This window comes from Lathyrus oleraceus, chromosome 6 (genome assembly GCF_024323335.1).
Source record: "Lathyrus oleraceus cultivar Zhongwan6 chromosome 6, CAAS_Psat_ZW6_1.0, whole genome shotgun sequence".
Classification (NCBI taxonomy): domain Eukaryota; kingdom Viridiplantae; phylum Streptophyta; class Magnoliopsida; order Fabales; family Fabaceae; genus Lathyrus; species Lathyrus oleraceus.
This window is the reverse complement of record NC_066584.1, coordinates 507,998,329-508,070,417: the sequence shown is the minus strand read 5'-3', so window position 1 is coordinate 508,070,417 and position 72,089 is coordinate 507,998,329. Positions and strand designations below refer to the sequence as shown.

At 38.7% G+C, this 72,089-nt stretch overlaps 2 protein-coding genes across 4 annotated transcripts in view; one reads left to right on the top strand and one right to left on the bottom strand.

Moving 5' to 3' along the window:
• Positions 1-397, bottom strand: part of LOC127091370 (F-box/kelch-repeat protein At3g23880-like) — a 1,145-nt gene extending 748 nt beyond the window's left edge. Inside the window, exon 1 of the mRNA XM_051029995.1 lies at positions 1-397. This exon is cut by the window's left edge and continues 748 nt beyond it. Coding sequence (XP_050885952.1) covers positions 1-390 — 390 coding nt within the window. The 5' untranslated portion in view covers positions 391-397.
• Positions 398-31,407: 31,010 nt separating this feature from the next.
• On the top strand, positions 31,408-71,744 carry LOC127091369 (GEM-like protein 4). 3 transcript variants are annotated; one of them, XM_051029993.1, is made up of 3 exons: positions 31,408-31,742; positions 31,826-32,109; positions 32,214-32,524. In XM_051029993.1, the coding sequence occupies exons 1-3, from the start codon at positions 31,607-31,609 to the stop codon at positions 32,400-32,402; spliced, it is 609 nt and encodes a 202-aa protein (XP_050885950.1). In that variant the 5' UTR covers positions 31,408-31,606; the 3' UTR covers positions 32,403-32,524. The 3 variants fall into 3 exon arrangements, with proteins under 3 accessions (XP_050885950.1, XP_050885951.1, XP_050885949.1); XM_051029994.1 differs by lacking the exons at positions 31,826-32,109; positions 32,214-32,524 and adding exons at positions 70,843-71,126; positions 71,241-71,744 and having other exon boundaries at positions 31,410-31,742; XM_051029992.1 differs by lacking the exons at positions 31,408-31,742; positions 31,826-32,109; positions 32,214-32,524 and adding exons at positions 70,089-70,759; positions 70,843-71,126; positions 71,241-71,744.
• The last annotated feature ends 345 nt before the right edge of the window (positions 71,745-72,089 follow it).

Genomic DNA, 72,089 nt, shown 5'->3' with positions numbered 1-72,089 from the left:
TTCATTTATCCTAAAACATAGGATGCCATCACAAGTGGAAGCTCCATCTTTGATAAGAATATCTCCTAGAGAGTAGCTGAACAGTTCGACACAAGTAGTTGATGCGGAGCTGAAGATAGAGGAGATTGGAGAATGACATAGAACAAACTCCTTTGTGGACTTAGGGATTCCGATGAGGTGGTGGCGTTCATGGTTATAGGTTGACAAGCGAAGGTGCTTCTTGGCGAAGTTGGAATCTGTGGAGATAAGAGAATTCCATGACTTGCATACACAAGAGAGTTGAATGAGATGTTTAACGCGAAGTCTAGAGAGTATTTCTACGACCAGATCGAACGGAAGATGCATTGTTGTTAGGATTGGTTGAGATTGTTTCGTTCTTTTGGCCGTCATCTTTGCTATCAGGAGAAGACTAGGGAACTGAGTTTCAGAGTAACGCTTTATAAATATATACCATCTACGATTCCTTATCGATCAAGTAACCTAAGTAAACTAAATGTATCATATTTGATACATTTAATTTATATAAATTGTATTTCAATAAATTTAATTATGTTTTTTAAAAGTTACTGATATAGTTATTGCACCGCCCATTAATCAATTTGTTTTTTTAATCGAATCATAAATATTTCAACAGATTATGCATATCTATTTTGGTTTTGTCTATCAATTTCTTTTTCTTATTTTTTAATTTTATTTTGATGTAATTTTTGTTTATCTTTTTATCGATCATAAATATTTCAACAAATTATGCATATCTATTTTGCTTTTATCCATTAAATGTTTACTTCTTATTTTTAAATTTTATTTTGATATAATTTGTTTGTTACAAAAAATTTAAGTGAATTGAGTTTTGAAGACTTTAGTTTGTTGTTTGGGACACATGACAAAATAAATGCACTATACTAGTATGATAAAAACTCTGTGAATGAGAAACAATTTTGCTAGTATATGCGCTAGGCTACGTGGATGACATTATAATGACGGGGAGATGATTGGAATGAGCTATAAGTCTTGAGTCATTGTTTAATTAAGGTGGCACATTCTTGAAAAGATATTTTTATATCTCAAAAAAATATATTATTTGTTAGAAAAATTAGTTTGACGTCTTTTTTATTGTATTTGATACTATATATAATAGTGTCAGTAGTTACAAGTAATTACAATTCATAATGACTAGTTTTCTATTCTATGAAAGTAAATTATTCACAATAAATGCAAAGATTATTTCCTAAATAACATTCCCCCTCAAATTGATGCGGCTGGTCAAGGAGCATCAATTTGCTAACAAGAAATTGATGTCTTGGGCGTGGAACAGTCTTGGTAAGAATATTTGCAACCTGCAACTGAGTACTGACGTGAGGAAGTGATATCACTCGATCATCATAGGCGTCACGTATTGAATGACAATCAACTTCTATATGTTTGGTGCGCTCATGAAAAACAGGATTTGCAACAATTTGAATGGCACTTTGTCATACCCCAAAATTTGCCCGTTGATATTACCAAGCATTTTTCAAGACCCTCCGACTTATTCTGCAAAGCACTGATCTTAAAGGAATAAAAGCCCAGCTCACAACAGACCCAATCCATGAGAGGCCCAAACTAGCTTGCTCGCTAGGCGAGCAACTCCTTCGCCTAGCGAAGCTTGCGATTACCAGAATGGTTGGGCTTCATTCTGAGCCCATTAGGTCATAAACTGCATGCTCGCTAGGCGAGAAAATCCTTCGCTTAGCGAACCTTCGCTACAGACTCGCCTAGCGAAGCTTGCGAATATTATAATTTTCGGGCTTCAGTCTGAGCCCATTAGGTCACCACTACCACTATAAATACCAGCTCTTCAGCCACGAAAATGGACAGAGACAAACGGAGAGACCAAGACGGACAGAGAAGGACGGAAACCCTGGCGCAGAAACCCTGCTAACCCAGAGAATTCAGAGTAAGGAAACCCTAAAGGCAGCTCATCCGCACCGAAGCTACCGCCGCCCAACTCAATCCGGCATCCAGAGTGATCAGTCCCTTTCAACATCGCAATCCAACATCGCAATTGCACACAGGTTTGCGTATCACCACTGTTTTACGTTTCCAATCGATATTCTTTACATACATGATGCATTACGATTAAAGTTTTGATATGTAAGTTGATTTCATATGTGAATCTAAGTATGTCTGAACATCCTGAATGTTTGTCCATGCTATTCATGCAACTGTATGCCATAAAGTTCAAAGTTCCGGAGATAGTGCCATTGCCAAATTCAAAACCCGTAGATGTTCGCTAGCACATCGCTAAGCGAGCCCGTAGCGAGTCCTCGCTAAGCCTTCGCTAGGCGAGGCCGGGGCGAACGTACCAGTAGCTGTTTTTGTGTTTGTCTTATGTTTGTCTTGTTATAATCATGCATTACTTGGCTTTATGACTGCTGTGTCCATTTTGTAGTGCAATTTTCTATTGCACTTTATCTTGGTATTCTCACCCGTGTGTTTGAATTGTGCAAAGCTCGCATACTTCCGAAGAAACGGCCGGCTAGGTATTCCACTTTATTTGTGGGATACCCTCATGGAGACGTATTCCTAATTGACTAATTAATTTTAATGTGGATAGTCATTCCTAATTGATTAATTAATTTTAATGTGGATAGTCATCCTTATTGCCTTATTAATTTTAATGTGGATGTTCATCCTAATGGATTATAATATGGAAATTCATCTTAATTACCTAACTAATTAAAACATTACCTTCGAACATGTGATCTTGGACCTCTCTTTGTTGCCTTACGGTATTACGGTAATACAGTCACGTCCCGCGAATATGGGGATACCCTTAGCAAAGACCCTTCGGTTAAATCATCATAAAATAAATCATGGTCCCTCGGATGTTGCCTTCGAAAATACGATTTTGTCCCTCGATGACCCTTCGGTGTAGCCTACGGTTAAATGATGATAGTCCCTTCGAATGCTAAGGTATCCTCACAACTGTTGCCTTCGATGACCAATCAATGACCCTTCGATGACCCTTATACATCCAAAGGATGAAACTACTTACTCCCCAATAGTAAGGACAGTTTTACCCTCATAAGGATGGGAAATACCCGGAAAGACCTCGGACAGGTATACCCTTAATTGCTCATTCATAACCCAAAATACTTTCCACACCTTACACATTTCAAAACATCTTTTTTTAGAAAATCACCACTTGGCATACATTCACACTAGAATCATTGCCGAGTTATATTTTTCTAACAACTTAAAAAAAAAAACTAAATGAGATAACCACTTTGTACACATTCATTCAAGAATCATTACAAAGTTAAATTCTCATTTTCAAAACATTTTTCACACATTTCTCAAACACTTTTTCAACCAAAGAAAACATAAATGATTGAGCAATTAAGAGCCCATGGATAACCATGGATACAAAGGGTGCTAACACCTTCTCTTTGTATAATGTACCTCCCGAACCTAAGAATCTAAATTAAGGTCTTTCCTGTTCTTTTCCACCTTTCCTTATGGGATAAAAGAAAAGTCGGTGGCGACTCTTGCTAACCGCGACATTACGATTAAAAATCCATTAAAGTCAGTTCACCGTATGACAGAACTGGCGACTCTGCTGGGGACTACAGAGAGGTCCACCTTAAAAAAGTCATTTATGTTTTCCTAATTATTCCTTCTTTTAAGGGTATTGTTGAGTGAAAGATCCTACACCCGGATCTAGTGTGTAACACCCCAATTAAAATAAGCTAATTATTTAATTTAAATTAATATTTTATTTATTAATTTAATTGAATAATTAGAAGTTTGGATTAATAATATTATTATTTTGGAATAATAATTATTGGGATTATTATTATTGGATTATTATTTTTATTATTGGAATAAAGTGGAAATCAGTAAAAAGGTCCCATTTAGTAAAAAGGTTATTGTTTTCACGTGAAAAGGAAAAAGAGACAGAACGTGGAAAAGGGCAAAAAGAGAACCAGAGAACAAGGGATTGAAGGGAGGAAAAGCTTGAAGCTGCAGAATTTGCCGGATTAACTCAGGTAAGGGGGGTTTATCGTTGATTGACGGGTATTATATGATAATATGTCATGGGTAGTGATAGACCTTTAATTTACCTTTGAATTGGATGATTATGATGAATTTGTGGAAATAATTGATGAACGAAATTGGGTGATAATCGAAAGAAATTCGTAGGAAATTGCATGTGATAATGTTAGGAGTTGTGAAATCGAATAGGGAATGATTCGGGTTAGATGATATGAGTGATTTCTGTGTAAATTTGGACTGTGGAAGGTGAGATCGAATAGAACTCGTAGCAGAAAAGCCATTGCAGATCTGAGAATGCTGGTTTCTGGTCATACGCGTATGGCACTAGGCAATACGCGTATGGGATGGCTGGTACGCGTATGGCGCTAGGCAATACGCGTATGGATGAGGAAGATGAAATTTTGAACGTAAAATGGTCTCTGGTGGTACGCGTATGGGGAAGTGATACGCGTAGCATACGCGTATGGAAGTGGGAAATACGCGTATGGCTTGGTCAGGATTTAGGCAATACGCGTATGAGCATAGGCAATACGCGTATGGGCAGGATTGTGATTTCCTGTGCTGTTGTCGTGCAGTTTTTGACTGTTTAGGCTGAGTAGTGAGACTTAGCTGAGGTATGATGTAATAGGGATCAATTCCCGTTGTTTTGAGCAGTATAGTTATTAGTAGAGTGTGCTAATACTGTATTTGATTTGTAGCATGTTGTGATATGCTTATGTGATAAATGTATTGACAATGTGTGTTGGTTGGTATGCATTATACTGTAAATGTATCAGTTATGTATGCATCTGTGAACAGACTGTCATATGTCTATTCTTGAGTTGTTGTTGTTGTTGCATTGCTAGGTGATTAGCATGCATAGTCTAGCCTTTGGGGCTGTAGCTAATTCCCATTGTGAGGAATTAATGAGTTGTGGATTGTTGTTGATGCTGGCATACTAAATGAGTAGCGTGCATAGTCTAGCCTTTGGGGCTGTAGCTAATTCCCATGGTGAGGAATTAGTGAGTGAGTCATTAGATCTCAATGAGTGGGACTAGTGAGCTCAGTAGCCGCATCCAGAGGGATCGGTGAGCTTGGACTATATGTTCAAGAAGAGTCGGTACCGCATGTGTAGAGTCTCATTGCATAATGAATGCATGGCATAGCCTGTGGGGCTGTAGCTAATTCCCATTGTGAGGAATTAGTGAGTAAATCGTTGTGTTGTGTTGTTGGTGTTGAGCATGTTTTGATATATACATATGCTATTTGTTATAGTTGAGTATGAGGTTGCGTTGATACTGCCGTTATGGAGTGGGTAGTCTGGTTAGGGTGATTTGAGGCGTTATTTACTTAACATTACATGTTGTTGTATAATGCTTGTTATATTGATTGAGAAACTCACCCTTACAACTATTTTTCAGGTAACGAGCAGTGAGTTGAGTAGAAGATAATGTTGGAGTCTAGTGTAGTCTCCTAGTGAGTCATGCTCTGGTAGATGTAACATCGGGGTGGGATGTTTGAATATTTTATTGATTGGTTGTGAATCATTTTGCATGTAATATGTTACATGTTTGGAATAATTGAATTGATTCTATCCGCTGCGTATTATGCAGATACTTTATATTTTGAATTGGATAAATGAGCATGACAGGACACTTTGATGATTAGTGTGTGATGTTTGTGTGACACCCTTCGGGGCATAATTACTCTGATTAATGTGTTATTATTTTTAACTAAATATTTTGGGGTATTTAGAAGGGTGTTACATTAGTGGTATCAGAGCATAGTCGGTCGTGTCGAGTCGTAGTTATTCTGTTTCCCCTGTACGGGATAGGTGTTGTGTAACCCTATCAGTACTTACTATTTTAGCTTGTTGGGTTTTCAGAATAGAGATGGCTGGAAGAGGTAGAGATGATGCTGCGATTGCTGAGGCTCTGGGTATGCTAGCTGGAGTACTTGGAGGAAATCCGAATGTGGTGGGAATGGGAGCTGCTCGTCAGTTGAGTGAGTTCCAAAAGAACAATCCTCCAATGTTCAAGGGAGCATACGATCCAGATGGTGCTCAGAAGTGGTTGAAGGAGATTGAGAGAATCTTCAGAGTAACTGAGTGTGCTGATAATCAGAAGGTCAGGTTCGGTACGCATATGCTGTCAGAAGAAGCTGACGATTGGTGGGTTGCTACCCGCACTGAGTTGGAAACTGCTGGAGATGCTGAGATTTCTTGGGCTGTGTTCAGAGAGAGATTTCTGAGGAAGTACTTTCCCGAGGATGTCAGAGGAAAGAAAGAAATTGAGTTCTTGGAATTGAAGCAGGGTAACAGGTCCGTTACGGAGTATGCTGCCAAGTTCACAGAGCTGTCGAAGTATTACACTCCCTATGCTGAGGCTGCTGGGGAATTTTCCAAGTGTGTGAAGTTTGAGAACGGGTTGCGTCCCGAGATCAAGCAAGCGATTGGATATCAGAGGATTAGAGTGTTTTCTGATCTGGTTGACTGTTGCAGGATTTTTGAACAGGATTCCAAGGCCAGAGCTGAGAGCTATCAGCAGAGGGTTGATAGGAAAGGCAAGAATCAGATTGATCGTGGAAAACCGTATACAGCTGGCAAAGGTTTTCAGAGGCAGAGTGGGATGAAGAGGCATAGTGGGGGAGATTCTAGTGCTCCTGTTAAGTGTTACAGATGTGGTCGGGCTGGACATCGTGTTCATGAGTGTACCAGTGCTGAGATGAGATGTTTCAAGTGTGGAAAAGGTGGTCATTTGGCTGCAGAATGCCGGTTGAAGACTGTGACTTGTTTCAACTGTGGAGAGTTGGGTCATATCAGTCCACAGTGTCCTAAGCCGAAGAAAGAGAATCAGTCAGGGGGCAAGGTTTTTGCTTTGTCAGGTTCTGAGACCTCTGCAGATGATCGTTTGATCCGAGGTACGTGTTATATTAATGGCTTTCCTCTTGTAGCTATTATTGACACAGGTGCGACTCATTCTTTTATATCCTTGGATTGTGCTGTGAAACTTAAGTTAGAGATATCTGAGATGTTGGGTAGTATGGTGATTGATACTCCTGCGAAGGGTTCAGTGACTACTACTTCTGTTTGTTTGAATTGTCCTTTGAGTATTTTTGGTAGAGCCTTTGGGATAGATCTTGTGTGTCTTCCATTAGTGCAGATTGACGTCATTCTGGGTATGAACTGGTTGGTGTTTAACCGAGTTTCTATCAACTGTTTTGACAAGACAGTGATATTTCCTGAGATTGAAGAAGGAAAGAGTTTGTTTCTATCAGCCAGGCAGGTGAATGAGGAAGTGGCAGATGGGGCAGAGTTGTTTATGCTGTTAGCGACTTTGGAAGCTAAAGATAAACTGGTGATTGGCGATCTAGCTGTAGTGTGTGATTTTCCTGATGTGTTTCCGGAAGAAGTGAATGAATTGCCGCCAGAACGTGAAGTTGAGTTCTCGATTGATTTGGTACCTGGTACTAGACCAATATCGATGGCTCCGTACCGTATGTCTGCTGTTGAGTTAGCTGAATTGAAGAGTCAATTGGAAGATCTGTTGGATAAGAAATTTATTCGTCCGAGTGTGTCACCGTGGGGTGCACCAGTGTTGTTGGTTAAGAAGAAAGAAGGTACTATGAGGTTGTGTGTGGACTACAGGCAATTGAATAAAGTGACGATCAAGAATCGGTATCCTTTACCGAGGATTGATGATTTGATGGATCAATTGGTTGGTGCTAGTGTGTTCAGCAAGATAGACTTGAGATCTGGGTATCATCAGATACGTGTGAAAACTGAAGATATTCAGAAGACTGCTTTCAGGACGAGGTATGGACATTATGAGTATTCTGTAATGCCTTTTGGTGTGACTAATGCGCCTGGAGTATTCATGGAATATATGAATAGGATTTTTCATCCGTACCTAGATCAGTTTGTTGTAGTATTTATCGATGACATTTTGGTGTATTCGAAATCTGAAGAAGAGCATGCTGAACATTTGAGAGTGGTGTTGGAAGTTCTACGAGAAAAGAAGTTATTTGCTAAACTGTCTAAGTGTGAATTTTGGTTAGAAGAGGTTAGTTTCCTTGGTCATGTGATTTCAAGAGATGGTGTTGCTGTTGATTCTTCTAAGATAGAAGCGGTATCTAAGTGGGAAGCTCCGAAGTCAGTTTCTGAGATAAGGAGTTTTCTTGGACTTGCAGGTTATTATAGGAAGTTTATTGAGGGATTCTCTAAGTTGGCATTACCGTTGACAATGTTGACCAGAAAGGGGCAAGCGTTTGTTTGGGACTCAAAATGTGAAGAAGGTTTCCAAGAGTTAAAGAGAAGGTTAACTACTGCTCCTATTCTGATATTACCGAGTTCGTCGGAATTATTTGAGGTTTACTGTGATGCTTCATTGTTGGGTTTAGGTGGTGTGTTGATGCAGAATAAGCAGGTTATAGCTTATGCTTCGAGACAACTAAGGGTTCATGAGAGGAACTATCCGACACATGATTTAGAGTTGGCAGCTGTGGTATTTGTTCTGAAGTTGTGGAGGCATTATTTGTATGGGTCAAGATTTGAAGTTTTCAGTGACCATAAGAGTTTGAAGTATTTGTTTGATCAGAAAGAGCTGAATATGAGACAGAGGAGATGGTTAGAATTTTTGAAGGATTATGATTTTGGTTTGAATTACCATCCGGGTAAAGCAAATGTGGTGGCTGATGCATTGAGTCGAAAATCATTGCATATGTCTATGTTGATGGTTAAGGAATTGGATTTAATTGAACAGTTTAGAGACTTGAGTTTGGTGTGTGAGAGTACTCACAATAGTGTTAAACTGGGAATGTTGAGATTAACAAGTGGTATTCTGGATGAGATCAGAGAGGGTCAGAAATCCGATATGCTTTTGGTGGATAAGATGACTGTAGTGAATCAAGGTCAAGGTGGTGAATTCAGAGTTGTTGAGAATGGTGTTTTGAGATTTGGTGATCGGGTGTGTATTCCGGATGTTACTGAGCTTAAGAAGAGTATTCTTGAAGAAGGACATCGTAGTGGTTTGAGTATTCATCCTGGAGCTACGAAGATGTACCATGATTTGAAAAGATTATTTTGGTGGCCGGGGATGAAAAGAGAAATTGCGAGTTTTGTGTATTCCTGTTTGACTTGTCAGAAGTCGAAGATTGAGCATCAGAAGCCGTCTGGGCTAATGCAACCGTTGGCTATTCCTGAGTGGAAGTGGGACAGTATCAGTATGGATTTTGTTTCTGGTTTGCCGAGGACAAGTAAGAATTTTGAGGCTATTTGGGTGATTGTTGATAGATTGACGAAGTCGGCTCATTTCATTCCGATCAGAATGGATTATCCGTTGGAGAAACTAGCTGAGTTGTATATTGAGAAGATTGTGAGTTTGCATGGTATTCCGTCTAGTATTGTTTCGGACAGAGATCCTAGATTTACATCGAAGTTTTGGGAAGGTTTGCAGAGGGCTTTGGGAACTAAGCTGAGATTGAGTTCTGCATATCATCCGCAGACTGATGGTCAGACTGAGAGGACGATTCAGTCGTTAGAGGATCTTTTGAGAGCCTGTGTTTTGGAAAAAGGAGGTGCTTGGGATTGTTATTTGCCGTTGATTGAGTTTACCTACAACAATAGTTTTCATTCAAGTATTGGTATGGCACCGTTTGAAGCTTTATACGGTAGGAGATGTCGGACGCCTTTATGTTGGTATGAGTCCGGTGAGAGTGTTGTGGTTGGACCGGAGATTGTTCAGCAAACTACAGAAAAGATTAAGATGATTCAGGATAAGATGAGAATTGCTCAAAGTCGTCAGAAGAGTTATCATGATAGGAGGAGGAAGTCACTTGAATTCCAAGAGGGAGATCACGTGTTTCTTCGTGTTACTCCGATAACTGGTGTTGGTCGAGCTTTGAAGTCGAAGAAGTTGACACCTCGATTTATTGGTCCTTATCAGATTTTGGAGAGGATAGGAGAGGTAGCCTATCGTATCGCCTTACCACCGTCGCTTGCGAATTTGCATGATGTTTTTCATGTGTCTCAGTTGAGGAGATACATTCATGATCCGTCGCATGTAGTCCAAATAGATGATGTACAGGTGAGAGATAACCTGACTGTTGAAACATCACCTATGAGGATCGAGGATCGAGAGTTGAAGCAGTTGCGGGGTAAAGAGATTGCCTTGGTGAAGGTAGCTTGGGGAGGACCAGCAGGTGGCAATGTGACTTGGGAACTTGAGAGTCAGATGAAGGAGTCTTATCCGGAGTTGTTCGCTTGAGGTATGTTTTCGAGGACGAAAACTCTTTTAGTGGGGGAGAGTTGTAACACCCCAATTAAAATAAGCTAATTATTTAATTTAAATTAATATTTTATTTATTAATTTAATTGAATAATTAGAAGTTTGGATTAATAATATTATTATTTTGGAATAATAATTATTGGGATTATTATTATTGGATTATTATTTTTATTATTGGAATAAAGTGGAAATCAGTAAAAAGGTCCCATTTAGTAAAAAGGTTATTGTTTTCACGTGAAAAGGAAAAAGAGACAGAACGTGGAAAAGGGCAAAAAGAGAACCAGAGAACAAGGGATTGAAGGGAGGAAAAGCTTGAAGCTGCAGAATTTGCCGGATTAACTCAGGTAAGGGGGGTTTATCGTTGATTGACGGGTATTATATGATAATATGTCATGGGTAGTGATAGACCTTTAATTTACCTTTGAATTGGATGATTATGATGAATTTGTGGAAATAATTGATGAACGAAATTGGGTGATAATCGAAAGAAATTCGTAGGAAATTGCATGTGATAATGTTAGGAGTTGTGAAATTGAATAGGGAATGATTCGGGTTAGATGATATGAGTGATTTCTGTGTAAATTTGGACTGTGGAAGGTGAGATCGAATAGAACTCGTAGCAGAAAAGCCATTGCAGATCTGAGAATGCTGGTTTCTGGTCATACGCGTATGGCACTAGGCAATACGCGTGTGGGATGGCTGGTACGCGTATGGCGCTAGGCAATACGCGTATGGATGAGGAAGATGAAATTTTGAACGTAAAATGGTCTCTGGTGGTACGCGTATGGGGAAGTGATACGCGTAGCATACGCGTATGGAAGTGGGAAATACGCGTATGGCTTGGTCAGGATTTAGGCAATACGCGTATGAGCATAGGCAATACGCGTATGGGCAGGATTGTGATTTCCTGTGCTGTTGTCGTGCAGTTTTTGACTGTTTAGGCTGAGTAGTGAGACTTAGCTGAGGTATGATGTAATAGGGATCAATTCCCGTTGTTTTGAGCAGTATAGTTATTAGTAGAGTGTGCTAATACTGTATTTGATTTGTAGCATGTTGTGATATGCTTATGTGATAAATGTATTGACAATGTGTGTTGGTTGGTATGCATTATACTGTAAATGTATCAGTTATGTATGCATCTGTGAACAGACTGTCATATGTCTATTCTTGAGTTGTTGTTGTTGTTGCATTGCTAGGTGATTAGCATGCATAGTCTAGCCTTTGGGGCTGTAGCTAATTCCCATTGTGAGGAATTAGTGAGTTGTGGATTGTTGTTGATGCTGGCATACTAAATGAGTAGCGTGCATAGTCTAGCCTTTGGGGCTGTAGCTAATTCCCATGGTGAGGAATTAGTGAGTGAGTCATTAGATCTCAATGAGTGGGACTAGTGAGCTCAGTAGCCGCATCCAGAGGGATCGGTGAGCTTGGACTATATGTTCAAGAAGAGTCGGTACCGCATGTGTAGAGTCTCATTGCATAATGAATGCATGGCATAGCCTGTGGGGCTGTAGCTAATTCCCATTGTGAGGAATTAGTGAGTAAATCGTTGTGTTGTGTTGTTGGTGTTGAGCATGTTTTGATATATACATATGCTATTTGTTATAGTTGAGTATGAGGTTGCGTTGATACTGCCGTTATGGAGTGGGTAGTCTGGTTAGGGTGATTTGAGGCGTTATTTACTTAACATTACATGTTGTTGTATAATGCTTGTTATATTGATTGAGAAACTCACCCTTACAACTATTTTTCAGGTAACGAGCAGTGAGTTGAGTAGAAGATAATGTTGGAGTCTAGTGTAGTCTCCTAGTGAGTCATGCTCTGGTAGATGTAACATCGGGGTGGGATGTTTGAATATTTTATTGATTGGTTGTGAATCATTTTGCATGTAATATGTTACATGTTTGGAATAATTGAATTGATTCTATCCGCTGCGTATTATGCAGATACTTTATATTTTGAATTGGATAAATGAGCATGACAGGACACTTTGATGATTAGTGTGTGATGTTTGTGTGACACCCTTCGGGGCATAATTACTCTGATTAATGTGTTATTATTTTTAACTAAATATTTTGGGGTATTTAGAAGGGTGTTACATAGTGTACCTTAGGTAAGTAGCAATAGATCATCGCGACTATCCGGCGTATACTGGAATGGTTAAAATGATGGCTACGGTTAATGTGACACTTTGGATTGTCCTGATGTTCCTCATGTTCACTTGAGAAAAAATTTGGCTTCCGCGTGGTGTCATTAAAGCATTAACCAGACCTTTAGAACCTTAATTGACTCATCCTAGCCATTAGAAAGTAGTGAGATAACTGGCTTCGGTTCCAACTGAGGTTGGTTGATACTCGATACTACACTCTTTGAGATTGGACTTTAGGGAAGCTTCGGTCAACCACTTGGTGTTGCACTGAAGTGGACTTAAAGAAAGGTCGATGATCTGAGATCCTTCTAGAACCCGGTTACTATTCTAGGACAGGTTGAACCAACCAAACTTCAGTGGGGAGGGTACTTACCTATGGAACTCATGCAAGCCTTAAAACCTAGGAATGATTGTTGTGTGACATGTCTGTGCTTACATAACATCATAACATCATAACATCATGGCATTATACTAACCGTTTCAAGGACTTAGGGATTTAGCTTTGCTCTGTTGAACAGGTCATGGCTTCCAGGAAGACTATCCGGATCAATCTTGTAACGATCTCTCCTCAACTCAAGGGTTTAGTGTCAGAACTTCCCGATCATGCTCAGTTCATCAAGAAACATGGTTCTATCCTCAATTTGGTTACCACTGGTTTCAAAGAAGACATGATGAGAGTTCTATTCCAGTTCTTCGATCCTAAACATCATTGCTTTACTTTCCCAGATTATCAGTTGGTACCCACATTAGAAGAATTCTCCAAGCTGCTTGGGATACCTATCCTTGATCAAATACCTTTCAGTGGTCTGGAAAAGATTCCGAAGGCTGAAGAAGTTGCCGCAGCTTTACACATGACAAAGTCTGACATTGAGACCAATTGGGTAACAAGGAGTGGAATGAAAGGTTTACTTGCCAAATTTCTGATAAGTAAGGCCCGAGAATTCCTAAAAGTTATGAATGTTCATGCTTTTGAAGATGTTCTAGCATTGCTAATCTATGGTTTGGTGTTATTCCCTAATCCAGACCAGTTCATAGACGTGAATGCTATTAAGATATTTCTCACTCATAACCCTGTGCCTACTTTGCTCGGAGACATTTTGCATTCCCTTCACACTCGTACTATGAAGAAGCAAGGGACTCTCATGTGCTGCGTACCTTTATTATCCAGGTGGTTTATTTCGCACCTTCCTCAATCAGTCTTGAAGAATGATCAAAATCTGAAATGGTCTCAAAGGATAATGGCACTCTCCCATTCAGACATCCGGTGGTGTTCTAACCTCAGAGAAAATGTTATCATCATCGACCGTTGTGGAGAATTCCCTAATGTACCACTCATGGGGATAAGAGGAGGTATTACTTATAATCCTGCCTTAGCCCTACGTCAGTTTGGGTATGCTCGAAGAGATAGTCCACATGAAATGATTATTCAAGGTATAGTGTTTGACTATGACAATGACTCTCAAGGTCTCCGCCAAAGGTTTGTACGAGCTTGGGGCATGGTGAAAAGAAGCACTTTAGGACAGAAAAACTCCATTCCTATGGAGCCTTATCTCAGATGGGTACGCGCAAGAGCTCGTGAACTTGTCATGCCCTATCTCGCGGTTGGACCATTGATTGTTGAATCAGGGGTCGAAAGAGGTACTTCCCAGATCATTCCTTATCCAGATATGCCTACCGATGTTGAAGAGTTGAAGAAATCCTGAATCCAGTTGAGAGAGGAAAGGGATACTTTCGAAACTCAGTTCAATGCAGAAAGGAAGAAAGTACTAGAGCTCACCAGCCAGCTTAATGAGGAACGAAGACTCAATGCATATCTTCGCCCAAAAAGAAGCCGCCCCTGGGAGACTTAGGCTTTCATTGTAATGAACATTGATTAAGAAATTAATAATAAAAGTTCCTCTCTTTTTGGTAGCTTACGCAGAGTTAAATTCCACAAGTCCTTGAAAACATTTCATACATTGCATTGCATAACATAACATTGCATAACAGGTATTCTAAAGGACCACATTCTCACGGTCTTCCTCTTACACAGAAAAAATGGCTCTCGAACAAACTGTCAAAGATCTCCAGGCTCAGAATGCTCAATTCCAGGAGATGATGCTGAGCTTATCTAAGGGGCAGGAAGAACTGAAGGCTCTCTTGCTCGAGAAGAAGAAAGACAAGAAAGCTGTGAGTTTCATTAACCCGGGAAGAAGGCGTAAAGGACAGGCCGCAGGAGTCAAGTTTGGGATCCCGAATGGTCCGGAAGAGGAGGCAGAGAATGATTCAGAAGAGGAGAATGTTGATCTCTCCAACCCTGAGAACGACGATGAAGATTATGAAAATGAACAGTACTCTCCAAGAGATGATAAGTACAAATTGCTGGAAGAACGCATCCTAGCCATGGAGGGTCAGAAGGCGCCTGGTCTAGATTTCGAAAGTTTGGGTCTGGTCTCCGATGTGACCATTCCTCGCAAATTCAAAATCCCCACTTTCACTAAGTACGATGGCGCGTCCTGTCCTCAGATGCATCTAAGGGCTTATGTGAGAAAGATTCAGCCGCATACCACTGATAGGAAGCTGTGGATCCATTTCTTCCAAGAAAGTTTGTCTGGCACTCAGTTGGAATGGTATTATCAGCTCGAAAGTTCTGACATCCGCACCTGGACTGATTTAGCAACAGCTTTCTATAAACAGTACCAGTATAATTCTGAGCTAGCGCCTACTCGGCTACAGTTGCAGAATATGGCTATGGGATCTAAAGAAAGCTTCAAAGAGTATGCCCAGAAATGGAGAGATTTGGCCGGCAGGGTCAAATCCCCTATGACTGACCGAGAATTAGTAGACCTGTTCATGGGTACCCTGACTGGCCCATTCTACAGCCACCTACTGGGGAGTTCTTCATCAGGTTTCACTGAACTTATACTGACAGGTGAACGGGTGGAGAGCGGCATTCGAAGTGGAAAGATACAGGCAGCTACCTCTACAAGCAGCAAAAAGTCCTACCATGGGAAGAATGAATCAAATGCTGTGTACGGTCAAAAGAATCATAATAAGAAAAATGGTGACCATGCCGTTGGAGCAGTGACAATCGCAGCCCCGCCAGCTCAAAACTTCCAGCACCGACAAGACAGACCAAGAAGGCAGTTTACCAAGCTCAATATGACTTTAGCACAAGCACTGCAAAGTATGCTAAAGGCAAACTTAATCACTCTCAGAGGTCCTCCTGCAAATGTCAACACTGCTTCACCTCGTTATAATCCCAATGCCAGGTGTGCATATCACTCTGATAGCCCCGGGCATGATACAAACGATTGTTGGTTGTTGAAGAACAAAATTCAGGATATGATCGACGCTGGGGAAATTGAATTCGAGCCTCCGGAGACTCCTAATGTCATCACTGCTCCTATGCCTAACCATGACAAGACTATTAATGCTATGGATGACGATTCTCACATTTCCAATGTGGCGGACTTAACATCTCCTCTCCCGATCATAAAGAGGAATTTATTGCAAGCTGGTTTATTTCCAGGTTGTGCTGAAGATTGCAATCTCTGCATACTCCGGCCCGAGGACTGTTTGAAATTGAAGAATGGTATTCAACGGCTGATGGACGATCGTACAGTCCTCTTCGAAAGGATTCCTAAGGCGGAAAACCCTATTGAAGAAATATCTGTGATTGCAAGGTCCAAAGTTCCAGTGAAGATTACTGCTCCCAGAGTACCCGTAAAGATTACTGCTGAGCCCAAGGTAGCCCCCCTAATCATTACTGCACCTGGGCCAGTACCGTATTCTTCAAGCAAAGCCATTCCGTGGAATTATGGAGGCGATGTTTACATCCATGGCGTAAAGCAAGTTGGTGATTCTGCTAATCCTAATGACATTGTTGGGACTAGTAAAGTTACTCGAAGCGGAAGGATCTTCTCTCCAGAAATCTCACCTCCAGTTCCCGAAAACCGAGGAAAGGAACCAGTCAACCCTTCTCAGTCAGAGATACCGATCGAAGCTACTACTGAAGACGTTGCCAAACGAGAGATGGAAGAAGTGCTGAAAATCATCCGCAAGAGTGATTTCGATGTGGTAGAACAGTTAGGGCATACTCCTTCCAAAATCTCGATGTTATCCTTGTTGTTATCTTCTGAATCCCATGCCCATGCCTTGATAAAATTCTTGAAGACTGCTCATGTACCTCAGGAGACCTCCGTCGATCAGTTCGAAAACTATGTTGCTAATCTGACTGTTGACAGCGGCCTAGGTTTTTCCAATGCTGACCTGACACCAGCGGGAAAGAACCACAATAAAGCTCTGCATATCTCCATTGAGTGTAAGGGGATCACCTTGTCTCATGTGTTGATCGATAATGACTCTTCTTTGAATGTGCTACCGAAAGCCGTGCTCGATAAACTTGACTGTAAAAGCCTTGAACTGAAACCTAGTGACATTGTGGTGCGTGCTTACGATGGTGCGAAGAGTGTTGTCCATGGTGAAGTGGTTATCCCTATCCAGATAGGACCTCAAGTCTTCAACACTACCTTTCATGTAATGAACATTCGCCCAGCCTATTCCTGCTTGCTGGGACGCCCTTGGATTCATGGGGCAGGCGCTGTAGCTTCGTCTCTCCATCAAAAGCTGAGATATCCAATAGAGGGTAAGATCGTCACTGTGTGTGGGGAAGAAGAATACATTGTCAGTAGTGTGCATACCTTCAGATACGTTGAGATGGATGGTGAATTCTTCGAGACTCCGACTCAATCATTTGAAGTGGTTCCTCCGCCCAGTCCTGTCCTTAAGCCAACTCCCTTTGTGCCCGAGGTTGTTCGAGCTCCTCCCGCCATGATCTCTCTGAAAGATGCTCAAGCTGTAGTGGAAAACGGTGGTTGTACGGGTTGGGGTCAACTGATCAAGGTACCCTACAAGTCTGATAAATCTGGTCTGGGATTCAACTCTGAACAGATGGTCAAAGATCAAATCAATGCTGTAGAAGATGCTGACAGTGATTGCGACCTGGATAGCTGGATCTACCCGACAATTGGTGACGGACTCAATAATTGGAAGGCTGAAGACACTATCCCGATTTCCTTTAGTCAGGAGTAATTGTTATTGTCTATTTTAGTGTTGCAAATTTTTGTTTTTTTTTACAATTGAATTTCTCCAAGCATTGTGTCTATGCCCGGGGCACAATAGCTAATTTGTTAAGGGTTTTGTCATCTTCATAAGCATATTCATATTCAATAAATCAATGGACTTTGTTGCATTCAAATATTGCGCTCTTTATCTTTCCTGTCGTCTTTCAAACAAGCTACGCTTTCTTACACACACTCACGTAACAAATTGCAGATCTGTATCCACTCTGGATCCTATTGATGATAATTCCGCTACTGTTCATTATGACTTTGACAATCCGATCTACCAAGCCGAAGATGGAAGTGAGGAAGATTGTGAAGTACCTGGAGAGCTTGCCAGACTGTTACTACAAGAGGAAAGGACTATACAGCCGCATGAAGAGTCACTCGAAATCGTAAATCTAGGTACTGAAGTGGACAGAAAAGAAGTCAAAATAGGAGCAGGCTTGGAAAACAGTGTCAAAGAAAGATTGATTCAGATGTTACATGATTATGTAGAGGTTTTCGCTTGGTCTTATGAAGACATGCCCGGATTGGATACTGGTATAGTGGTGCATCGGCTGCCGATGAAGGAAGATTGTCGTCCTGTTAAGCAGAAGGTTCGCCGCATGCGTCCTGAAATGTCTGAGAAAATCAAAGCTGAGGTTATGAAACAATTCAATGCCGGTTTTCTAGCCGTTACTTCTTATCCTCAATGGGTTGCTAATGTGGTACCAGTGCCGAAGAAGGATGGTAAGGTGCGAATGTGCGTAGATTACAGAGATTTGAATAAAGCGAGTCCCAAAGATGACTTTCCACTCCCGCACATTGATGTTCTGGTGGACAATACCGCTCAACACAAAGTATTCTCCTTCATGGATGGATTCTCGGGTTATAACCAGATTAAGATGGCACCTGAGGACATGGAGAAAACTACGTTTGTGACGCAATGGGGCACTTTCTGTTACAAAGTAATGCCATTCGGTTTAAAGAACGTCGGGGCAACGTACCAGCGTGCTATGGTGGTTTTGTTCCATGATATGATTCATCATGAAATAGAAGTATATGTGGATGACATGATAGCCAGATCTCATACTGAAGAAGAACATCTCGATCATTTATACAAACTGTTCGAGAGGTTGAAGAAGTACAAGTTGAGATTGAATCCGAACAAATGCACCTTTGGAGTAAGATCCGGTAAACTCCTGGGCTTTATTGTCAATGGTAAAGGAATTGAGGTTGACCCAGCTAAAGTGAGAGCTATTCAAGAAATGCCAGTCCCCCGTACGGAGAAAGAAGTCAGAGGTTTCTTGGGACGCTTGAACTACATTGCCCGATTTATCTCCCATTTGACCGCTACCTGCAAACCCATCTTCAAATTACTGAGGAAGAATCAAGAGATGACGTGGAATGACGAATGTCAAGAGGCTTTTGACAAAATCAAGAAATATCTCCAGGAACCTCCAATTCTGATACCACCAGTTGAAGGAAGACCTCTAATCATGTATTTGACCGTGTTAGAAAATTCAATGGGGTGCGTATTGGGGCAACATGACGAGTCTGGTCGAAAAGAGCATGCCATATACTACCTGAGCAAAAAGTTCACCGACTGTGAAACAAGATACTCACTGTTCGAGAGAACTTGCTGTGCTTTGGCCTGGGCTGCTCGCCGACTGAGACAGTATATGTTGAATCATACCAATTTGTTGATTTCTAGGATGGATCCCATCAAATACATGTTCGAGAAACCTGCTCTTTCCGGAAGAATAGCGAGATGGCAGATGATCTTAACGGAGTACGATATCCAGTATACTACCCAGAAAGCAATCAAAGGAAGCGTGCTCGCTGATCATTTGGCTCATCAAGCGGTGGACGATTACCAATCTATGAATTTTGAGTTTCCAGATGAGGATGTCATGCTTGTTACGGATTATGAAAAACCTAGACCGGATGAAGGATCCGAACTAGGATCCCGATGGACTATGGTTTTTGATGGATCTTCTAATGCATTGGGCCACGGTGTTGGTGTAGTAATTATTTCTCCCGGGGGTTACCATACACCTTTCACTGCTAGACTATGTTTTCATTGTACCAATAATATGGCTGAGTATGAAGCATGTATTTTGGGACTCAAGGCTGCCATAGACCGGCGAATCAAGTTTTTGAGTGTGTACGGAGATTCAGCCTTGGTAATTAGTCAGACCAAAGGAGAATGGGACACCAAACATCCGAATCTCATCCCTTATCGAGAGCGGGTGGTGACCTTAATCCCATACTTTGAAGAAATTACATTTGAACATATTCCACGGGAAGAGAATCAGTTGGCAGACGCATTAGCTACCATGTCATCTATGTTCAGAGTCAGATGGGACAGTGAAGCCCCTAGGATCACTATTGAACGATTGGATGAACCAGCACACTGTTATGAACTTAACACTGAGAGGGTACAGGAGAAACCTTGGTTCCACGACGTAAAAAGATATTTAGAAGCCCAGGAATACCCTGAAGGGGCATCCATCAATGACAGAAAATTCCTGAGGAAGTTCTCCGCTAAATTCTTTCTGAGTAATGGAGTGTTATACAAACGTAATCATGATTCGACTCTGCTTCGCTGTGTGGATAGAAAGGAAGCAGAAAGGATTATGGAAGACATGCACGGCGGTATTTTTGGGACTCATTCTAGTGGACATACAATGGCCAAGAAGATTCTGAGATCAGGGTATTATTGGTCTACCATGGAAGCTGATTGCCACCATCACTCCAGAACCTGTCACAAATGTCAGATCTATGCGGACAAAGTACATGTGCCTCCTGCTCCATTGAACGTGTTGACAGCACCTTGGCCCTTTGCAATGTGGGGCATCGATATGATTGGAGAAATTAAACCTACGGCTTCTAATGGACATCGCTTCATTCTCGTCGCTATTGATTACTTTACAAAGTGGGTGGAGGCGGCCTCATTCGCTTCTGTCACCAAGAATGTGGTGGCACGGTTCATCAAGAATAGTCTTATTTGTCGGTATGGCATCCCTGAAAGAATTATTACTGACAATGGTACTAATTTGAACAACAAGCTGATCACTGAACTCTGCACGCAGTTCAAGATAAAACACCACAACTCTTCCCCGTACCGGCCAAAGATGAATGGCGCCGTGGAGGCTGCTAATAAGAATATCAAGAAGATCATACAAAAGATGACAATAACGTACAAAGACTGGCATGAGATGTTACCATTTGCTCTCCATGGTTATCGCACTTCAGTACGCACTTCGACAGGGGCAACTCCTTTCTCTTTAGTCTACGGAACGGAAGCCGTTTTACCAGTGGAAGTTCAGATTCCCTCTCTAAGGATCATGAAAGAGGCGGGTTTAGGCGAGGATGAATGGATTCAGACTCGGCTCGATCAGATAAATTTGATTGACGAGAAGAGACTCGCGGCTGTTTGTCACGGGCAGATATACCAGAAGCGCATGACCCAAGCATTTAACAAAAGAGTCAAGAGACAGGTGTATCGAATTGGCGACTTGGTGATACAGCGTATCATTCTACCACAAGGTGATCCCAGAGGCAAATGGACTCCCACATACGAAGGGCCATTTGTAGTTAAGAAGGTATTCTCTGGTGGAGCCATGATGCTTGCTACAATGGATGGCGAAGATTTCCCGCATCCTGTGAACGCGGATATAGTTAAAAAATACTACGCATAAAAAAGACCCGCTAGGTCGACGTACCTAGGCAAAAGTAAGGGCATCCCGGCGAACCAAAAGGGTTCGGGCAAAAATTAGGGATAAATATATAAAAGACGTACACCCGGCAAGTCGAAAACCTGAAAAGGCGGCTTGGGCAAAAAAGGGTATCCTGGTGGACTGAAAACCTGAAAAGGCGGTCCAGGCAAAAATTAGGGATTAAAGCGTATGACTATGTCCCGTTCTCTGTCAGCTTCAACCAGGTTCAAGGGACTGAACAAGCCAATCACTTCTATCCGACAGCAGGAGATGAGAGGCTTGAAGACATAATGACAGTAGTGGAATTAGAATCGATAGGACTTTTTCTGCATAGCTTTCTCTTTGTTTGCCTGACAATTTCCTCTTACTAGGATTTCTGTCTCCTTGTACACAAATTGCCTGTTTATAGGCCCTCTTTCGAAGTCAATACAAAAAAGATGCTTTTGTTGTCACTTTTTCTGTTTTGTTTGCATAAACATCCATTGATTTAATTTGAATTGATTTATGCATTTGAATATGATCAAGGTTTACAAAAATGCATGCCTAAAATGGAAATAGCGATTACTACAAGGCTTCAGGATCGAGGAGAAGGTCTAACCATGCTTTCCAATGAGTCCGTCGCTAATTCTATTCCCCGACAAGAACCAGCTATTTCCCAGAAGAGGTTGGCATCACTAGACGAATTGGTCATCTCTTCTATCCCCAGCCAGGCTCTGTCAAATGTTTCTACCATCAGATAAAAATCAAATACCCCCAGCTAAGAAAGGGTCATCAATACAAATACCTCCAACCAAAAGACTAGATTTATTTCCCCAGTGGAATTCCCTGGAAAGATGTTCGGATGCATAGTACACTCATTACATCATTCCATATTGCATACCTGCATACAATGCTCACATTTACTTCATTCCGCATCATATACTTTACATCATTTCATAGCATGTATATGCATACCATGTTCGCAAGCATAAAGCATCTCATGCATCATGACATTGCATGAAACTAACGTTATTTTTCAGGTTAGTTATCCTCCGGATCACATCCAAGATTCGGACCATTTTTCAGATAGAATCCAGATGAGTATCCATTCTGACGAACGTTCTGACATCCTCCCAATGGTGGCATCTCTAAGCCCACCCCAGATATTCACTAAATATTATCAGATACAGCCTAACGTACGGTTCATTCTGATTCAGCCCAACATATGACTCCTTCAACTCAGATACGATCTAACGTACGATCCATTCTGACTTTCAACAACTCCAATACGGTCTAACGTACGACCCATTTGGATACTCAAATCCTCAGATGCTGCCTAGCGTACGGTACATTCCGGGGTGTAGTCTAGCGTACGACTACTTTCTTCTTCAGATACAGCCTAACGTACGGCTCATTCTGCAACTCCAATACGGTCTAACGTACGACCCATTTGGACCTTCAGCTCAGATACGATCTAACGTACGATCCATTCTGACTTTCTGCAACTCCAATACGGTCTAACGTACGACCCATTTGGATACTCAAATCCTCAGATGTTGCCTAGCGTACGGTACATTCCGGGGTGTAGTCTAGCGTACGACTACTTTCTTCTTCAGATACAGCCTAACGTACGGCTCATTCTACAACTCCAATACGGTCTAACGTACGACCCATTTGGACTTTCACCTCAGATGCGATCTAGCGTACGATCCATCCTGATTCCACCTTCGTCAGATACAGCCTAACGTACGGCTCATTCTGCAACTCAGATAAGATCTAGCGTACGATCCATTCTGATCCTTCCTCCCCAGCAAAGTCATCCGCCTAATGAACGGCTCATTCTGCAACTCAGATACGATCTAGCGTATGATCCATTCTGATCCCTTATCCCCGGCAGTATATAACACACTCTGATTCCCCAGCAAAGTTGACAGCATAATGGATAACTCACTATACGGTCTAGCGTATGACCCGGTATGACACCCATGTCTCCAGATATCGTCAAACGTACGACACAATCTGGAGCCCTCATCATCAAACTACCTGGATGGCATCTTTAAGCCCATCTCCATCAAGACTAATTGACAAGCGCAAATTTTTGGGGCATTCTAGTGTTCAATAATCTTTCACCTCCAGACCACGAACGGCGTACATACCATTCTAACTCTCTCGGTTCAAGAATATTGAACAGGGGCAGCTGTCATACCCCAAAATTTACCCGTTGATATTACCAAGCATTTTTCAAGACCCTCCGACTTATTCTGCAAGGCACTGATCTTAAAGGAACAAAAGCCCAGCTCACAACAGACCCAATCCGTGAGAGGCCCAAACTAGCTTGCTCGCTAGGCGAGCAACTCCTTCGCCTAGCGAAGCTTGCGATTACCAGAATGGTTGGGCTTCATTCTGAGCTCATTAGGTCATAAACTGCATGCTCGCTAGGCTAGAAAATCCTTCGCTTAGCGAACCTTCGCTACAGACTCGCCTAGCGAAGCTTGCGAATATTATAATTTTCGGGCTTCAGTCTGAGCCCATTAGGTCACCACTACCACTATAAATACCAGCTCTTCAGCCACGAAAATGGACAGAGACAAACGGAGAGACCAAGACGGACAGAGAAGGACGGAAACCCTGGCGCAGAAACCCTGCTAACCCAGAGAATTCAGAGTAAGGAAACCCTGAAGGCAGCTCATCCGCACCGAAGCTACCGCCGCCCAACTCAATCCGGCATCCAGAGTGATCAGTCCCTTTCAACATCGCAATCCAACATCGCAATTGCACACAGGTTTGCGTATCACCACTGTTTTACGTTTCCAATCGATATTCTTTACATACATGATGCATTACGATTAAAGTTTTGATATGTAAGTTGATTTCATATGTGAATCTAAGTATGTCTGAACATCCTGAATGTTTGTCCATGCTATTCATGCAACTGTATGCCATAAAGTTCAAAGTTCCGGAGATAGTGTCATTGCCAAATTCAAAACCCGTAGATGCTCGCTAGCACATCGCTAAGCGAGCCCGTAGCGAGTCCTCGCTAAGCCTTCGCTAGGCGAGGCCGGGGCGAACGTACCAGTAGCTGTTTTTGTGTTTGTCTTATGTTTGTCTTGTTATAATCATGCATTACTTGGCTTTATGACTGCTGTGTCCATTTTGTAGTGCAATTTTCTATTGCACTTTATCTTGGTATTCTCACCCGTGTGTTTGAATTGTGCAAAGCTCGCATACTTCCGAAGAAACGGCCGGCTAGGTATTCCACTTTATTTGTGGGATACCCTCATGGAGACGTATTCCTAATTGACTAATTAATTTTAATGTGGATAGTCATTCCTAATTGATTAATTAATTTTAATGTGGATAGTCATCCTTATTGCCTTATTAATTTTAATGTGGATGTTCATCCTAATGGATTATAATATGGAAATTCATCTTAATTACCTAACTAATTAAAACATTACCTTCGAACATGTGATCTTGGACCTCTCTTTGTTGCCTTACGGTATTACGGTAATACGGTCACGTCCCGCGAATATGGGGATACCCTTAGCAAAGACCCTTCGGTTAAATCATCATAAAATAAATCATGGTCCCTCGGATGTTGCCTTCGAAAATACGATTTTGTCCCTCGATGACCCTTCGGTGTAGCCTACGGTTAAATGATGATAGTCCCTTCGAATGCTAAGGTATCCTCACAACTGTTGCCTTCGATGACCAATCAATGACCCTTCGATGACCCTTATACATCCAAAGGATGAAACTACTTACTCCCCAATAGTAAGGACAGTTTTACCCTCATAAGGATGGGAAATACCCGGAAAGACCTCGGACAGGTATACCCTTAATTGCTCATTCATAACCCAAAATACTTTCCACACCTTACACATTTCAAAACATCTTTTTTTAGAAAATCACCACTTGGCATACATTCACACTAGAATCATTGCCGAGTTATATTTTTCTAACAACTTTAAAAAAAAAACTAAATGAGATAACCACTTTGTACACATTCATTCAAGAATCATTACAAAGTTAAATTCTCATTTTCAAAACATTTTTCACACATTTCTCAAACACTTTTTCAACCAAAGAAAACATAAATGATTGAGCAATTAAGAGCCCATGGATAACCATGGATACAAAGGGTGCTAACACCTTCCCTTTGTATAATGTACCTCCCGAACCTAAGAATCTAAATTAAGGTCTTTCCTGTTCTTTTCCACCTTTCCTTATGGGATAAAAGAAAAGTCGGTGGCGACTCTTGCTAACCGCGACATTGCGATTAAAAATCCATTAAAGTCAGTTCACCGTATGACACACTTGTATAAAGTGAAGTTGATTTTGTTTGGGGAAATCCAAGTTCAGCCAAAATACCACGAAGTTAAAGTATTTTTGAACAAGCAGCAGACATGGCACGATACTTTGATTCAATAGAAGATTAAGAAACTCTTGCTTGCTTCTTACTTTTCCAAGAGATCAATAAAGAACCAAGAAACATGCAACAACCAGTAATAGATCGACGAGTATCAGAACATCCTTCCCAATCAGCATCACTATAAGCACTCAACTGAAGAGAAATTCCAACGGAAAAGAATAATTTGCGGTGAGAGGTTCCCTTTAAGTAGCGAATTATACGGCGAACCCCAGCCAAGTGAAGATGGCTAGGAGAATGCATGAATTGACTTACTTGCTGAACAACAAAAGATATGTCAGGGTGAGTAATGTTCCAGTAGTTGAGGCTACCCACAAGTTGTCGATACAATAAGGGGTCAGGCAAAAGATCAACATCATCATGTGATATTTAACATTAACCTCAAGAGGAGTATATAACGAATTAGTCGATTCGAGACCGGCCATAGAAATTAAATCTGTAGCATACTTGTGTTGATGCAGAAAGATGCCCTTGGATGTAGAATGAACCTCAAGACCAAGAAAATAATGTATATTACCTAGATCTTTCATGTGAAATGAGGCATGTAATTGTTGCTTAAGTCGCTGAATGGAAGCATGATCAGAACTAGTAATAACCATATCATCAACATAGAAAAGAAGTAGAACAATACCCGCATATGTGCTATGAATAAATAAAGAGGAATCATATTGACTCTAAGTCAACGAGAATCCAAGTAGAGTGGAGCGGAATTTCTCGTAGCATGCTTTAGGTGTTTGTTTCAAACCTTATAAGGAGCGTTTGAGCTTGCACATGCCTTTAGATGAAGAGAATAAGCCTTGAGGTAGAGTCGTATAAATATCTTATGTCAGGTCACCATGAAGAAAAGTATTCTTCACATTCATTTGATGAAGATACCACCCACTAGAAGAAGCTATAGAGATGATCGTGTGAATAGTTGTCATTTTTGCAACCGGTGCAAATGTCTCATCTTGATCAGTTCCATATTCCTGCTTGTTTCCTAAAGCAACCAAACGAGCCTTGTAATGGTTGAGCGATCCATCAGAATTCAATTTCACATAATACACCTATTTGCAACCTATAGGTTTGACATCAGGAGCACAAGACACAATACCCCATGTGAAATTCTCTTGAAGAGCTTGAAGTTCTTCATTCATTGCTTTTATACATCGCACATCTTTAACATCCTGTGAGTAACAAGTAGGAATAGATATGCTAGAGAGTGTGGCAGTCAGAGAAGTATGTGAGGAATCATACCTATCTGGTGAATATCTATCTGGTGCACAAGATATTCGACCAGAAAGTCGTGGTTCAACCGCTACAGGATCAAGTGGCGGTTCAACATCGGGAAGGGGTGTGGGAACCTGCTGCCTGTGTTTTCTGACATATACATGGTCTGGTTTATAACGTTCTATAGATTGAGGCATAATAAAAATTTAGGAAGAGTAACAATATCATTAATGGCGGGAGAAACACATGGAAACATAAACTGATTATCAAAAAATGTCACATTCCTATAAATGCGAAAACGATGGTTAGTGACACCATAACACATAAATCCCTTATGAGAGTGACTATATACCATAAATACACATTGAACGAAATATGCTCCAAGCTTATGCCTTTCAAATGGAGGTAAGTGAACAAAACACACACACATAAAAGTATGTAAACCACTATAATCAGGATGAATTTTAAAAAGACGAAAGAAAGGAGAGTCAAGATCAATAACCATAGGAGGAAGACGATTGAACAAAAAGACAGTTGTGGAAAGAGCCTCACCCAAAATCGGGATGGTACAGAAGCTTGGAGAAGTAAGGTACGTGTTACATCAAGCAAAAGATGATTCTTACGTTTTTCCATACCATTTTGTTGAGAGGTATTGGGACAAGATCGTTGAGACAAGATTCCTTTTTGTTGAAGGTATTCCTGAAACTTATGAGACATGTACTCACCACCAGAATCAAAGTGAAAATTTTTAACACTTGCTTTAAATTGAGTTTCAACATATTTCAAAAATTCCATAAACATAGAAGACACTTCAGATTTAGAACAGAGAAAATATGTCCAAGTAAAACAACTATAATCATCAACAAATGTGACAAAATATTTACAGTGAGCATGAGAAACTACATGAGACATTCCTCATACATCACTAAGAATCATCTTAAAATAAGTGGAGGCACAGTGAGCATCAGACGGAAAAGGAAGTGTTTTACTTTTAGCCAATTTGCAAACAGAGCATGGAAAAACATAGGCATTAGAAATAACAATTTTATTTCCCAACAAACCAGTTTTACATAAATGAGACAAAACATAAGAGTTTGGATGAACCAATTTTCTATGTCAATCCTCATAAGAATTCAAAACATTCATATAATCAAGAGATAAATGACTCAAAATAAACTGGAGTGGAAACATTCTTCCCACTTTAGGCCTCTTCGCGATCACCTTCCCCGTCACCTGCTCCTGCACAAGACAACCAGCACTAGAAAAGTTAACATCATAATTTTTATCTACCAATTGACCAATAGATAATAAATTAGAAGCAAGTCCATGTGATACAAGCACGTCCCAAAAATTTGAATTTTTGTCGCCAACATCAGTAATAGGTAAAGTATTACCATCAGCTATTTGAATTTTTTTTATTACCACGATAAGATTGTAAATTGTGCAAATATTCTGAAGAGCCTGTCATGTGATTGGATGCACCCGAATCAAGAAACCATGGGCGAGAAACATTAGAATACTTACCCTGAATTCCCAAGGTCGAAAGAGCGGAAAGTACCATTTTGTTGAATCAATTCAGGATGTATAGCATCATTGTTTGGTGCCGCATCAATGGAAGGACCAACTGCGGAATTTGTAGTTGCATGGAATGCCTGCACTAAACATTGTGTTGGTTGTGGAGGACGTGTGGGAAATTCAGAGATAATATGACCTTGTTGCTTGTAGTAATTACAAAACTTAGTATTGCAGCTACGAGTAGTATGACCAAATTGTCTGCAATAGAAGCACTGAACATGTCTCATATCACGACCTTTACCTCTACTTTGAGCAGCATATGCAACCGTCACTGGCTCGGAAATGACTGCATAGTGAGACATGGCTCCTTGAGTAATAATTCGTTGTTCCTCCCTTAGAAGTTCTCCAACACATGTATCTAAAGAAGGAATGGGATTCCTATTCAGCAAGGCATCTCTGACAACTTCAAATTCTAGACGAAGCTTCATGAAAAAATGATCTCGGCTACTTGTGTTATAGACTTCATGGATAGTCGTGAGAGAAGTCTTGGTAACACTAGCATGTATAATAGAAGAGTGTTATATGTCCACATATTTAGAAAACCATAATAATATTCATGAATAGATAAAGCACCTTGTTTGTGATTAGCTATCTCCAACTGCAATTGAAAGCGCTTGGCTGCATTGTCTTGGTTGTAAATACGCTTCAAATAGTACCATATTTCTTGAGCAGTTGAAAATGGGCGTAAGTTATTGATCATTTGAGGATCCAAGTGATTATTTGAGCATCTTTAATTTCCCATGTATCTAATGCAACTTTCTCAGTTGGTGCCTTGGAGACACTATCTAGGTGAGTCCATAATCCCTTTCCTTTGACATAATTTTTGAATTGAAATTCCCAAATTGAATAATTCATTCCGATAAATAGGACACAAATTTTTTTATTCTTTTTTGAAACCATCTAAATTATTATGCCACTGGATACAATCATACTAATTATTTTATTATTATAACAAGAATTATTATTATTATTATTATTATTATTATTATATAATAACAGTAAGTGATCAGCAACAAGAAATAATTAGATACTGTAGTAACAGTACCACCCACGAACAACAACAAGACCACAATCTTATACCACGATATGGAAGGAGCGGCAAAAGCAGAAGATTATCACGATTCAGAATCACGAGCCAAGAACAACGAAGAACAAAAACAATTTGCAACAGCAAACTGAAGCCCTAAACCCAATAGATAATCACGATGGCAATAGGTTTGATCGACGAGGCTGAACGCAACCAAATGAACAAGAACAAAAATCGATTGCGATAACAGCGCAACAACGAGAATCTCCAAGACGAAATCACGAAACGGAAAACAAGGATTTAGAATCTCAAGTAGCTACAAGGTTTCGATTTCAAAAGAAATGATTTCGAAACGAACACGAACAAAGAACACAATTACGAGAGCGTACCCGTGGGGTATCGATGTTCAGCTCAAATAACAAGATTTTCCAGGTTTGATCGATTCTATTGATACCATGTTAGGAAAATTGGCTTGATTCCTTTTTCATTGCATTTGATACTATATATAATAGTGTCAGTAATTACATGTAATTACAATTCAAAATAACTAATTACAACTCGTAATGACTAATTTTCTATTCTATGAAAGTAAATTATTCACAATAAATGCAAAGATTATTTCCTGATTAACATTATTTACCTCGAGAAGATAGTGAAAACAATGTGTAAACCTACGAGCACTATGGATCCAAATCTTAAATTGGGCAATATAGAAGATGTTGCAATAGATAAAAAAATGTATCAATGTCTGGTTGAGAGATTAATTGACTTGTCTCACACTAGATCAAAGATTGTATATGTTGTAACTATGCTTAGTTAGTTTATGGACTTACGAAAGAGATCCACTTATAAATAGTTCATAAAATTCTGCAGTATCTCAAGGAAACTCTAGGAAGAGAAATTTGGTTTAAAAAAATGAAAATACAACCCTTAAAGCCTACAATAATGTAGATTATGCAGGGTCAATAGTTGATAAAAGATCCACTAAAGAATATTGTACCTCTCTTGCGACTTGGAGAAGTAAGAAGGAAAATGAAGTAGCATGTTCTAGAGTTGAAGTTGAATTTCGAGCAATGGCACAGGGCATTTGGAAATTACTTTGTCTCAAAATTATTTTAGAAGATTTGAAAATAAATTGGAAAGGACCTATGAAGTTCTACTATGATAAAAAGTCAACTATTAGAATAACACATAATTCAGTTCAAAATTATCGAACTAAAAATATTGAGGTTGATAGACAAATAATTAAGGAGACGTTTGATAGTGAGTTGATTTACGCCCCATTTGTGTCTTCACAAGGACAACTTGCGGATCTTCTCACTAAAGAATTGAACTAGTATGATATTTATAAGAAACTAAATTCTTGCTTTCAACTAACAAAACAAATGTCCTAACAGACAGGTTCAATTCAACATGCTAACAACCTAGCATATTTCAACAGCTGCACTAGTTCTTCGACTTCGACAAAGTTTACTACAACACTAACTTATAACCTATAGACTACAATTTGTGTTTAATTATAAGTTGATTTAGTACTTCACTATATTATTCTTCATAAAATCCTATGAAATTTTCATTGCAATGAAAATTAATTGGCAGTGTGTTGTTTGCAAACAATGAGCGCCATATAAAAATTAAGAAGTGCAGGTAGCTCAAATAACTAGCTTTGATGATTCATCTGCACATAATAAGATAAGCAACTCCCATTCTTTTAATAAGCATAACTGTTCAATTGTTGAAAAAATTATTAGGCTAAATCTTTTATTGTGTAAATGTGGGAATGATTTGGCTATTTTCTTTTCACCTAAACATTCAATTTCTTTTTCCCTTCTTTTCATCAGAAAGGCGTAACTCCAGCTCAGAAAGCTCTAATCACTCACTCCCTTTAATTACCATTTCTAAAACAAATAAACTTCTTTCCTGTAAACAACTAAACATGCAATCTTCAACTTTTTTATTTCTTTTTTTCCTTTAGTCTTCATGATGATCCCTAGCTGACTCATCTTCCAAAAGGTCAACAATCACCTTGTTTCCTTTTAACCATATATATACTCATTTTGAATACATTCATTCATCAACCAAATTCTACACCTCTTCAACAATTTTTACAACCTAGAAACAAATTTTAACTGAAATGAATACCTCATTTCTTCATGAGCTACTTAATGGAATCTCTATCAGCTCAACATATCCGACTGGGAAGTCCTCAAAGAGATACTTGCCCGATTCATCTGCCAAATACTGCAACTCTATCACAAAGTCAAAGAAAGGTAGGACACATCTTCATTACCAAATATGTATTTCATCAATCAAATTTAATTTTATTGATCATGCTCCTTTTTCTTTTTGACAGGTAAATTAAATTCAGTTCTGACTAAGATGACAGATACTGTAAAAGGGAAACTGAGGCTGGGAGCAAGAATTCTTCGGGTTGGCGGAGTAGAGAAAGTATTTATGCAACTCTTTAGTGTTACAGATGGAGAGAAACTGTTGAAAGCATCACAGTGCTACTTATCAACCACCTCAGGTCCTATAGCTGGCCTCCTCTTCATATCCACTCACAAAGTTGCTTTTTGCAGTGAGAAATCCATCAAGATCGCTTCACCAAAAGGAGAATTCATTAGAGTTCACTATAAGGTGATTTTCATATTTATCTTTTTTTCAAGAGATCAGTTCTCAAATTCTTTTATATTTTCTTCACATTTTGCAAATATGTATACTTAATCTGTTTTCCATTTCAGGTTTGTATTCCACATGAAAAGATAGAGCGTGTCAACCAAAGCCAAAATGTGAAGAAACCTTCCGAAAAGTACATAGAAATAGTTACCATGGATGGTTTCGACTTTTGGTTTATGGATTTTTTTAATTACCGAAAAGCTTTAAGATATCTCCAGTGGGCTATTTCTCAATCTCAAAGAGAAAAGTTGTAGAAATAATCAAATAGTTTATCCCTACTGCTTCATCAATTATTTTTTGAAGTTGCAGAGGTTCCAAATATGTACAAATATTTTACATTATATTGTTAATATAAAAAATCTACTTGTTTCTTAAACGTTTGGTTCCATTCTATCTAACATCCAAAGTTGTTCCGTGAAGTTTAAAACTCAGTCTATAGATGATTAAAAATGGAGATAATTTCTGTTAAAACATGCAAGGACATTCCATATCAAATAACAGAAACTAATTAGAGTATGATTCATTTAATAAAACATAGAATTTTGTTGGTCTCATCTTTTCTACTAACCATGTTAAGTGTTAAACGATATGAGTAAAGGGTGGCACAAATATGTTCGTTGTTCTTTTACATAGATCATCAACATCTGTCTTTCTTTCAAGAAAACAACATATGATCTTCACTTTTCATACTGAATTTTCATTATCTAATAATAAAGAATGCAAACCTTATCTTAAAACAGTGTTTGAAATTATTAGTTAATAGCACAATAGATAACTTAGCAACCATTGTCTACTTGATTGTTTTAAAACATATAAATATTTCAAAAGTGTACAACTTGATTGGGATAACAGGGTTCAATTTCTTTAGGTAAATTCATGTAGACCTCCTTATCCAAATCCCCATGAAAGAAAGCATTGTGAACATCAAGTTGACGAAGGTAAGGATTTAAAGAAGAAGCTAAAGAAAGAAGTAGTCTTACAGCGGTGAGCTTGAGAACCAGCGAAAGAGTGTTAAAGAAATGTATACCTTCAACTTGGGTGAATCCTTTGGAGACTAATCTTTCTTTATGTCTTTCAATGGTTCCATCAAAATTGAATTTGGTCTTATATATCCATTTATAACCAATTGCCATTTTATCTGGTGGGAGGGTTGTAAGGTCCAAGTATTGTTGTGTGAGAGAGCTTTGATTTTATTGTCCCTGGCTTGAACCCATTGTGGATGAAGGATGACTTGCTTGTAGGTTGTTGGGTCACAAGAAGTTGAAATGACAAAAATAAAGGAATACAATGCAGAAGATGTTTGATGATAAGAAATAAACTTTGAAATGTCATAAACGATGGGAGAATGAGATGTAAAGCACACAAAATCATGAAGGTATGCAGGTGTGATATTCTGTTTAGTTGATTTTTTAAGAGTTGGTTAATTTTCAAAACTGAATTTCATCCAGTGAAAAAACTTCTACAAAAGAGTTTTATTTATAGAACAACATGTGTGGGCTACAAACCGAAAAAATTCCACTTAAGTGTATTGTATCTGATAATGTATTGTTTTCAGTTAAGCATGTGGTACCTTACGGTATGTCGTATTCCACTTAAATGCATTGTAGCTTACAATGTTCTACAACTCACTTAAATGCACTGTACCTTACGGTGTTCCGTAATTTTCTTAAGTAAATTATATCTTACGATGTTCCTTATTATATCTTTAATCATTCTATCCTTATTGTGTGTGACCATGTAGGTTCTCATGAAGTTGACAATTCTACTAAATCACACATTTAATGTAATAAACAGTGAGAGATATTGAGACACACATCATTGCTACCCAAGTCACAATAATCTTATGTGATCTGAAAAAACATTTTTGTCATAATGTTTGTATGTAAAATTACTCCTTAGACCTCATATATTTATTAAAAACAAGACATAGACTGTGTCATCCTTGTCTAGTTCAATATTGAACCCTTAGACATAAATCATATTACGCGGGCTAAGCAAATTCTATCTAGGTCACTCATGTCCCTTAATATGATTTGTGGAGTACCCATCGACCATCTTTATGGTCGTCATGTTATGGACAATGTTTGATTGGCAATAAAATATATGACTCCATATCTAAGGTCTATAGTGGTTTCAGGTCGAATGGTGGTATACATCACTATCACCTTGAGAATAACTTATGACATTTGCATAAAATTATATTTAGTATTCTCATCATGGATCAATCTAATGTAAATATGACCCATAATATTCATACTTATTTAAAGACTTGATAATTCTTTATCCATGATCCATAGGATGTGATCATCAACCTATCCACATAATAGTCCCAATGTTTTAATATTATCTCACTTAATAATAAAGCTTGACTATGGATACTTTAAGAATAATGTTTTATGTTCAATGGAATCTCATGATTAAGTGACAGTTAATGTTTCATTAAACGGAGTAGCTATTTGCTATACCCTAATTTTATCCTACATAATTTGCATTGCATTTTCTTTTTCAGATCGTTTTCATCTGATCATGTATGCTCATCAGTCCAAAAATAATTCATTTGCATAAAATAGACTTGTTTTCTACATGATTAAATAAATTCATTTATATCAAGAGAAAGTCAAAGTCAAAGGTTGACTTTGTATCCTTGACTTTCTTTAGATATCATGTGCATCTTTTTGATCTTTTATTAGTTTTTAACTTAGTGAATTGCCATGCATTCATATTAAGATCTTTCTTTAGAAAAGTTATCATTCTAAGTGTATCATAGAAGTTCAAAAATAAAGGCATCTTTTGTTTTAGGTGTCAACAAAAGTGAACTCATGCTGGGTTTTTTCTCCTCATTGCTTTGAAATACCTTTTAATAAAAAAGAGTAATATTTCTTAGTCTTTCATTTAATTTTATGTCACGTGGTATGCATATAAGAATAGAGCTGTAAAAGAATTCAAACGTGGATCCAATTTTTACTACACCTACACACACATCAAGTGATACTCATACATCAATTTTGGGGACCACAAAGGAATCACACCAATATAACCAAAATCACACCTACACTACAACAATCAGAAAAAAAAATCTGTTTAATTTCATCTTAATTTCAAATAACACATTTGAAATGAAATGCAAACTAACATTCAAAGTAATCCCAACCATTCATCCAAAAAATTTACAAGGATTCAACCAAGTTCACACGGATTCGCTCACATTTCCTCCAAATATGAGTCAGAGTCAGAAGATGACTCTAAATTTGAAGTCGGGTTTGATTCTAAATATGAGTCTAAATCTGAGGGTTCTGAAGATGAGTCAGAGTCAGAAGATGACTTTGAAGCTGAAGATGAGTCAGAGTCTGAAGGTGACTCTAAAGATGAAGAAGACTTTGAAGGCGAGTCTGAATCTGGTGGTGAATCTGATTCTGATGGTGATTCAGACTCTGATGGTGATTCAGACTCTGGTGGAGATCCAAACTCTGAGAATATTCCAGAATATGAAGGTGGTCAAACCTCTGAAGGTGGTACTTCTGGCGTTCCATCATCTGATATTGTTCCAGCGACAAAGCAAGATTATGAACAAGTTCATACGTGTCGCATCCTGCGAAAAATCAACCGGCGAGCTAAAAACAAAACAAACACACAGAGCCGCCACTGCGCGTTATTTATCCCAAGATAGGGAAAGGAAACGCTCAGAGAAACCTGGAAAGGAAATGGTCTCGCGACCAAAGAGAAAGGGTAAGGGAGTCGGTTACGCGAGGGGAAGGTATTAGCACCCCTCACGTCCGTCGTACTCGACGGGATCCACGTCCTAGAATAAAGAAAAGGTTGCTAAACATCACACACACACACAAGGGAACGCAGGTAGGGTTAGGAGGAACGAGCTCGATAAGGTATCGCACCTTATGCCTACATATCTTGTCTGAAACAAGAATCAGAGCCACTGTAGTTCGGCTTACGCACGCCAAACAACACAAAGCATACAGACAAGCAAGGGTGGCAAACATGGAGCCCGACAACCACTGGATGGAATTACGTCGGCATCCGAACCAAAACACGCACAAAACGGCAAACGTGGAGCCCGACTGCCAATCACTGGGCTTACGTCGGCATCCGAACCAAAACACACAGTCAGATAACAAGTAAACACACGCAAAAAAGAAAAAGGTTGCCCGGAGTGGTCTCGCACGACCACCTGCCTACATACCTCGTCTGGAACGAGGATCAGGGCGATGTAGTTCCCCTGAAAGGGACTGAATTGCTAGCCAGAAACCAGGGAAAGACACACTACTAGGGAGCTGGACTCGAGCCTAGTGTTGTCATGCATCGTTACCCTAAGTTCGGTTTTCTATCCTACTTGCATAAGCAAACTACTCCTATCCAGGAAAGAAGCAAGCACACAAGCATACAGAATAATTCAAGCATACATCCAATGAGAACAAGCATCTCAAACAGATATCCACACAGCACGCACTATAACCAAACAAGTGGCTCACACAATAGGTTTGACTGCCGAAGCGAGTCGTCTGTACGGGCTGTGTTTGCTCTTAACCTTGCCATTACGAGGCTAAGGTGAAGCAGATGAAAGGATGAAGTGAGGATCAGACCTCACAGCTCTTATCCCTAACCAGGGAGAGCTTCTGACAAATGAGCATGGGTCCAGAATGGGGGAACCCTTCTATACTCAGAGACTCTGACACAATGTGCACTGCACAAGATCTTGGGCTAGGATCTCAATGCTACAACCATGTAATGGGAGCAAGGAGAAGACTCAACTGAATAGTGGGGGGTAGACTGCATACCCCTACCTTCCACCAATTGCCTTATTTAAAGGACTTTCACCTGCTTGGCACAAAATTAAACAATCACAATCATCGCCTCTTAAGGAGGACTTCAGACATTTATTTGCCCGGCCCGGTAACAGCCGGGTCTCCAGACTACATGAAGTCAAGAGGACCTACCTCAATGCAAGTTGCTTAAGCAAAGCAAAGCAAAAGTTCACAAGGAACTGAGCAACTAAAAGTACCTGGAAACAGTCAAACACAGTTAGTACTCAGACAGACAAAACTAAACAGCAAAAGTTTAATCAGTTAATCTATACAGATCAATGCACAACAAAGCAAGTTCAAAGCTTAAGCCCAAGCTTCACCACCTACAAAACAATGTTATGTTAGTGTACAAACATCAAACAACATCAATTGCATTTAACTTGATTCATTCTCCATGTGCATTATGCTTTTGATCCTGAAAAATCAAGCAAATATTAGCAACAAGACCACTAGGCTAAACCTAGGGTCCAAAGGCAAGAAAAATTCCTAAACAGCAAGGTATTCACCAACCAAAGTCAAATTAATGTCAAACAAGAGCAAACACCATTAGTCTCATGTTTATATCATTCATCATGCTCATGTTATGCACAAAATAAGGCAAATTAGTTCAAATGAAGCATCAAACATGCAAACAGAACTATTGCATTCAAATCCACACCAAAACACTTCCAAAAATTCTCAAATAAATTACACCTAAATAGGGCCTAATCCAGGTATGGCACACCAAATTTCAGCTTAATTGGGCAAATGGAACCATGTCAATGAAAATCAACAAAAACAGACACAATTATAGGCTCCAAATCACATCATCAATACATGCATCCACTTCAAAAATTCATAACTCAATGAAAACAGTAAAGAAATGAGTGAGACCAAAACAGGGATGTCACATCATGTGTCTACAACATTCCTTCCAAATTTCATGATCATTCAATACCATATGAGCATTTCACATTAAATCTACCAACATGTATCACATGAGCTTGTAAATTCAACCACCAGAAATGAAAAATCACAATCAATTTGAAAATGCAATGTAAAATTCCACAAAAATTCATACAACATCTCAACATGTTAATGATTCACCATGCAAAATTTCATTTCATTCTAACAAGTATAGACCACTCAATTAAATCCAGCAAGTTGACATCAAGAGGTGTGACACAAATTGTCACACCTAAGTTCCAAAATTCATAACTCAATGATCAGGCATCAAAAACTCATGAAATTTACATGGAAATGAGCATCAATCAGTCAAGAATCATCACAAAAATTTTCAAGAATTTATTTTACATTATGAGCATTTCACAATGGAATTGGCCAAAGGTATCAAAAATGAGTACATGTGAAACAAGCCTAAATCAAACAATAATTCTACCATGCACAACTTTGACCAATAGGTCAAAAATAATCTACAGTCAACAACAAAGTCATAGGAAAAATTTCCATATTTTTCTGAATTTTCTACAATTTTCTATGAATTTTTGAACATGATTATGTATTTTTTAGAATTAATTAAAATAATTAAAGTTTAGTAATGGCATTATCGTAATTATGAGCGCGGGGGAGGGAAACATGCAATTTGAATTTTCAAACGCGTTTCAAGATCAAACAGCTTCATTCTCGTCGTTCTCATCCACCAAATTTCCAGAAACGCAACACACGCTCAAGAACATGAAATTTCAAACCAGCACCAAAATGAACAATCTCATATCCGTTAGAACCGCACGAACACGTAGATCACAAATATGAACTCTAATTAACCTAACAGTTCTTAAATCATGCAAATCGATCGATCTAGGGTTTGACATCTAAATTTCAAGTCACGATTTCTTAGCCTACAGTTGTCCATTCGCAATTCTAAAACCATCACCGTACTCTACCAGCAAAGGACTACATCACGCACATAATCATTTAGCAAATCGTGATGATCGAATTTCGAACATACCTGCTATGGCAGTAGTGAAACGGGACGAATTGGCACGTGAAAGCTCCAAACAGATGTAGAATGATCTTCCAGAAGTTGAATTCAATGCTCCAATTCAATCGAAGTTGCTCCTAATGCGCAGAAATCAAATTCACCATTGTTGAGGTTGTTATGAACAGTCACGATCCAAGCCTTTTCCACCTTCAATCTCCACAAACAGATGATCACGAGGATAGAAGAAGTTCAATGCAAAAGGAATTATGAAGATTGATTGAGATTTGGTGAAGTTTGATGGATTTGAAGTTCAATGTTCTTGAGAGAAAACTTGAGAATTTGGAAAGTTTGAGATCCAATCTTGGTAAAAGTGATTTTCTGTTATGTTTAGAGAGTGATTAAGAATATATATGTGAGCTTAAACCATGATTAATCATGTCATTAACCAAAATGCAATTGTTAAGTGAAATGGTTAACTTTCAAAGTGAGGGCAAAAGTGGAATTTCATAGGACAGCTCAATGCCACCTGTTTGACAGCTCACACACCTTCCAAATGCCATGTGTGAGCTGTTGAAACTTGTCTCACTCTCATTGGATGTGTAATTCTCAATTTCACTATGTGGATGGATTATGTCCAAATTTTGCACTTTCATTTTTCAAGCCAAATTCCAAACCACAAGCCTTTGCCATGAAATGATGATTCCAACAAATTTTAAATGCCATTCATGAGGTGTAGCAAAAATCCCCACTCAAAAATTCCAATTATTTTGAAAGTTGGACAATTTTGCCCTTGGTCCAATTTAACTGTCCAGTTGAAAATTGACTTTTTGCATTGACCATTTTTGGGAAAATCCAATTATGCACCATGAAATTACATGTCAAATGGAGTTTGTGCATATAAAGAACTTGCAATTTGGACAAACCATGTGGAAATTATGGCCTCCTGATTATGGGTCATTTTTGAAATTCACTGAGCCATAACTTTCCAACCATACATGGGATTTTCAAGTTCTTGGACTTTTTGGAAAGGTGAGAACAAGATCTACAACTTTCATGTTGAACAAATTTTCATTTGAAGCTTCCTTGGACACGTGGTCTTGAGGTCCAAAACTTTCCATTTTTGGAAACTTCAATTACAAGTCACTTTCTATTTTTGGCAGTTTTTATTCTGACTTGATTTTCTCCATTCTTAAGGTTTGCAATGTCAAATAACACTTGTCCCAACATGAATGAAGTGTATCCAACTCATTTCCACCTCCAAATCCATCAGATCATGTACAGTTGACCACAGTTGACTTTTTCAACTGACAGATGAATTTGGCAATGCATAGATCAACCTGAGCCCCAATCTCCAACTGAAATGGCTCAAGGGTGAAACCCTAGCCTCAATAAGCACAACATAATCACAAAATGAACCCCATATCCACCATAGACCCCATCTCCTGATCCAGCCCTGATTGGCCCAATGCAACTGATTAGGGTTGACCAGTGGTCAAAACCCTAATCTCAAGGAATCTTCTTCAATCTCCTAATGACATCCAACCATGATGATGATGATGTATCATTGCAATCAAGATGAAGACCAACATCCATTGAGAATCATGAAACCCTAATTTGAACTGCCCCATCCTCAGATGGCCAATGATCAATCAATAAACCCTAGGCTTGCACTTAGACTTCCTCATCTCCTGATCAAGACTTGAGAGGATAGCTTGCACAATGTAACCACATGATATGCAATATGCAATGCCTAATGACCTAAAAATGTAATGCAATATGTTAATGCTAGTCCCAAGAGAGGAGGGCAAATTTTGAGGTGTTACAGCTGCCCCTATTCAATCCACTGTGAACCTGTCGATACGAATAGCCTCGGCTTTCGGATGATCAGGATGAAGAGTGATTGAATACCAAGAACAGACGAACAATTTGCACTCTGATGGGATAATAATTAACAACGCCTGTCAGCATCGGCGAAGAAACAATCTCAAAAACGAAAAGACGTCGACCTGGATACCAAAATAAATGGTAACGCAGGGATAACTATGGCCTGAACACCACACATCCACTCGGGATCATTGTTCTCTCTTCTTTTTTCCTTTTTCTTGAACCCCGAAATTTTCCTCTGTGTTTTTTCATTTTATTGAACCCCGAAATTTTCTCTGCGCAAACGACCCTCGGATCTCTGCATTTGAACCCCATTCTCCTGTTTGCCAAAATAAATGGACCCCATTCTCCGATTTGGACCCCAGTCGCCTGACGATAACCCGCGATCGCCAATATGAACCCCGTTCTCCAGAAAATGCCGCAACATCTCCCTTTCTCCATTTGAACCCCATCTCCAGAAAATGTCTCCACATTTCCTTTTCTCCATTTGAACCCCGTTCTCCAATCTCTCGTGATAATTTCGCTGGCAACGCCGGAAATAACACCAAACACCACTCTGAGGGCGACATATCAGAGGGTACACCTTCACAAAAGGAAGGTAACATGTGCATCTCTTCTTCCGAAGACACCCGTAACGACCTCCACTGGCATCCGCCAAAGTCTAAGGTGACACATGAACAGAAGATAATCCCAAGGACCTCATCCCGGATATAATCTTCAACTCTATCTCCATTTGAACCCCAGAAAATGCCTCAGCATATACTCTTCTCTGATTGAACCCCGATCTCCAGAAAATGTCGCAACATCTCCTTTTCTCCATTTGAACCCCGGAAAATGCCTCAGCATATACTCTTCTCTGATATCATTTCCATCTCTGTCCGACGGAAACATTTCCTCCAATATCGCACTACTGGGGAACACTGCTGATCTGACGTCATGATGCTAAACTCCTCAGAGTAACACCTTCACCCTCAGGCGAAATAAAGACTCCAAGCGGTAACCACGGCTTGAATTGCGCTGAACGCCAAACATTTCCCATCTCGGCTTGACGGAAAACAATTACTCCAGTATCGCACTACTGGGGAATATCTTCGATTCAATCACGATGCTGAACTCCTCGGAGTAACACCTCTTCACCTTTGGGCAAAACCACTTCTCGAACAGTAACCACGGTTTGAGACTAGCTTATGCTTGCAATGATGAATGATCGATTTTTTCTGCGTAATGCTCCATACTTATGGAAATGCTACGCGATTATTTATTTTTCTATGCAATATGCCATGCTATTTTTTCATGATGAATGCATAAAAAAGAAATATCCCCCTCAAGGGACTCCTTTGGACAAACCATGTGGAAATTATGGCCTCCTGATTATGGGTCATTTTTGAAATTCACTGAGCCATAACTTTCCAACCATACATGGGATTTTCAAGTTCTTGGACTTTTTGGAAAGGTGAGAACAAGATCTACAACTTTCATGTTGAACAAATTTTCATTTGAAGCTTCCTTGGACACGTGGTCTTGAGGTCCAAAACTTTCCATTTTTGGAAACTTCAATTACAAGTCACTTTCTATTTTTGGCAGTTTTTATTCTGACTTGATTTTCTCCATTCTTAAGGTTTGCAATGTCAAATAACACTTGTTCCAACATGAATGAAGTGTATCCAACTCATTTCCACCTCCAAATCCATCAGATCATGTACAGTTGACCACAGTTGACTTTTTCAACTGACAGATGAATTTGGCAATGCATAGATCAACCTGAGCCCCAATCTCCAACTGAAATGGCTCAAGGGTGAAACCCTAGCCTCAATAAGCACAACATAATCACAAAATGAACCCCATATCCACCATAGACCCCATCTCCTGATCCAGCCCTGATTGGCCCAATGCAACTGATTAGGGTTGACCAGTGGTCAAAACCCTAATCTCAAGGAATCTTCTTCAATCTCCTAATGACATCCAACCATGATGATGATGATGATGTATCATTGCAATCAAGATGAAGACCAACATCCATTGAGAATCATGAAACCCTAATTTGAACTGCCCCATCCTCAGATGGCCAATGATCAATCAATAAACCCTAGGCTTGCACTTAGACTTCCTCATCTCCTGATCAAGACTTGAGAGGATAGCTTGCACAATGTAACCACATGATATGCAATATGCAATGCCTAATGACCTAAAAATGTAATGCAATATGTTAATGCTAGTCCTAAGAGAGGAGGGCAAATTTTGAGGTGTTACAATACGCTACAAAGAATCTGAAACATTCCAAGGAGATTTGTAGAGTTTGCCGTGTTACAAGATATTGAAGTAGACTCTGAGGGAGAAGTCATTAAGTGTGTCATGTTAGTAGACTCTTAACCAGAAAGTGTTGAAGAAACGCTCAAAAAGATAGTGTGGTTGAAGGCCATGAAAGAAGAATTTGAGGCTATAGAAAGAAACAAGACTTAGGAATTGATTAAGCTTCTAAAGGACAAGAAAGCCATCAACGTCAGATGGATTTTCAAGGAGAAATTAAATCCAAATGGATCAATTAGAAAACACAAGGTAAGGTTAGTAACAAGAGGTTTCCTACATAAACCTGGGTTAGATTACTTTAAAGTGTTTGCTCCTGTAGCGAGACATGAGAGAATCAGACTGGTGATTGTGATAGTTGCTAACAAGAATTGGCCTCGGATGCATTTAGATGTGAAATCTACATTTCTGAATGGTCCATTTCAAGAAGAGGTATATGTGTCACATTCTCCTAGATTTGAAAAAAATAATCAGGAATGGATGGTATACAAGTTGTATAATGTCTTGTATGGACTTAAACAAGCTCCTAGAGCTTGGAATCTAAAAATTGATTCATTTTTCAAGCTCCAAGGATTCAAAAAGTGTGAGATTGATTATGGCGTTTATGTTCAGCATACTTCTGAAGAAAATATAGTTTTGCTGTGTCTCTATGTTGATGGCATATTGCTAACAGGGAGTTATGAACATGAGATAGTTAAGTTCAAGAAGGTGCAGATGAATGAGTTTGAGATAATTGATCTAGGAAAGATTACATATTTTCTAAGGATGGAGATTATGTACTCTAAGAAGGGTATCATTTTGCATCAACTGAGATATGAACTTAAGCTTCTGAAGAGATTCGAGCTGTTGAATTATAATGTTGGGCCCACACTGTCAAAAACAAATCACAAATTGAATTCTGATTCTGAAGGTCATGATATAGATGCTGCAACTTTCAAGCAATTAGATGGATCTCTGAGGTATTTGTGTAATACTAGACATAACATTTACTATGCAGTTAGAATAGTTAGTAGATTCATGAGTAAACCGAAGTGGACTCATTACCAAGCCCATGTTAGGATTCTGAGGTATATTAAGGGGGACTCTGAAGTATGAAGTTTTATTTCCTTATGGTGAAAAGGTTAATTCAGAGTTGTTGTGTTACTCAGAATCTGATTGGTGTGGAGACAAAATTGACATAAGAAGTACTTCTGGATATTTTTTTAAGTATCTAGGAAGTCTTATTTCTTGGTGTTCCAAAAAGCAACTAGTTATTTCTTTGTCAACCTGTGAAGCTGAATATATTGGAGGTGTTGTGGTTGTATGTCAAGTTGTTTGTCTTCTAAATTTACTGCGGGATCTGAATATCAAGGTAAACAAGCATCTGAAGCTGGTGATTGATAACAAGTCTGCAATCAATCTTGTTATCAATCAAGTTCAGAATGGAGTGCTAGAAGCAAGCATATTGAGATTAAGTATCCTTTTCTGAGAAGTCGGGTTCAGAATGCAGTGCTAGAAGTTATGCATTGTAGCACCCAGAAGCAGCTAGAAGATGTTCTGATGAAAGTGATCAAGACTGATCAATTTCTCCACTTGAGGGATAGAATTGGTATTGTAAGTTTTGATTAGCTGAATATGAATTAAAGGATGATGTTAGAAATAATTCATTTTCAATATTTGTAGTATTTATTTTGTTAAGATTAACCTAGCCAGTGTAGGTTAGTGTGTTATCTACGTAGCATTATTATTTGTGTATATATAGTATTGTAGCCGTCTACAATTGCATCCACTGGATATTATAGTGTAGCGTGTGTGCAACTATTTGTTGTAACCGTTTTAGCAGAGTAGTAAAAGTTTGTTATTCACTCTTTTCTCTCTTCTTCCATCTTCATCTTCTTCATCTTATATATCAACTGGGATAAGTAGGAAGTAAATCTTTAGCCTTTTGTGGGATGACTCAACCACGATGTTGGTTGATGCAATAAAGAAACTACTTACATGGCAACTTAAAGGACTTTATTTAAGATAATATTTTGACATGATGGATTGTTTGGTTAGTTTAAGAAAAAGATGGTAAAGAAAGATATAAGTTAGGTTTTTTTATAAAAAAACTTAAAAGGGTTTATTTTTAGAGGCTTAGAAAAAAGTTTATATATATCTTCAAGAGCAAGATAACATGTTGTCGGCCAACCCTTTGGTTTTGGTTTTGAAAAAATGGGTATATGATTTGGCATTATAACTTTATGATGTTAGACTTGTCTAAAATCTGTAGGTAGGCATTTACACCAAAAATGATGGTCATGTTTACCCTCTGTGACTGACTTATATCTAAGATAGACTAAATGCTAGTGAATTCATCCACTATTATTAATAAAATAATTTTTGCTTATTTTAGTTATTTACTCAATTGATGGATTGCATGTTTAAAAGGATATAAGATTAGATAGTCCTGTTTTAGGATTGAAATTATGGCTGTAAGCACTGGACAATTTCTTCTCCATAACTATCTATCGCCCAAGTATAAGGAAATTATACCACAAAAAGTAAAGAAAACAAATACTTTTGAACTACATATGCTTATGTGGGGATGAATCACCAGAGGTTTATGATCTTGCATGCTAACTTTCTTAAATGGTAACTTTTCTAGTTTCTCTTGAGGAAAGGTAGGAAAAAAAGGTGAATTTTTAACCATGTTGCCATGTTATTAGAAACAATTATCCATAATGCCTTCCTTTTCAACCATATTTTCCAAACTACTATGATTCCAAACCAAAAATAATTGTTTATGGACAGTCCTTAAAACAATACAACACCCGCCCATTTAAATGGGCGGCACCATGTAGAACTTTTTTTTATAATTTAATATTAATAATAAATATATGTTAATTAATATATTTAAAATGAATAAAAAATTAATAATGAATATATATTAATTAGTTTTGAGATTATAATAAAATAATTGAAATTTATTTTTATGTACATAATTATTTTAATTAAATAATTTTTTATATGTTAATTAGTAATGATATATGTTAATTAGGTTTTAATTATAATAAATTAATTTCAAATAATTTAATATATTTAAAGTAAATATAAAAATTAATAACGAATATATATATTAATTAGTTTTGAAATTATAATAAAATAATTTATTTTTATTTTTATGTAAATAATTATTTTAAATAAATATTTTTTTTATATTTTAATTAGTAATGATATATGTTAATTAGATTTTAATTATAATAAATTAATTTCAAATAATTTAAATTAATTTATATATATATATATATATATATATATATATATATATATATATATATATGTATATATAATTATTTGGGTAATGCTAACTTGTGTCCTCGTAGTACAAGTTAAGAGATAAATATAGTAAAACCTTATTGGAAATTGTATATTGAATTTAATACAAGTTTATAATTAATGATTTTCATGTTTTTTTCAATAAGAAATTTTTTATTTGTGACTTTTTTAATACGTGTTCCAATGGCACAAGTTAGCATTACCCTAATTATTTTATTTAAAAAATATAGTTTTGTCACTACAATGTATGAATGCTTTGATTATTTTATTATTTAAGTACAGTACTGTCCCTACAATGGGCGGATGCTTTAATTATTTTATTATTTAAGTACAACTTTATCACTGCAATGGACGGATCATTTGATATATTTATTATTTAAGTACAACTTAGTTATTGCAATGGATGGATCATTTGATTTATTTTCTTATTTAAGTATAACTCTTTCACTACAATGGACGGTTGTTTTGATTATTTTATAATGAGTCCGCCAATTGTTTTGGAGGATCCACGTGGCCGATCTGATATAAATAGAGGTGTGGTGCGATCTTTTTTTTTTTACATTTATTCTCATTTTCTTCTAATATTGCTAACATGGATTCGCCGCTGCAAATGGAATGAGATTTATTCGTGAGACAAGCCTCTGATGGAGATACTCTTCTGGAACATCCAAAGTTTTGAGCAACTACAGAGGAACTTGATTCGTTTCTTAGACTGAGACATACCTGAAGGGGAAAAAGTTAGAAGTATTGAGAGACACGATGCCCAACGTGGGTGGGTGTGACTTAGAAATGATAAGCATGCTAGAGAAATGATGTTTGGACCAAATGATATCAATTTGATTGTTGTAATCAGTTAGAAATATTGTGTTTAAATGTTGTGGTTAAGTATTTTTATTTGTTTTAATATTTGTTGTATGTGTTATTTTGTAAGACTTGTTGTTGTTCGTTTTGTGTTATTTGAATTCTTGTTATTTATATTTGTTAATGATACTTGATAACAAAATAAAAAGTTATTTATTACTAATTCCAACATTAGGACACCGAGTTCGGTTGTGACCAGGAAGATGATACATGTAACCTTTTATGTTCAACTTATCAGTCGTGTCCATTTATGTTCTAATATGTGTTCTCACTAGGTAGCTTTCTTGTTCCTCTGTATTCTGGATTATAGCAAACTTGATCTCCTTCATAAATGGGTCAATACTCATCGTATGGTAGCACTAAAAAGCTTGTGTTGTAAACCCCAAATAGACTTGCAACCTTGTAAACGTTGGACAAAAGAGCATAAGTGCCTTGGTGCACCATAGAATATGCAGCGATAACATGTGAACAAGGAACATCGTATGCCTGAAACTTTTTGCAGTTGCACCAACCATTTAATAGGTTGACCTTGTAATATCCCATAGGCTTCCCCTCATTGTGGTCCATTGTCTCCTTAACACTGAAAGTGTTTCAATTATAGTGAAAATTCTTACCTGATGCGTGTTGGATTTTGTTGTTTCTTCTTTCATCACCTTAATGCAATTGTTTTTAGATGTTTGCCCAAATTTCAACATTGCACTCCAATGTGCACCCCTTTCAACAAATAGTGATCCCAGTCTATAGTATGTTGCACCTACTAATGATGTAATGGGTAGATTACATATGCATTTAAAGACTGAGTTCATTGACTCGATGAGGTTCGTTGTCATGTGACTTCAACACCGACCCCCGTCAAATGCGCTTGTCCACTTATCTACTGGAACATTGTCTACCCACCTTAAAGCATCATTGATCACAGACCACCATTGCATATAGTTAGAAGAAGAATTGGTGAAAATGAGCGAAAGATGAGCCAAAATGAAGAAGAAAGACCCAAGAATGAGTGAAAAATAACCAAGTATGGAAGAATGAGACTTAGTGAATATTCTTGTGAAAAGGGTGAATTTTGACGCAACTACTAGAATAATCATGCGCGACATCGTGTGCATGATAGGGATGTTTAGGTTACATCGCGTGCACGATGCTTGTATAATGCACGCGATGGGTGTGTTTATGGGCTTTTTCTGATGCGTTCTGACTCGTTCTTAGTGCTTTTTAAGGGGGGTTTCAGCAGTTTGGAAATGGTTATAAATTCTTTCACTTAAAGCACAATTTTACAATATCAAAGGGTGATTTTGAGAGCATTGGAATCCATTGGAGGTCAATCCTTCAAGGGAATTCATATGATATTCTTCTTTATCCTATTGGTATTGTAATTTTCATTATGAGTAGCTATAGCTCCTCTAGGTTAGGTTGTGTGATGATGAATCTTATTCAATCTTGTTGGCATTATATGTTGGTTTGAATTTGTATGAATCCTTTGAATTATAATTTTCTTCAGTTGTTGCTTATTCTTAATGCTTTTTATTTGAGATACTTTGTTAATCTGGTATTGGACACATTGGGATTACTGATCCTTAGTCTATGTGTTGGTGTTACCACAAGAAATTAGTGAGGCATGTTGAAGGCGTAATTAATGAAAGCGCCTTATGGATTTAAGGATTATACCTCACCAAGGGCACTACGCCAAAAACTGGAATAGATAGCGCACCTTAGAGGGCGCTTTATTACAAAAGCGCACTCTAAAGTGAAGCGAAAAAATAAGGAGCGAACAACTGGAATAGACAGCGCACTTTAGAGGGCGCTTTTGTAATAAAGCGCCCACTAAGGTGAAGCGAAAAAATAAGGAGGAGATAGAGGGACAATAATACAGGGTGCTTTTTAGAAAGCGCCCTCTAAGGTTACCCTTAGAGGGCGCTTTTAAAAAAGCGCTCTATAAGTCCATGTGCATTTCCAGTTTATAAAGCGCTTTTGGAAAGCCTTAGAGAGCGCTTTCATAAGCGCCCTCTTAGGCCCCCTTTAGAGGGCGCTTTTTTTCCACAAGCGCCCTCTAAGGTCCCCTTTAGTAAACATTAAAATTATAACATACTGCGCGTTTTGTTATTTCACTCTCTCTTATTTTCGTTCTTTTTCACGTTAGGGTTCTCACTGCTACGATTTTCGCTACTTCTAAGGCGTTCTCCTTCCACCTCTGTTAGATCTACGACGTTTCCTCCTTCTATTAATTCGTTGTTAGCTGTTCGATTTTGACACCATAGGTATTTTTCTAATCTTCATATTACTTGGTTTCTCTTCTGACGTTCGCTATTGTTCATTTTTTGTTTCATTTTTCTTGGTTCATACATTTATTGAGTATTCTCAACAATAATTATTGTGTTGCAATGCTAGCAATGGAGACTAGGCATTATGGGTTAAATTTCACCAACTGTTCCATTTGTTTCTCGATGTAGAAAAAGGAGGCAGCAATATCTAAAACACCTTCTACCAATCAAAGGTACACTATGCAGCTTATGAGTGTATTTATTCTAGCATACATAGCGTAGCTAGTAACTTAAGAAGTTTAGGTATGGATGTTATTTGATAGAGTAAATTAGAGTCGACTATTCTTCTGTTAGCTTTCAGTTAGACCGTTATACAATTCTACATATATATTTTCTAGTCAATGTTTATCTTTTGTAAAAACTATATGATGATATATAACTATGCTACAAATTAGTGCATACCACTAATGCTTAATGCATGGTTCATACATTCTCATGCTATTGAAGTCAGAGATATCTGAAAATGTTGAGATTCACAAGGATGTTCTCCGAGGTTTAAATCCCAATAGAAATGAAAATTGGATAGTACGAGAGCACAATCGATGTTTTATACCTTGGTTTAAGGATCATATTTATTCAAAGTATTATTCAGATCCCGCTTCAATAACAGAAAGGTTGAGATGCTTAGCATATGGTCCAAGTTTCCATGTTTTTTCTTATAGCGCATACGCGATTAATGGATACACATTTTATACCAAAGAACAAGATGATAAAAGTACTATGCAGAATAGTGGTGTCAACGTGGTAGCTGAAGCAATGCACATATCAAGTGTGAAGGACTTAAACCCCAAATTTGCAAATCTGTCGTATTTTGGTGTTATCGAGCGTATTTGGGTGTTTGATTATGAGAAGTTTCAGATTCCTATATTTGGTTGCAAGTGGGTTGAAAATAATAACGGCATTCGAATGGATAAGTCAGGATTTTTGCAAGTGGATCTTAATAGGGTGGGATACAAAGATGAGTCTTTTATTCTAGCCTCTCAAGCTAGACAAGTGTTCTATGTCAATGATCCGAAAAGTACGAAATGGTCTATAGTTCTTTTTTCCAACAAAGTAATTGATGAAAACACTGGAGATCAAGGTGATATTGATGTTGAGATTGAATCGTTTACCAGAAATGATCAAGATGAGAATATTATATCAAATGATTCATATATTAGAAATGATCATAATGAGGGTATTTGGATCAATCCAACCGTCCGTGTTGTTAAGAGACATGTAGAACATATTCCAACCAAGAAAAGAAAGAGAACTTAGTGAAAAAGGTACAGGTCAAATGATTTTAATTGTTTTCTTTATTACAGGTAAAATGGCTTTATTACAGGTAAAAGGTATAAACACAATTATATGATATTTATGCATAGAAAATGTTAATTCTTGATCTTATACTTCACCTAACTAATTTTATGATATTTTAGGTTCATGCTATTGATATTGAACAAAAAGAGGTTGTTGCTAAGAAGACTGCGGCTAGCAAAAAAAACATACATCTCAGAGATGTTTTTGCTACTTAGTTTTATTTCTTTTTAAGTTATGAATTGGTTGTATATTTAGAATCTTTAGAAGTTAAACGATTATATATCAGTGGATTGTTGTATATGTATGGATTGTTGTATATAAGGCTTGTTGAATGCAATGTGTGAAAAAGGGCTTCAAATTATACAGTTTTAGGTGTACTGCTTCAATATACAGGTTGTCTAAAATAAATAAAAAAATATAGCGCTTTTAAAAAAAAAAAATTTAAATAACCACCCACTTTAGAGGGCGCTTTCCAAAATAAGCGCCCTCTAAACCCTTTAAATTTCCACTTTAGAGGGCGCTTTCCAGTAAAAGCGCCCTCTAAACCCTTAAAGTTTCCACTTTAGAGGGCGCTTTCCAGTAAAAGTGCCCTCTAAACCCTTAAAAGTTTCCACTTTAGAGGGTGCTTTCTTTAAAAAGCTCCCTCTAAAGTGGCCCTTAAAGGGCTTAAAGAGCCACTTTAGAGAGCGCTTTCACCAGGAAAAAAAGCGTTGTCTTTACCTATGCCAGCGCCAGATTAGAGGGCGCTTTAAAGCGCTGTTATAGGCCAAAAAAAGTGCCCTCTTTTCCCTTATTTGGCGTAGTGGGGGATGTTTGAAAGAAAAGTTGAGTCCAAGATAAGCAAGAGCTGGGAAAACCACAGGTTACCAGAAGATGAAATCGACGGAAGAAGCAATTGGGTCGAAATTCGTTCTGTCGACTAAACCAGAGATTGGGACTTAAGAAGTTCTTGATTGTATTGGACACATAGGGGATGGTGTCGACATAAGTACCTGAGCGGGATAAGTTTGAAATTCAAAATGACTAGCGGTTACAAGGAGAACGAGCGCCAAATATATTGAGCAGTTTTTAGATCGTGTAGCACGACGTCTGTCTACAGACAGTTATTTTTGGGGTAGTTTTGCCTGTAGACAGTCTCTTTAGTTCATTATAAATAGGGGATCCCACAGAGGACTCCGGGGTGTTCACTTTGTACCAAAATCACTTGTAAAAAACTTCACATTCCCAGCGCGAGGAAGCAAGAGTTTTCAAGAGTGCTATGTACGTGAATCACCACATTTACTTCAATGCAACTTCCTTATTTTTCAATTGTTCTTGTTGAACACTTTATTTTAATTTCGTTTACGTTTGAATTATCCTTTTATGTTGCCGTCTACGTTGTTGACACTAATTCTATTACGATAATAGAATTCACCAAAAGCGTGTTCGTTGTGTATGTCTTTTGAATGTTATAGTGTTGTCGGTCACGAGTCACCCATAGTCTATAACATCATCATTTTGTGTGGAAAAACCTTTGCTTGTTCAATATTTTGTCAGAAGCCGTTTCTCACAAAGTTAATAGTCCTTCGAATTGAACGAGTTACCCTGTTACATTAGCACATGTCTTAGGATCAACTGGTCGATCCTGCAAGTAACCCTTAGTTTTAAGGCTTAGGGAGGACCAGCGATTGTTTACCAATTTCCACAGTAAACAAAATGGCACGCCCAGTGTGACCAGTGCTAGTGTAGTTACGCAATTGCATGAAACTTAGAAGTGGCAAACTATATAGTAGACCACAAGAAACTGTGAAAATGTCAAACTCCAATACGGATGAAGTGCCACAAGGGACTTTATCCACTACAGAAACAGTAATTTCACAGGTTGCAACTTTGCCTCCGTTGACAAGTGCAGCCTCAACGATGTCGACTACAGGTGCGGTTGGAGCATAAATTCCTTTACCTCCACCGGGAGGTTCAGGATCAACGATAACAACTTTCAGACCTTATGTGCCTCACTTTGGGACCATAGATCTTCTTTATGGAATGCCGTATTCCTTAATGTCAGGATATCAGTCAACATCAAGTGCAACATTGTTTTCATACAATGCTCAAAATACGAGTCCCTCCTTACAGAGATTAGCGCAAGGGGGAAATGCTCAGAATAGGAATAATACTCAGAATTGAACCATGTCGATGTCGAATACTTCAATAGCGGCGTTGAGGCAGCAAATGGATGATAGTAATCACAAGTTGGTTAATATGTTAACTAATCATATGGGTACAGTTTTTAATCCTGTGATACAGGAATATGCTGAAACAAATAGGCAGGTGGCTAATCAATTGACACGCTTGTGTAACTTCCTAGGGGCACCGGCTCGATAGATGGCACAAGTGGTTAGGCAAACCATTCCTGTTCAAGTAGAGATAGGGCCAGCAGAAGATGAGACAGTCCATGAGGGACAAATCCTTAGACCCCAACAAAATCAAGGCGTTGAGTCAGGAGTAGCAAGACGTAACCAGATGGTGTTAGTTAACCGACATCAGGATGCTGATCAAATTGTCAATCAACATCGGCAAGAAGACTTAGCAATGGAAAATAATTTGACAACTATTGTCGAAAGAATTATGGCTAGGAATGGTATGAGTGCCACATTGCAAAGGCCACTATATGCTTCCCCATTGGCTGAATTTATTCTCCAAACCGAGACACCTAGAGGAACGAAGGTGCCTAAATACACTAAGTTTGGGGGAGAATCTGGTGAGTCGACAATAGAACATATTGCCATATATTTAACCGAGTCGGAAGATTTGGCTCATAATGAGTGTTTGAGAGTAAAAAATTTCCCTTCTTCTTTGACTAAGGATGCTTTCACATGGTTCACTTCTTTGGCCCCAAATTCGATTGATTCGTGGACCAAGTTAGAAAAGAAGTTCCATGAACAGTTTTACGAAGGGCACTCCAAAATCAGTTTGGCAGAATTGTCTAGCATTAAGAGAAGGTTTGCTGAGAGTATTGACGATTATCTGAATAGATTTAGATCATTAAAGGTCAGGTGCTTTACGCAAGTACCGGAACATGAACTTGTTCAAATGGCTGCTGGGGGGTTAGATTATTCCATTAGGAAGAAAATAGACCCAACCTTTGTAAAGAGTATGTCACAATTGGCTGATAGAGTTCGACATCTCGAACGGCTAAGGTTAGAAAAGGTTAGACACAGTAAGGCTAAGAAGGAAAAAATAGCTTTCGTCGATTATGATGCGATAGATCCAATCTATGAGGCTGATTATGCCTCATCGACAGAATTAGAAATTGACGTGGCTGAGTTAAAGCCAGGATCTGCTTATGAGTGTCGGTTATTACTTCCTGCACAAGGGAAAAATCCTGTCGAAAACAATCCAAAATTCCCTTCAAAAACGTATACATTTGATGTGACAAAGTGTGAGGAAATTTTTGATTTGTTAGTTAAAGATGGTCAAATGGTGGTGCCACCTGGTACTAAAATACCACCATTAGAACAAAGACAGAAAAGAGGATTTTGTAAGTATCATAATTATCTTGGTCATAATACCTCTAATTGTTATCTTTTCAGGGATCTGGTTCAGAAAGCAATTCAAGAAGGCAGGCTGAAATTTGTTGGCCGCAAAATGAAGATCGACGCTGACCCTCTCCACCAGGAGGAAGCTCTATTCGTTGAGCCAGTCAAGATCAACATGGTCGAGATCTCTGAATACGATGAGGCTGACATGTTAGAGGAAACTGACGAAAGCCCAGATGTCGACATAGCTGAAGTCTATCCAAGGGCTGATGAAGACTTGGTAGATTTCCTGTATCGCTGGAAGAATAAGGGTTCACAAGTCTGCTTATGCCCTAGATGTAGCGTTGTCATCGACAAAGTTGCTGCTGAAAATTTCCAAAAGCTACAATTGGGAAAAAGCAAAGGAAGTGGGTTGAACAGAGCCCACCAGAATGAAAGAATCCCAAGGAAAGCTGTGAAAAATGCTCAAGCAAAACCTAGGAGCTTCGTACCATCGGCAAGTGCTCCTAGAGGCACCTGGATCAAGCCTCAGGGAAAACTAGAAACCCTACAAGGTGTTGCTGCTGCCAGAGGAGGTTTAGCAATCAACTACAGGCGTGAGTTCAAGTCTGAGAAAATGACTCATGTTTCTGAAAATTATTTGGGGAAGAACCCCATGTCCAGAACTCAATGAAGACGTTTTCAACGTCATGAGCAGGTTGAAAGAGAGGCTGCTAGGGAAATGGATGGAAAAGGCATGGCTAATGGGGTTGATTCTGGAAAGAGAGTTGTTGTGAGGGTCGACACTGCAGCTAAAGAACGGATCAGGGAGTATGTCTGTCGACCAAGTGAAAAATGTTCTGATTAGGTTACTGATGACTTCAATTCAGAATCAGAAGCAAGTTTGGATATCTTAGTCAGCGTGGTGTCAATTCTACCAGAAGAATACAATTGTGTTACTGAGGTAAAGGATTCGATAGACGAAGCCGATGCTGAAGAAATGGCGTTACATAAGCCAAGATGTTACTTTGTGCTGAATGATGGTTCTGTTGAGAGCCAAGAAGCAATTTTTGAGAAGCCCACAATGACTATGAAGAGTCATCTGAAACCTTTGTTGATTAGGGCTAAAGTGGAAGGTGTGACTATCAACAAAGTGTTGGTAGATTGTGGCGCTACTGTTAACATCATGTCACACCATATTTTGAAGAAAATTGGCAAGTATGATACTGATGTTAGATCCAACAACGTAGTCTTATCTGACTACGGGGGCAAAACAAAAAGCATCATGGGTGTGATCATGGTGAACGTCACTGTCGGCTCAATCACTAGGGCGAAATTGTTCATGGTAATAGATGCCAAGCCAAGTTACAATTTGCTAGTCGGCAGAGAATAGCTCCATGGTGTGGGAGCTGTACCATCTTCAGCACATCAGAGATTGGTAATTTGGAGAGAAGATGGAGTGGTCGAAAACATTGAAGCTGATCAAGGCTATTTCATGGCTAACGTGAACAATGTCGGCAAGAAGGAATTCGAGAGAAAGTTGGCTAACATTTGTCCTTGTTTACCAGCTGAGGATGTGTATTCTAATCTGAGTAAAGCTTTTGTTTCTCTAACTTTGCATGAAACTCATGGCTTCATTTGGGATGTGGAACGTTTAGAGGAACCACCTTATGCAGAAATCCGACCGACGGGCTGGGGGGATGTCACTGATGATGTCTGAGCTAGAAGCTCTAAAGAGGATTTCGGCATACGTTGCCGAGAACAAAATAAAATCGGCCCTAGAGGCTGAAGAAAACATGGTTGTCGAAGCCTATGTTTTAAAGAATGAAGATATTTTGGCTATTGAGCCAGAGCCTCCAGATAAGTCAGCTGTGACTAAAGGAAACGTCAACATGCAACGTTTAGACTGCATTTACTACGATGAACCTTTAGGGTTTGAAAAAGATCCAAAGGCGCCAGAAAAGATGTGACCACAAGACCCCTTAGAAGAAGTCAACCTTGGAGAAAATGGCGACAAGAGGCCAACATACATCAGCGCCAACATCGACAAAGAGTTAAAATCTAAGATGAAAATGTGCCGAAGACGGCGTTTCGATGCCCAGGAGCCTTAGGTGCATATGAGTGGGTTGTCATGCCATTCGGCCTGAAAAATGCCGGAGCGACATATCAGAGGGTAATGAACTCAGTGTTCCATGATTTTATTGAAGATTTCATGCAAATATACATTGATGATATCGTGATAAAATCAAATTGTCGACTTACTCATGTCGAACATCTCCGAAAGGCCTTTGTAAGGATGAGAAAATATGGATTGAAAATGAATCCATTAAAGTGTGCTTTTTGTGTGCAGGCGGGTGATTTCCTTGGCTTTGTGGTGCATAAAAAAGCTATTGAAGTAAACCAAAGCAAAACAAAAGCCATTATGGACGTCAAGCCTCCGTCGACCAAAAAGGAACTGCAATCTTTGTTGGGCAAGATAAATTTTCTTAGAAGATTTATATCCAATTTAAGTGGTAAAACTAAAGCTTTTTCACCACTCCTTCGACTGAAGAATGAGGATTTTAAGTGGCAAGAAGAGCACCAAGAGGCTTTCGACAAAATTAAAGAATATTTGACTAAGCCTTCAGTACTGGCCCCTCCTGTTAGGAATAAGCCAATGAGGTTGTATATTGCAGCTTCAGAATCGACTATAGGAAGTATGTTAGTCCAAGAGGATGGAAAAAGTGTCGAAAGACCTGTGTATTACCTTAGTTGAATGCTTAATGATCCTGAAACTAGGTATAGTGATATAGAGAAACTATGTCTATGCCTGTATTTTTCTTGTATGAAACTAAAACAATATATTAAGCCCGTTGATGTGTATGTATCTTCTCACTTTGATATTATTAAGCACATGTTGTCTAAACCAATTTTGCATAGTCGAATTGGTAAATGGGCTTTGGCGTTAACTGAGTATTCTCTGACGTACGTGCCCTTAAAAGCGATGAAAGGGCAAGTGGTGGCAGATTTCCTTGTCGATCATTCAATGGTCGAAATGGCTCAAAATTATGTAGACATAGTACCATGGAGATTGTACTTCGACGGTTTAAGACATAAGAACGGATCTGGGATTGGGGGAGTCATAATCTCTCCAGATGGAATTCCAGCAGAGTTCAAATACAGAATTGAAGGAGTATGCACAAACAATGAAGCAGAATATGAATCTTTGATCACATGACTTGAACTTCTATTGGAATTGGGGGCAAGGAATGTCGAAATTATGGGAGACTCTGAGTTAGTAATTAAACAGGTATCAAAAGAATACAGGTGTGTCAAAGAAAATTTAATCATGTATTTTGTGATTACCATCCGACTACTCAAGAGGTTTGAGCAAGTAAGCCTCCAACATATACCCCGGAAAGAGAATCAGAGAGCAAACGATTTGGCACAGGAGGCTTCAGGGTATAAAGCGTCGAAAGACCAGAATGAAGAAGAGGTTCAAGTAAGAGAAAAGGTACGAGCGACATTGTTATCACCATCAGATTTGTCGATTATAAAGTTAGGAGTTGTAGATAGATATCATTTTGAAATTCTGACCGTCGACAACGGGGGAGAAAATGATTGGCGCAAGCTGTTAGTCGATTATTTACGTAATCCTATAGGGTCGACAGATAGAAAGGTAAAATATAGGGCCCTCGGCTATGTCCTGGTGAATGATGAATTGTTCAAAAAGACAGCTGAAGGAGTTTTGCTAAAGTGCCTTGGAGAAAGTGAGGCATATGTGGCTGTGTCGAGTGTACATAGTGGAGCGTGTGGGGCGCATCAAGCGGGACTGAAGATGAAATGGCTTTTGATGCGCTCAGGAGTTTATTGGCCTTCAATGTTGAAAGATTGCATTGAATTTGCTAAAAGTTGTCATGAATGCCAATTGCATGGGGGCATACAGCATGTGCCTGCAAGCGAGTTGCATACAATTGTGAAGCCCTGACCTTTTCGAGGGTGGGCATTGGATGTGATTGGAGAAATAAAACCAGCTTCGTCGAAACAGCAAAGGTATGTTTTGGTCGGTATCGACTATTTCACAAAATGGGTCGAAGTCGTAGCATTGACAAATGTGGATCAAGAGGTTGTGATAGACTTTGTCCAAAGTCACATCATATGTAGATTTGGTATCCCAGAAACAATTACAACCGACCAAGGGTCAGTTTTTACTGGTCGAAAGATGCAAGGTTTTACAAAAGAGATTGGAATCAAATTACTGACTTCTACCCCATATTACGCACAGGCAAATGGCCAAGTCGAAGCGGCCAATAAAGTGATCATTATCCTAATAAAGAAACATGTAGGCAAGAAGCTAAGAAGTTGGCATAAGACGTTAGATAAAGCTTTGTGGGCATGTCGAACATCGCCAAAAGAAGCAACCGGAACAACTCCATTTCGACTGGTATATGGGCATGATGCAGTGTTACCAGTAGAGATTCAGGTTCATGCAGTCAGAATCTAGAGGCAACATGAAATACCTTCTGAAGATTATTGGAGCATGATGGCAGACGAACTGGTCGAGTTAGATGAGGAAAGAATGTTAGCCTTGGATTCATTACAAAGGCAGAAAGAAAAATTCGCTAGAGCCTACAATAAGAAGGTGAAGGGCAAAATATTTGCTGTCAACGATTTAGTTTGGAGAGTGATCTTGCCTATGGATAAAAATGACAGAGTCTTGGGCAAATGGTCCCCAAATTGGGAAGAACCGTGTAAGGTTATTTCGACTGGTATATGGGCACGATGCAGTGTTACCAGTAGAGATTCAGGTTCATGCAGTCAGAATCCAGAGGCAACATGAAATACCTTCTGAAGATTATTGGAGCATGATGGCAGACGAACTGGTCGAGTTAGATGAGGAAAGAATGTTAGCCTTGGATTCATTACAAAGGCAGAAAGAAAAAGTCGCTAGAGCCTACAATAAGAAGGTGAAGAGCAAAATGTTTGCTGTCAACGATTTAGTTTGGAGAGTGATCTTGCCTATGGATAAAAATGACAGAGTCTTGGGAAAATGGTCCCCAAATTGGGAAGGACCGTGTAAGATTTTGCAGGTTTTTTCTAATAACGCCTACGAGGTCGAAGAGTTCGCACCAGATAGACGAATCTTGAGGGTAAATGGAAAATACTTGAAAAAGTATAGGCCTCTCCTTCAAGAGGTCAAGATTTCGACAGGCTAAATGGCTGTCGAATAAATTAGGTTGGAGAAAACTATGTTTGAAACCAGCTACAAAAGCACAAAAAATTAAACATACACAGTGCTGGGAAATAAAGTAGTGGCATAAAAGTTGGCAAAAGCCATTGTTCAAATATTACATCAAAAATAAAAACGGCTAAAATTTGCCGAATCTAGACTGAAATGATTGAAGCTCAAGATTGTAGTGCAGAGGTTGAGGTTCAAAGTTGTCGGCCTGGACCCTAAGCTGTTCAAGTTTCTTTTCAACGTTGGAAAGTTCTTCAGCTACGGCCAAGGCATCTGTGGTGGTTTGCTCGACAGTATCTTGAGCCGGCTTCACAACCTTGTCGACAATGCGGGATTCTTCCTCAGTAATTGACCCCGATTCACTGTCCAGAGCAGCATTTTGACGCCGAAGGTCATCAATTTGGAGGCGTATCTCAACAGCTCTTGTTTGTTTGGAGGCCAATTCCTTCTTCTTCTTCTCAATCATTCCCAGCATTTTGGTGACTTCTTCATCGGATTTTATCACCAGCTCCCATTTCTCCTTCACAAAGGCCTCTGTAGTTACAATCTGGTGTTCATTTTCCCTAACGTTGTCGAGATGACGCAGCATGGGAACCAGAAGTTTTTCAAATGTGGCCATCACACACTTAGCATACTCAGAAAGGTGAAGCACCTTGAGTTGGGCAAGCACATGCAAGAGTTCTAGGCCGACAGTAGGTTCACTCAGAAGCACATGGGATAGATCCGGATTCAAGGCATAGAAACGAACCCTGTCCATCAGAGCTTTGACTTTTGTCGCTTCAGGACCCATCTTCTCAGAATGGAGTTGGTGAAACTGCTCAAAATCTAAAGAAGCATCACGTGATCTTACTAGGCTACAAAGCCTAGCAATTGCTTCTAGAGCAGAAGGCTTTATTGCCAGCGCCTGGGAAGATGAAGGGGAAGTAGTTGGTAGAGGAGCAGTTTGAGGAAGCTGGATTTTTGTGATGCCAACATTTCCTTGTCCCCTTGAATCCTGCAAAGTCAAGAAAGCTGAAGAAAGACTAGAATCAGAACTAGTCGAACTGGAATCCGTGTGGGTGGCAGGGCTAGTGACTGAACCAGAATCACTATCACTAGTCTGGATAGGGGAGTCAGTGAACTCACCAGCATTGTCGACAGAGGTTGCTTGGTGAGATGGAGAAGAAGTTGTCGACAGGGGAGTATAGTCAACAACATGGTGAGGTTGCTCACTAGAAGCATCAGCCTGTTTTAGAGCAAAAGAATGTTTGTAAGAAAAGTCCAGCAATTTAGGAAAAAGATAGTAAAACAAGTGATTACCTGTGTCGGTGTAGGAAGAACAATGTCCGGATTCCCTTCCTCCAAGATAGCAGCAGCAGGGATGTTAGTCGGCTTCGAAGTCCCCACAGCTGGATCAGGGACCTTATTGAGGATAGACGTGTCGACCACAATGGTGTCAGCGTCTAGAGAAGAAGGAGCCTCTGTAGTGAGCACTTTGTGTTATTTTTTTCTTTTTTGCTTCACCACCCTTAGAGGGAGAATCATGCTTCTTCCTTTTATGGCCCTGGTGGCCTTTGGATTTGTGGGATTGTTGAGGAGATGGTTGAGTCGGCTGAAGACAGGAAGAGAGGTTATAAGCAGATATTCTAGTCAGAAGATCGGACAAGCCGACAAGAAATACCTCAGGTCCTGTGGAAGCAGAACGCTTATGTTTTTTGGATTTCTTGGACTGAGGAGAAGGGACAGGTAGATCTGTCGAACGTGGTTGACCCTGCGCATAGGTAAAAGGTTAGAGGCCATGTATTGTTTTTCTTAGAGAAATCACAGGGTTGAATGAGATTGCTACATATAGTTGCATACCGAAGAACTGGATTTTTTCAAAACTTGGGAAATGGGTTGCTCATCATCATCAGAGGACTTCTCAGGAGTAGCCTGCAAGAGTGGAAATGCCAGTTAAGAATATATATCAAAGTAAGAGAAAACGACAAATCAGCCAGATTTGAACCTGAGTCTTTTCTGTCGAAATGATAGGTTCATCGACAGAAGCGTGATCCACAGGGTCTATGGGGATTGCTGTAAAGAAAACATGGAAAATCAAGTAAGCGACAGAATCCAAATAAAAAGAGGTGTCAGCTTTCCAGAAAAGTGTTACCAATTTGTGTGGTATCGCACACTCTAATATATTGAGGATCAATATGAATTGGCCCTGAGTAGTTGGGTAGATAATGCTTCGTCGATACCACTATGTCGGCCTTTTTCTTATAAGCATTTTGCACGTCTGAAAAGGGACAATAATACCAATCTGGAATTGAAGAGTCGAAGGCCAAAGCCAATGGGCTAGATGGCAAAGGAGGGAATCTGATGTTTCCGAAATGAAGGGCGTAAAGATACTTGTCTTTCGCGTAACCAGAGATTTTAAGCTTTGGGATCTTGTCGGTTACCTTCTCCTTTAATTCGGCAGCGGCCTCAGAAATGGTCCGACGAAGATTATCAGGTCGATACACAACTCGAAAATATTTCTGGAAAGCTTGAATTTGTTTGATATGGAGAGCCTTACACTTGGTCGATTTCGCCTGCAAATGGACAAGAGCTTGAGTTAGTTCAGATAATTTGGCCTCAGGAGCGCCAACGTAAGCAGAAAAATATGATTGCCACCAATCATCAAATTTTTTGGTACAGAGGAAGGCTGGTTGAAACGGGATAGAATGGAGCCTTGGTCGTTTTGCCCAAAGGACCTCAACATCTTCTTTGACCATATTCCAGGGCTTATCACAAAGGATGTTTGTGAGTATGTCGAGAGAAGGAAACAGGGACTTGGGAACAAACTGACAAAGTCCAAATTGTCTGGCTACCAAGTTGGGTTGGTAAGCAACTAGTCCAGGGTTGACACCGGATAGTACAGCCGATAGAAACTGGGGGACCAGAAAGCGTCTCCAGATAACAAAAGTTTCATTCTTGTGTTCATCTTCAGTCGGAGGGAAAGCCTTGGTGAGCCATTCAGGACCTTCAATTCGACTACTGAAAGGAGCCATAGAGGGGTGAAAGTCGACACGAGTTAACATGATGTCAAACAAAAGGCGAAACACCTTGACATCAGGAAAGGTTTTGTCGATGGGGGTCAAAGGGATCAGTCACTTCCAAAGAAGGTGTTGCTCTTCTAGGGGACACGCGACCCTTCTCATCCCATGAGACGTTATATCTTTAGAAAAAGTGGCGTTGAGCCACAATTGTAGGAACCAGAAAGGACCGTGAGCCAAGACATTCTTCTTTTTTGAGTTCTCAGGGTCAAGGAGTTTGATTTGGCAGACGACCTCAGTTAAAGAATCGTAAAGAGATGCCAGTATTAATTGGCCAAGAGCAATGTCACGCTCTTGGTGTAACTGAGTCGCCAGGAGAGCAAAGTGTTTAGCTATCTGCATTGATCTAGAGCAAAACACAAAGCGAGACAACCAAAGAGTTAGAAAGGCTACATGTTCTTTAGTGGTTACAGGGCCCGAAGAGGTAGCATGATGATCAATGAAGTTATTGTATGTCAGTTTGCGAGAATCACCAACGTCAAACCTTAGAGAGACTGGTGCTACAGCTTCGCAGTCGAAGACTTCGCCGGTCGGTTTTAGGCCTGTAATGGCAGCAATATCTAAAAGCGTCGGCGTAATCATGCCACACTTTGTATGAAAGGAGTTGGTCGAACTTTCCCAGAATTGGAGGGCAGCCAGCAACATGCCACAGGATTGAGGGGGGGCCACAGCGGGCAATATACAAAAGGGTATATATACCTATTCGTTTCCAGTGGTCGATTTTCTCTGCCTCTAAACGATCCATCCAAGCGCAAAACTTAGGACAGTTCTTGGGAGGAGCAGTTCTAAAACTCCTTTCGACATAATGGAGGGAGAAAGGTTTTTGAGAAGAAACTAGTGGTTTAGAAAGATGACTGGTAGGGAAAAGGAATTTTTCTTAGTTATCTCAGGTTGACGATTCTCTGGGAGTGGACCTAAGAATGCTAGAGGTTTGTCAGATAGGGAGAAAGGGATTAATACTTGAGAATGCCAGATTTTGGCTTTTTCTTCAGCGAAAGGAGGTTCAGGAACATATTCCTTGCCATCAATGGTGAGTAGTTGCATGAGCTTCGCAGCGGAGGGGAGTGTTTTGTTTTTGCTTGAGCTGGCCATGGAAGAAGTTGAAGGTTTGAAGAAGAAAGGAGTTTTGTTCGTTTTCGTTTACTGAAGCAGAGGGAAAAGATGAAGAGCGAAAAAAGGAAAGAAGAAGAAGAAACATGGGTTTTATAAGAGTTTAAACCCTAGGAAAAGGAAAAATGGAAGTTTGATTTTCTTTTTTCTGATATATGTACCCATGTTCCCACATCTGCAGACACGTGGAGGCGAATGGGCAATCGTGGATGGAGACACGTTTCTGTCATAAAGACGTGAAGTGATGGAGACGTGATTTTGTGAGTCTCGGGAGAAAAAGGAGATGTTTGTCATGATAAGATGACGTCAGCAGCGTGGGACAAACAGTTGCACCACCAAGTAGAAGTGGAAACGGTAAAGAGCAATTCGACATCTCAAAGATGCCATTATCTCATAAAAAGTCGACATTCGGAAATGGCATCTCTGGGGGGCATTTTGTTACCACAAGAAATTAGTGAGGCATGTTGAAGGCGTAATTAATGAAAACGCCTTATGGATTTAAGGATTATACCTCACCAAGGGGATGTTTGAAAGAAAAGCTGAGTCCAAGATAAGCAAGAGCTGGGAAAACCACAGGTTACTAGAAGATGAAATTCACGGAAGAAGCAAGTTGGGTCGAAATCCGTTCTGTCGACTAAACCAGAGATTAGGACTTAAGAAGTTCTTGATTGTATCGGACACATAGGGGATGGTGTCGACATCAGTACCTGAGCGGGATAAGTTTGAAATTCAAAATGACTAGCGGTTACAAGGAGAACGAGCGCCAAATATACAGAGCAGTTTTTAGATCGTGTAGCACGACGTCTATCTACAAACAGTTATTTTTGGGGTAGTTTTGCCTGTAGACAGTCTCTTTAGTTCATTATAAATAGGGGATCCCACAGAGGACTCCGGGGTGTTCACTTTGTACCAAAATCACTTGTAAAAAACTTCACATTCCCAGCGCGAGGAAGCAAGAGTTTTCAAGAGTGCTATGTATGTGAATCACCACATTTACTTCAATGCAACTTCCTTATTTTTCAATTGTTCTTGTTGAACACTTTATTTTAATTTCTTTTACGTTTGAATTATCCTTTTATGTTGTCGTCTATGCTGTCGACACTAATTCTATTACGATAATAGAATTCACCAAAAGCGTGCTCGTTGTGTATGTCTTTTGAATGTTATAGTGTTGTCCGTCACGAGTCACCCATAGTCTATAGCATCATCATTTCGTGTGGAAAACCTTTTCTTGTTCAATATTTTGTCAGAAGCCGTTTCTCACAAAGTTAATAGTCCGTCGAATTGAACGAGTTACCCTGTTACATTAGCACATGTCTTAGGATCAACTGGTCGATCCTGCAAGTAACCCTTAGTTTTAAGGCTTAGGGAGGACCAGCGATTGTTTACCAATTTTCACAGTAAACAGTTGGACCTAGGGAAATTGTTCTACTTACACTAGTTGAATAGGGATAGGAGATCCTGAGTAGTGGCATATGGAATTAACGTTCTATACATCGTCTAACTCTGCTTACGTTGGTGGACTAGGGATAGAAAACTCTGAGTAGTGGTTAGTGAGTTATTTCGTGGGGGGGCTGCCTATAATGGTTTTATTAATTCGTCGTGAAATTATAAGGATAAGACCATTCATACAAGGTATCATACATTAACAATAGAGGATAAGGGGATTCTAATGCACATCCTAACTGTATTTATTACTTCTGTTTCAAACTTGTTATTTGTTTTTCGTATAAGAACCCGGAAACTCCCATGTACTGTTTTTCCTTTACATTGCATAATTGTTTACTTGTTCGAACACGGTCTTTGTGGGTTCGATCTTTTTATTACTGCGACATTATTGGTACACTTGCCGAGAAGTCATCAATCACCATTAGTCATGCAAATTTCATTCTGATAATAGTGAAATGTTTGTTGGTTTAAAGCACACCCTATATGTTTTAAAAAAAGGGTTAATGTTATAATATATAATTAAATAAGATATAATGTTAGCAAATAGATAGATACTTACCCATGTTAATAACTTTTTTTCTGTGGTTTCTGTCCTTGATTTCTCTCATGAAATTTTGCACAATGTGTCCGATACAGTAGACATGCATAAATGGCATACTATGCCAACCATTATCTAGATTATTGTATGCACTTTCAATTGATGCATGCATGTCTGAAATCAAGCATAGGTCGGGTTGAGGAGCAACATGCCTTCTCAAGTTCTGTATAAAGAACCCCCAACCTTCAGTCGTCTCACCTTCCACAAGGGCAAAAGCAACTAAGAAAGTATTATTATTATCATCTTGTGTTACCGTCATAAGTAGTGTCCCTTTGTACTTATCATATAACCAGGTTCCATCAATTTGAAGTATAGACTTGCAATATGCAAAGCCTCTTATGCATGGTCGAATGCCCAGAATAGCCGATGGAAGATGTGTTTCCCTTCAACAATAATGTCGTCATTTGTATATAAGGGTTGTGTTTCCATTTCTACCATTGTACCGGGAACAAATTTTTTAAGTGCTAACAAGTAATGTGGAAGTTCTTTGTATGAATTCTCCCAGTTACCATACACCTATTCAATTGCTTTATTCCTTGCAATCCATGTTTTCCTATATGACAAAGTGAATTTGTATTCAGAAACAATTTTACTGATACAAACACTCACCTTGATTGAAGGATTATTGTCTACAAAAGGCATTAAATGTTGACACATTATGTGAGAGCTAAGTTTACGATGATCCTAATTAAAGATATTTGTTGAAAAACTATGTGGGGGTTCATAATTCCTATCTCACATAAGTCATTTCTTTTTCTATAGGACGCCAATAGACGAAACTTGCACATATTATTTTTACAACATATTATATATCACTTCTTATCAGAATTTTTCACCTTAAAATCCACATAGTGTTTCATGTGATATTTCTTTATGGAAAGCATACAACCAGCTTTATTTTTAAATTGGTTACCCACATCTATGTCACCCTCCGTCGGAAGACGAGGAATGCATGGACATTCAAAGGATGATTGATTTGCACTTAAGCATTTGTTTGTCATATGGGCAGATGGGCAGAATACATTCCCAACGGGAATGTGTTGTTCATTGTCATCAACTTCTTCTGGATCAACATGGTCGCCTTCTTCAAATAAAGTAGTATAATAATGGTCAACTTGTGCCTCACTTTCTTCTTCAACGTCTTCTTCTTCAATATATTCGTTTGGATTTATATTTGGTAAATCTTTTGATGCATTGATTATCTGTGATATTTGGGTTTGTTGACATTGTTAAAATCTTATATATAAATCAATGCAATGAAACCCATAAAATTCATGATTCACGAACATCGTTTCAACATCTTCGTCGTTGCAAACCTTCAATGGAACAAATTTAAATTGATTGTTCCCAAAATGAACAGCATTCCTATAACTAATTTGTGAAACAAATCTAGATTGAATCTTCATCTCTATCCTTTCTTTCAAATGTTAGAATGATGACCTTCTACTAATCGTGAAATGACAACTTTCAGTATTTTCAAAGATCAAGCCCACTTCATCAGATGAAATAACATTTCCTGTATGATGGGCATTAACCATATTTTGTTGAGCGTGAGACATGGTATAACAATTTTTTATGAAATTAATGCACACAAATGTTATGAAAATATTTTGAGTTGGTGTAAAGTTATTTGAGAAAATGATACTTATAAAAGGATAGCTTTTTTTGTCTTTATTCACACTATTTCGCATGCTGGTCAAATGGTCAAATGGTTAAAAATATCAATTATACAGTGTCGCCCATTATTTGACCGGATGTCAGTGGAATTCAACTCTGCCGCCCAATGCATGTCTGGTCAACATACATGTTGCGGAATGCATTAACACGATGTCGCCCATAGTAGGACTGACTGGCAGTCAAAAAAGTAACTTTGCCGCCCATTACAGGACTAGTTGTCAATGGAATTCAACGCTGCCGCCCATTGAACTATCGAACACGAATCTTCTGCATGCATGTAGAGATTCTCATGTACAAGCATGCATGTATACGCACCAACACCATTCATATAATATTAAATTTTTCTACCAACAATTATCTCAACCACTTCATAAATTTTTCTATAAATTTCTTCTTCTACTATAATATAAACATGCACAATTATTCTACTACTCTTACCATATAACATTATTTCTACTACAAAACATGTCTCTGTTAACGTATGGAGAAGACCATCGAGGGGCACCAACAAATATTATTGCATATGTAAGTGTTTGCTTCTAATATGTCTTTGTTTTTTATGTATATGTCTTTATTTCTAATATTGCTTCTAATATGTATTTCATTCAATTTTTCTTTTTAGAATGAACGAAATTTCAAATCACGTTCACATTCATACGTCGAGGTCGGCGAGATGATCTGTCCATATTTGATACAAGCAGACTTTGGTCACGTTATAAATATAACTTCATACGACATTAATATAAAATTTATTCTCGCCTTATGCGAAAGATAGAGACCGGAAATCCACACATTTCATCTTCCAATCGGTGAATGCACAGTCACTATGGAGGATGTACAGATGTTTTTAGGTGTGCATGTGAATGGTTTAACAATAGTTAGACGCACAAATGTGGAATATGAGAGAATTCTAGAACTATTGGGGGTGCCTTTGGAGGACAGTGATAGAAAAGGGCAAAAAATTAAAATTAAATGGCTAACAAACCATTACAATGCTTTGAAATTAGACGAGAATTCCCCCGAGGAAGTGAAACTTTGGAAAACTAGAATGTATATTTTATTGCTTTTTACAGACTTATCATTTCTTGATACTGATGGTAACATTATACATCTTCAATTTTTACCATTATTAGCAAACGTAAATAAAATAGGTAGATATAGTTGCGACACTGATATTTTATCGCATCTATACAGAAATTTGTACAGATGCGCTAAAAAATATGCATAATTTTGTTAGTTGTGGAGTTTTACTTCAAGCTTGGGGTTGGTCTAGAATGCCAAGACTGTCACCAACAAATCTCAATCCATTCCAGTTTCCATATGCGATCAAGTACGTATAAAAAAAATATTTTTTAGATATGTTTTTTTGAGGTATTTTTTAATAACTATTTCTTTTTTAAGTGGTCCGCATATGGGATGAATTACGGAAGAAAAAAAACCTCATCATTATGCTCTTGGATATCGGACGTTCTTCGATCATTTTGAGGTGGATAATGTATTATCTTCAAGACTTATACTACTAATATTTAAAGCTTATTTATATTTTTTTCAATTAATCCTTTTTACTACTACGTAACAGTTTCTATGGAGGCCCTATCTTGGACTTGAAGATGAGGATCCAACTGAAAGTGACATGTGGAATTCAATAATACTTTTAATATGTTTCACTTATGTTGAAATGCATCATTCAGATAGGGTTAAACTCCAATTCGGGATTTAAAAAGAAATTTTGGGCCCACCTAGATGCATGGAGGAGTACTACCAAAGTCAGACGTCAGACCAATGGAAATTTCAAAATTGGAAAGAGCATTATAGACATGAGAGTCAACAATTGCAAAATCGCCGCAACACTATCTTACAAGGAGATTCATGCCCAACGAATGTAAACCTAGTAGGGAATACATGGATTGGTATAGATTTGTGTCCAATTTGCATCTATCACAAAATTGATACCTGTTTGATCCTCGTAACAAATCCACATCTTCAAACTTCCAACACACCTGACTATCAACCAACACTTACACCAAACAGCAAACATGTAACATCCAACAACCTACATGTAGCACCCAACAACCTTTCAACCCAACATAAAAACCTTATACCCCTAGACAACACTACCATCAACAATACTCATCATTTAACTCAACCCCCTATAACACTCAATAACAAAACCAACAATAAAACTCAAATTTTACTCCCTCAGCATCATACACCCAACCACAAACACCATTCATCACCCACTATAACCAATACTCATTTTCACAACCTATCCCACAAGAACACAACTACCAAACACCCCAACCACAAATACATTTTTACCACTCACAAATCTTCATCCTAAATTCTTCTCAAGAGGAAATGCATGATGTTTTTTGCATGCTAACTTTCTTAAATGGTAACTTTTCTAATTTCTCTAGAGGAAAGATAGAAAAAAAGGTAAGTCCGCTGTCAGCACAACATGTTAATAGCCGGCCTGACGCCAGATTTCAGTTTCCAATCTATTTTCAATATTGCCTTGTCAGCAAGCTCAGTTTATGACACAATGTTTATGGTCCTCCCAGTTTCTTAATATTAAGGTTATTCCAAATTAAGTAACATTACAGTGGTCATCATATCTATTCTATTCTTCCTTTCACCCTTTAACTACCACTTCTGTTTCATTATAAATTCATTCATCTGCACATAATAAGCATTAAAACCCAATTGGTGAAAAAGTTATTAGGCTCAATCACTAATTAGGTCAATCAAATGTTATTTTCCATGTGGGGGCATTGGGATGATGTAGGAATGATTTGGCTATTTTCTTTTCACCTAAACATTCAACTTCTTTTTCCCATCTACCTGATTGTATAGCATCACAAAGGCTTTATTCCAGCTCAGAAACCTTTCATCACTCCATTTTATTACCATTTCTAAAAGAAATAAACTTCTTTTTCTGTAGACAACTAAACATGCAATCTTCAACTTTTTTATTTCTTTTTTTCCTTTAGTCTTCATGATCATCCCTAGCTGACTCATCCTACAAAAGCTCAGTTGTTTCCTTTTAACCATATATATATATACTCATTTTGAATACATTCATTCATCAACCAAATTCCTACACCTCTTCAACTTTTTTTACAACCTAGAAACAAAATCCTCAAAGGCAAGAACAAGATATAACACTAAAATGAATACTTCATTTCTTCATGAGCTACTTAATGGGATCTCTATCAGCTCAACATATCCGGCTGGGAAGTCCTCAAAGAGATTCTTGCCCGATTCTTCTGGAAAATACTGCAAGTCTATCACAAAGTCAAAGAAAGGTAGGACACATCTTCATTACCAAATATGTATTTCATCAATCAAATTTAATTTTATTGATCATGCTCCTTTTTCTTTTTGACAGGTAAGTTAAATTCAGTTCTGACTAAGATGACAGATACTGTAAAAGGGAAACTGAGGCTGGGAGCAAGAATTCTTCGGGTTGGCGGAGTAGAGAAAGTGTTTATGCAACTCTTTAGTGTTACAGATGGAGAGAAGCTATTGAAAGCATCACAGTGTTACTTATCAACCACATCAGGTCCTATAGCTGGCCTCCTCTTCATATCCACTCACAAAGTTGCTTTTTGCAGTGAGAAATCCATCAAGATCGCTTCCCCAAAAGGAGAATTCATTAGAGTCCAATATAAGGTGATATTCTTACCTTTTGTAATGTCCATGTTAATGCTCTCAATTTCGTTTACCTTTTCTTCACACTTTGTAAGTATGTAACCTTAATTAACCTTAATTTGCTTACTATTTCAGGTCTGTATTCCACATGAAAAGATAGAGCATGTCAACCAAAGTCAAAATAGGAAGAAACCTTCAGAAAAGTACATAGAAATAGTCACCGTAGATGATTTCGACTTCTGGTTTATGGGTTTTTTTAATTACCAGAAAGCTTTAAGATATCTCCAACAGGCTATCTATGAATCTCAAAGAGAAAAGTTGTAGAAATAGTCAAATCATTTATCCTACTGCTTCATCAATTATTTTTTGAAGTTGCAGAGGTTCCAAATATATACAAATATTTTACAAAAGCTACTTGTTTCTTAAACTCTTGGTTCCATGATCTAACAGATGTTTCAGTCTATACATAAAAGGGTGGCAACAAATATGTTTTAATGCTTATTTTAGTTAGCATTAAGTTCTTTTACATAGATCATTAACATCTGTCTTTCTTTCAAGAGAACAGCATATGATCTCCACTTTTCATACTGAATTTTCACTATCCAATAATAAAGACTGCAAATCTTATCTTAGAAAAAACGCATTAAGGATTTGATAAATTATGTATATGTTTTTATTTAATAGCAAATGGTCCCTCTATTTTATTTGATTTCTTAATTTTATAACTGAACTTTTAGGTTGGTCTGGCATGAAAAAGCTAACGTGCCAACTTATAATGAAGAATGAGAGACTAAATAATGTTTAAGAAAAAGTTTGTCCGGATAAGAGAAAGCCTACCTTCCAACTACAATGCTGAATGGCACACTAAACAATATTTAAAGAAAAAATTAAAATTGTTTTTTATTGAAAAGAGAAACAGCTCAACACCAAAGGCCCAATTTAGGATACCCTTGTATGAAGGGTGATGAACACGTAGACCTTCGT

What these genes read in the sequence shown, in the direction of transcription:
- LOC127091369 (XM_051029994.1), top strand. Translation starts at nt 31,607, where the DNA reads ATGAATACCTCATTTCTTCATGAGCTACTTAATGGAATCTCTATCAGC. An exon ending in TATCACAAAGTCAAAGAAAG is followed by an intron (nt 31,743 to 70,842) that starts GTAGGACACATC and finishes TCTTTTTGACAG; the next exon opens with GTAAGTTAAATTCAGTTCTG. An exon ending in TCATTAGAGTCCAATATAAG is followed by an intron (nt 71,127 to 71,240) that starts GTGATATTCTTA and finishes TTACTATTTCAG; the next exon opens with GTCTGTATTCCACATGAAAA.